General features: G+C 36.8%; 8 protein-coding genes, 1 non-coding gene and 2 pseudogenes across 11 annotated transcripts in view; 6 read left to right on the top strand and 5 right to left on the bottom strand.

Moving 5' to 3' along the window:
- The window catches only part of LOC137708636 (NAC domain-containing protein 54), a 4,368-nt gene extending 3,389 nt beyond the window's left edge, over window positions 1-979 (top strand). The window contains exons 5-6 of the mRNA XM_068447755.1: window positions 1-29; window positions 128-979. The exon at window positions 1-29 is cut by the window's left edge and continues 59 nt beyond it. Coding sequence (XP_068303856.1) covers window positions 1-29; window positions 128-867 — 769 coding nt within the window. The 3' untranslated portion in view covers window positions 868-979. The remainder of the gene's footprint in view (window positions 30-127) is intronic.
- Window positions 980-7,145: 6,166 nt separating this feature from the next.
- On the top strand, window positions 7,146-12,662 carry LOC137708794 (uncharacterized). The gene is made up of 11 exons (XM_068447944.1): window positions 7,146-7,549; window positions 7,961-8,063; window positions 9,395-9,408; window positions 9,529-9,747; window positions 10,370-10,441; window positions 11,082-11,168; window positions 11,356-11,394; window positions 11,578-11,682; window positions 11,778-11,943; window positions 12,175-12,284; window positions 12,370-12,662. The coding sequence occupies exons 1-11, from the start codon at window positions 7,295-7,297 to the stop codon at window positions 12,454-12,456; spliced, it is 1,257 nt and encodes a 418-aa protein (XP_068304045.1). The 5' UTR covers window positions 7,146-7,294; the 3' UTR covers window positions 12,457-12,662.
- A 716-nt stretch (window positions 12,663-13,378) lies between these two features.
- Window positions 13,379-17,215, bottom strand: LOC137708200 (ALA-interacting subunit 5-like). Of its 2 annotated transcripts, XM_068447220.1 has the most exons (8): window positions 16,884-17,214; window positions 16,332-16,390; window positions 16,153-16,227; window positions 15,930-16,046; window positions 15,743-15,813; window positions 14,287-14,584; window positions 13,897-14,186; window positions 13,379-13,660 (listed from the first exon to the last, which is right to left on the bottom strand). In XM_068447220.1, exons 1-8 carry the CDS (start codon window positions 16,948-16,950, stop codon window positions 13,597-13,599), a joined length of 1,041 nt encoding a protein of 346 aa, XP_068303321.1. In that variant the 5' UTR covers window positions 16,951-17,214; the 3' UTR covers window positions 13,379-13,596. The 2 variants fall into 2 exon arrangements, with proteins under 2 accessions (XP_068303321.1, XP_068303322.1); XM_068447221.1 differs by lacking the exons at window positions 16,153-16,227; window positions 16,332-16,390 and having other exon boundaries at window positions 16,884-17,215.
- Window positions 17,216-24,905: 7,690 nt separating this feature from the next.
- Window positions 24,906-29,260, bottom strand: LOC137708409 (sucrose synthase 5-like). Its single transcript, XM_068447478.1, has 15 exons — window positions 29,027-29,260; window positions 28,648-28,802; window positions 28,287-28,479; window positions 28,053-28,171; window positions 27,760-27,976; window positions 27,568-27,663; window positions 27,309-27,482; window positions 27,079-27,195; window positions 26,826-26,992; window positions 26,506-26,730; window positions 25,850-26,416; window positions 25,620-25,758; window positions 25,438-25,520; window positions 25,260-25,289; window positions 24,906-25,168 (listed from the first exon to the last, which is right to left on the bottom strand). The coding sequence occupies exons 1-15, from the start codon at window positions 29,258-29,260 to the stop codon at window positions 25,153-25,155; spliced, it is 2,532 nt and encodes an 843-aa protein (XP_068303579.1). The 3' UTR covers window positions 24,906-25,152.
- Window positions 29,261-31,715: 2,455 nt separating this feature from the next.
- Window positions 31,716-41,263, bottom strand: LOC137707685 (sucrose synthase 7-like; annotated as a pseudogene).
- Window positions 41,264-43,044: 1,781 nt separating this feature from the next.
- LOC137708145 (sucrose synthase 5-like) lies at window positions 43,045-47,417 on the bottom strand. The gene is made up of 15 exons (XM_068447147.1): window positions 47,136-47,417; window positions 46,753-46,907; window positions 46,391-46,583; window positions 46,157-46,275; window positions 45,863-46,079; window positions 45,672-45,767; window positions 45,408-45,581; window positions 45,178-45,294; window positions 44,925-45,091; window positions 44,604-44,828; window positions 43,948-44,514; window positions 43,718-43,856; window positions 43,532-43,614; window positions 43,354-43,383; window positions 43,045-43,260 (listed from the first exon to the last, which is right to left on the bottom strand). Exons 1-15 carry the CDS (start codon window positions 47,367-47,369, stop codon window positions 43,245-43,247), a joined length of 2,532 nt encoding a protein of 843 aa, XP_068303248.1. The 5' UTR covers window positions 47,370-47,417; the 3' UTR covers window positions 43,045-43,244.
- Window positions 47,418-48,630: 1,213 nt separating this feature from the next.
- Window positions 48,631-48,716, top strand: LOC137709605 (small nucleolar RNA Z103; annotated as a pseudogene).
- A 119-nt stretch (window positions 48,717-48,835) lies between these two features.
- On the top strand, window positions 48,836-48,939 carry LOC137709602 (small nucleolar RNA Z103). The gene has a single exon (XR_011064894.1). It is a non-coding gene; the product is annotated as a small nucleolar RNA Z103 (small nucleolar RNA).
- A 1,097-nt stretch (window positions 48,940-50,036) lies between these two features.
- Window positions 50,037-54,687, bottom strand: LOC137707901 (protein SET DOMAIN GROUP 40). 2 transcript variants are annotated; one of them, XM_068446843.1, is made up of 6 exons: window positions 54,490-54,628; window positions 54,242-54,406; window positions 53,987-54,118; window positions 53,751-53,891; window positions 52,345-52,611; window positions 50,037-51,129 (listed from the first exon to the last, which is right to left on the bottom strand). In XM_068446843.1, the coding sequence occupies exons 2-6, from the start codon at window positions 54,320-54,322 to the stop codon at window positions 50,509-50,511; spliced, it is 1,242 nt and encodes a 413-aa protein (XP_068302944.1). In that variant the 5' UTR covers window positions 54,323-54,406; window positions 54,490-54,628; the 3' UTR covers window positions 50,037-50,508. The 2 variants fall into 2 exon arrangements, with proteins under 2 accessions (XP_068302944.1, XP_068302943.1); XM_068446842.1 differs by having other exon boundaries at window positions 50,038-51,129; window positions 54,242-54,392; window positions 54,490-54,687.
- A 2,268-nt stretch (window positions 54,688-56,955) lies between these two features.
- Window positions 56,956-62,136, top strand: LOC137707826 (probable polyamine oxidase 4). The gene is made up of 10 exons (XM_068446749.1): window positions 56,956-57,554; window positions 57,666-57,781; window positions 57,947-58,035; window positions 58,728-58,841; window positions 59,229-59,316; window positions 59,421-59,506; window positions 59,586-59,688; window positions 59,860-59,957; window positions 61,014-61,443; window positions 61,645-62,136. The coding sequence occupies exons 1-10, from the start codon at window positions 57,515-57,517 to the stop codon at window positions 61,960-61,962; spliced, it is 1,482 nt and encodes a 493-aa protein (XP_068302850.1). The 5' UTR covers window positions 56,956-57,514; the 3' UTR covers window positions 61,963-62,136.
- Window positions 62,137-62,723: 587 nt separating this feature from the next.
- Window positions 62,724-65,873, top strand: LOC137707684 (uncharacterized). Its single transcript, XM_068446589.1, has 3 exons — window positions 62,724-62,901; window positions 63,876-64,580; window positions 64,684-65,873. The coding sequence occupies exons 1-3, from the start codon at window positions 62,724-62,726 to the stop codon at window positions 65,871-65,873; spliced, it is 2,073 nt and encodes a 690-aa protein (XP_068302690.1).
- Window positions 65,874-68,131: the final 2,258 nt, after the last annotated feature.

The raw sequence follows: 68,131 nt of genomic DNA, 5'->3' as shown, positions 1-68,131 counted from the left end.
AGAACAAGAGCAACAGTACGAGATTCAAGGTATATGCAAGATTTGTATTTCTTAATTATCTTTCAGGTTTACACTTAGGTTATTGCAATTCTTCTTTATTTTCGGCTAACAAAAGATTCAATTGCAGGAGAAACCGGGCATCATAGTGGCTTAATCAAGGAACTCAATGATAATGAGGCAAATGATGATGATTTCTCACTTAGTTTCATCAATGAAGACCCGAACGAGAACTTCCTCCATGATGGAAACATGGATGATTATTCGCCTTCTCCAAGCTTTGAAGTCATCGAAGAAATTCAAGTTAATCACGGCATGTTTGTTTCAACTCGGCAGGTGGCTGAAACATTCTTTCACCAGTTAATGCCCTCACAAACAGTTAAGGTCCATCTAAACCCAGTTTTCGGCCAGAACTTTTTTGTAGAGAGAGTTGTTGCGCAAAAAAAGTCTGAGGATAGAGGTTCTTTGTTTGAGAGGTCCAAGGAACTTGTGATGGAAAAGTTCGACGGAATTGCCAAATCAACAAGGCCATGGAGGAAAATTGCAAGCACTCTTGTTTGTGCAGTTACACTTATATTGATGCACATGATCTTCTCTCTCGGGCAACATATGGAAGATGAGAAATTGATGGATGCCTTCACCAGAACTACAACTGCAACTAGTGTGGAAGAAAACGGCAATTCTGAAATTAGCAATAAGAAGAAGGGACTTGGATTAATTAAGTGGAGCAACAAAAAAGAAAAGGTTTGCTTGGTTAATATAAGAGGTGGGAATAGTTGTAGTGTGTTTCTGAAGAAGATGGGGATTTTCCTCACAGTTTCTTTGGCTCTAGGTACCATGTGGGCTAACCACAATATAATTTCCCCTTGAACTCAACCATTTTATTTCGGTTCTAACAATAGTTTGTCGGTTTGGGAGAGGGGACAATTCAGCCTAACCCATAGCTATAAGTTCATATATATCTTCACAATTTGTATTGTAAATTGACACAAAATCTGTTGGTATTTTACAGTTTACTAACTCAATACCAAAATATGTGGGTGATAAGTTTACAAACTCTATCACACCTCTTTCACTTTGCACTCTCAAATAAAATTGGACAAAGAAAGAAATAGAGAAAGGAGGGAAGCAACAAGCTTTGGCAAAACACTTGGACTTTGATATATGAAAAAGGTTTACAAACTGTTGGAATAAGAAAGCTTACAAGCTTCTTCACAATTGGAAGTGGGATTCGGATGGGATGATCTACAATGCTTGAGAACTTGGGTATTTATAGCAAACCAAATGATTAAACTAAGATTATTTATTACCACACAAAACACATTAATTGCACCTAATAATTTTTATTCAACCATACCTAACATTGCCTAACTTTCCATGCCTAACTTTGACATTGATTTTCAACAATAGCTAGCAGCAACATCCTGTTTTGATTTGAATTTCCAACACACCTCCTCAAATCAAAACGCCTTCATTCCTAGCATTTCACGCAGTAGCCGGAATGTTTCAATTGGCAATGGCTTTGTGAAGATGTCTGCCACTTGTTCCTTGGTGTGACAGTAGACAAGTTCAATTGTCTTTTGCTTCACATGGTCCCTTAGAAAATGGAACCTGGTATCAATGTGCTTGCTCCTTCCATGTTGAACAGGATTCTTTGCAAGTTTGATTGCAGACACGTTATCTACATGAATCACAATCGATTCCACTTGTGGATGACACACTGACTTCAACAGATTTCTTAACCAAATTGCCTCACACACGGTTGAGGCTACAGCAACATACTCGGCTTCACATGATGACAAAGCAACAATTGATTGCTTCTTTGAAGTCCATGAGAAAGCTGTTGATCCTAGAAAAAACACATAGCCAGTTGTGCTTTTCCTTTCATCTTGGTCACCTCCCCAATCACTATCTGAATAACCAAATAATTTTGCATCTTCACCAAAATTATAAAATAGACCATAGTTTAGAGTACCTCTTATGTACCTCAAAATTCTCTTGGCGGCCAGCCAATGAGACTCCCTTGGTGTTTCCATGTATCGACTCACGAGTCCAACACCATAAACTATATCAGGTCTTGTGATTGTAAGGTACCTTAGGCTTCCAACGAGGCTTTTGTACACTGTTGAGTTTACAAACTCACCCTCTCCTCCTTTGGACAGCTTCAATCCAGTTGCGACTGGGGTATTGACAGTGTTGCACTTGTCCATATTGAACTTCTTCAATATGTCTCTCATGTACCTTTGTTGAGAGATGTAGATACCATCACTTTCTTGCTTCACTTCTATGCCAAGAAAGTATGACATTAATCCATTGTCAGTCATCTCGAATTCACTGAACATGGATTGCTTGAACTCATGGAACATTGCCTCATTGTTTCCTGTAAACAATAAATCATCTACATAGAGACAAATAATTAAGAACTCCCCTTTTTTCACCATTCTTCATGTAAACTGAATGCTCGTATGGACATTTCTGAAATCCATTTTGGTGAAGGTAGTTGTCGATCCTTGAGTTCCAAGCTCGTGGTGCTTGCTTGAGGCCGTACAAAGCCTTCTTCAAACGATACACCTTATCTTCTTCTCCCTGTACTTGGAAGCCTTTCGGTTGTTCCACGTACACTTCTTCCTCAAGTACTCCATTAAGGAAGGCTGACTTGACATCTAGTTGATAAATTTTCCATTTATGATGTGCGGCAAGAGAGATTAGCAATCTTACCGTGTCAAGTCTCGCAACTGGAGCATAGACTTCATCATAGTCCACTCCATACTTCTGTTTGTAGCCCTTTGCTACAAGCCTTGATTTGTATCGATCCACACTCCCATCTGCAGTGCGTTTGATCTTGTAAACCCACTTGACACCAATAGCCTTCTGATTTGGTGGGAGCTTTGTCAGCTCCCAAGTGTCATTCTTCTCGATGGCATGGATCTCTTCTTCCATGGCTTTCTTCCAACAATCTTCTTCCACAGCTTCATTGAATGAGAAAGGCTCGTGGTCTGCATACAAGCAGAAAAAGTTGGTTTCTTCTTCTTCTTCTTGTCCATAAATCTCTGTGAGACTCCTTAACCTCACTGGAGTTGAGGAGCTGCTTTCCTCACTAGATGTAGGACCACTCCTTGCAATTCTGTGCACTGGAGTTGTTGTGATTGTTTGAGCAGGCTGTTGCTCAATCGGTGGTACAACTTCTGGTTCTTCAAAATCAGTGGAGACGATCTTCTCTTTACTGACTTCTTTGTTGTTCCACGTCCATGTCTCTTCCTCACTGAAGATGACATCTCTACTAACCACTAGTTTGCCAGTTAGTGGGTTGTAAAACTTGTATGCCTTGGACTCTTCACTATAGCCCACAAACACACACTTCTCACCTCTATCATCAAGTTTCCTCCTCTTGGCTTCTGGAACTTGAGCATATCCAACACACCCAAAAATTCTTAGGTGTGTAACATTCGGCTTGTATCCACTCCAAGCCTCTTGTGGTGTCATCCTCTTGACACTCTTTGTTGGACATCGATTCAACAAATAAATCGAACAAGCTACAGCTTCTGCCCATAACTCTTTTGGCAAATTCTTCTCCTTAAGCATGGACCTTGTCATGTCAAGGATGGTTCGATTCTTTCTTTCGGCTATCCCATTTTGCTGTGGGGTATAGGCAGCAGTAAGTTGATGCCTAATTCCTTGCTCCTTGCAGTATGCTTGGAAAGCATTGGAGGTGTACTCTCCACCTCTATCTGATCTCACAGCCACAAGTTTGTGGTTACTTTCTGCCTCTGTGAGTGCCTTGAACTCCTTGAAAATTTTTAGGGCAGCTGACTTCTCCTTGAGAAAATAGACCCAAGTCTTTCTACTGAAATCATCAATGAAGGTAATAAAATACCTATTACCTCCATAAGACATGGGATCCAATGGACCACATATATCTGTGTGCACCAACTGCAGTGGTGCCTTTGCTCTCCATGTATCACCAACAGGGAACGATAGTCGTGCTTGCTTGCCAAGCACACAACCTTCACATACTTGGCGTGTGGCTTCAATCTGGGGTAGACCACGAACCATTCCTCCACTTGACAGCAACTTTAGGCCATTGAAATTAAGATGGCCAAATCGAAGATGCCATTTCCATGACTCATCTTCCATTACACCGATGTTGCAGCTTCCAATCTTTGTGTTCAAATTCAACGGAAACATCCGGTTCTTTGACATTCGAACATGTGCAATAAGCTTTCTCCTTGCATTCCTGAGAGTGAGAAGCATGTTCTCCATATGTATAATGTACCCTTTCTGGAGCAGTTGACCAATGCTCAGAATGTTGCTCTTCATACCTGGTATGTAGTAGGTATCGGAGATGTATTCTTCTCTTCCATCCTTCTGGATGATCTTGATCTTCCCTTTGCCTTCAACTGGCAACTTTGAGGAGTCACCAAGACTTACAGATCCATAGGCCCCTTTTTTGAGTTCGGCAAAAAACTCCTTCTTTCCACACATGTGATTGCTTGCACCAGAGTCCAAATACCAAACATCTTGTTGGCTACTGGAATCATGGTGTGCTAGTAAGACTGTAAGTTCTTCATCAGTATTTCCACTTGATTCTGCCATGTTGACATGCTCACCATTTTTATGTGAACATTCATTGGCATAATGTCCATATTGCTTACAGTTGTGACACTGGATATGCGCCTTTCCTCGAGTAGATCTCCACTCCTGAGACTGACCTTGATTTTGTGCATAGCCTCGACCTCTTCCTCGGGCTCGTCCTCGGCTACGGTTGGATGAGCTCCCACGACGTGAGTTCCACTGCCCACGACCTTTATTTGGTTTGTCAATATTCAACTTTGACTCCAAAGCTTGCTCTAGCGTTGTGGGGCTTGCATTCTTCTGAATGCGTTGCTCGTGAACTAGGAGGGATCCTAGTAGCTCTTCTGCGCTCATCACCTCCAAATCCTTGGATTCCTCAATGGCAGTCACCACATGCTCAAACTTAGATGTGAGTGACCGGAGTATCTTCTCCACAACTCGTACTTCATCGAGTCTCTCGCCATTTCTCCTCATCTGATTTACTATCACAATGAGCCTTGAGTGATAGTCGGAGATGCTCTCCCCTTCATTCATGTGAGCAGTTTCAAAATCTGCTCGAAGTGACTGTAACCTCACTTTCTTGACTCGATCTACTCCTTTGTAGATTGTACTGAGTGTATCCCATACTTGCTTGCTCGTTGTTGCTTCTGCAACCTTCTCGAACGTTGAATCTTCCAAACCCTGGTATAGAAGATACAGCGCCTTTTGGTCCTTCTTTCGTAAGTCCTTGAGAGTGTTCCTTTGATCCGCAGTATATACGGCTTCTTGCTCGGCAGTGGGTACAACATACCCACTACTGACAACTTCCCATAGCTCCTGTGATCCAAACAATGCTTTGAATTGGATGCACCATCTTTCATAATTTTCTTTCTTCAATGTGGGAACTTGGAGTTGCACTAAGTTGGACGCCATAACTGCTGCACCTGCCAGAATGGTATTCTGGCTCTGATACCAATTGTTGGTATTTTACAGTTTACTAACTCAATACCAAAATATGTGGGTGATAAGTTTACAAACTCTATCACACCTCTTTCACTTTGCACTCTCAAATAAAATTGGACAAAGAAAGAAATAGAGAAAGGAGGGAAGCAACAAGCTTTGGCAAAACACTTGGACTTTGATATATGAAAAAGGTTTACAAACTGTTGGAATAAGAAAGCTTACAAGCTTCTTCACAATTGGAAGTGGGATTCGGATGGGATGATCTACAATGCTTGAGAACTTGGGTATTTATAGCAAACCAAATGATTAAACTAAGATTATTTATTACCACACAAAACACATTAATTGCACCTAATAATTTTTATTCAACCATACCTAACATTGCCTAACTTTCCATGCCTAACTTTGACATTGATTTTCAACAATAGCTAGCAGCAACATCCTGTTTTGATTTGAATTTCCAACAAAATCAAGTAAGATTTGTTATCCATCTATACTAAGAGAGATTTCCTGGTTTCCATTTACTTTCTTAATCATGCCAGAGGGGAGCATAGTTTCTGACCGTGTAATTAAAATTCATGGTAAATTTTGAATAGTTTGCAGTGCAACTCAACAAAATTCAGTGATAAGCTGAGCCCCCACACAAATTTTACAAATTTCCCTCGACCTCCTAGTCCCTATACTACTTTTTAAAAATTTGTTGAACACTTTAAACGGAAAAAGAAAGGCAGTTCCCATTTGGGGCATTGGGAAACTAAATATATATTTCGTTGGGTTGCTACTTGCTAGAGCACATGAACATTTTCACTATTGGAGATGGTGGAGAGAGTTGTGTAGTACAAATCTTTGCAGAGCACATGACCATGTGGATGAATATGTTGGAAGATAAAAGGAGCATGCAGCAAAAGTGATGAAAAGAAGATGACAAATATACATATGCAACAAAACAAGAAATAATGGTTCACGGGTCACTTACTATATATCCTGTCCTGTCCCTCCCAATTAACAATTGGGGTGCTACACATCCTGCCAACTCACACTCACGTTCTCAATTCAAGATAGTCATTTGAAGCCACCGCCAATCCACTATTTTCATAGTAGGTAATAGGTAGGTCATTGTTCATCCCATGACTTTCCCTCTCATGAATTGTGATGGGAGCATATTCTAAACTAGAAGGATTAATAGAACATGGAAGGGATATGAATCATTCAATTCCAGCTTCCTTTTACTTATATTTATAGTTTGTAGTTTTGTAATATTTTCGTTTTAGTTTTTAGTTTTCATGTTTCAGAGATAGAGAGAAAATATATGAAAATCATCTAAAAATAAGACCATCTCTGTAAATCCTCAAAGAGGCTTGTAATATGCGCTGTCTCTGGAATGGGGTGGCCTCCCCTCCCCTAAACGTTTTACAAAAATGATGGTACGAATGATTTGGGAGAAGAAGAATGAATGAAACAAATTTGTTATTAGTTATCATTTTATATGGTATTTGATACCCATTTCTTGTAACTCCCTCCTATCATCATTCATCCATTATTCTTCGTCCCTCCCATTTTGTCGTATATTTTCTATACTTCTCTAACACCAAAATAAAAAATAAAAACTAATATAATTATGTGGAGTCCACCTACATGAATGGGCACTTCTTGAGAGCAAGTATGTCATGCTCTAAATGACTGCTAATTCACAAGCAACCTATAGAGACTAGCTAGAGAGCTAAGCTAGTTAATTTGAAGAGACGTTTGCTTTGTTGTTTCGTTTGGTGGCCGGCAGATACATATGGCTTCATCTTCTTCTTCTTATAGTTTTAAGAGCAGTTGGGTGCAAAGGTTCGTCCCTTTCTTCGTTGCGGTCTGGCTTTTCTTTAGCTATGATTGCCATGGAATAATTGGAGCAAATGCAGCCACAGCGCCTGTGAAAGTGAATGGCAATATTTCAAAGGTGGTAGACGCAGTTAATTTCCATATATACTATGGACAGACTTTCAAAGTCATCAAGAATTCCATTGACGGCAAGAGCTACCTTCTCATCCAGGTACCTTTTTCTTCTTCATCTAAGCCTCTATACATCCCTACTACTGCACTACAGAGGGCTGCAGGTTAATTTGTCATTCTTCAGAATACATAAGAATATAATTAATTAAATAGTTTTACTTCTTGAAAATCATACTTAGAAACTCCCAAATATATTTTAGCTTCGCTATATTTGCTTAGCAAAAGAACCATGCTTTGCTGCTTAAAGAAGAGCAGCAAGTACTGTTGAAAATCTAATCAGAAATGAACAAGTGTTTAAATAATTGAAATTAGAAACCATGGTTCAACACTGATTCATTTGTGATAAGAGTTTCAGCAGCACTTAGTGCTCTCATATCGTATTTTTCTATAATACAAATACTCGTATAGTTAAGAATCTACTCTAACAATATCCTTAATTTATAAAATGCAGAACAATACAAGGATGGCAGCAAGGACAAAATATTGTACCTCGAGGATCAAATCATTTGTTATCCCATTATCAAATTATTCAATCGATGCCGATTATTTTCCAGGTATTATTGATTGCTACGGACTCCGTATTTTTCCCTATCAAAGCGAAATAATATTGTGTGTACGGGAAAATTTAAAGAAAATTGTGTGTATGGGGACGCCACTTGTACTAAAGCAAGTAAAGGATGATGAAATTACTCCTAAAATTAAACTAGCACCTAACCCTTGTCTGGGTTTTTTTGTTTTTTATTTTTATTTTTTTTGTTTTTTGTTTTTTTTGAAAAACGATATTATCTCTATTAATTAATGAAACCCTCTTTGTCAATCAAAAGAGGGTGAAAAGACAATTTAGTCTTCTGTCACAAAAAAAAAATGATCGGCAATAATGTGATTTCACAGATTTAAATTTTACTGTTTTTTATTGAAACCTCACATACATGTCATGTTAAAATATCTCTAATATTTAAAATAAAAAAAACCAAAAACAAAAACCTTCCACTCCCCCCCCACCCCCCACGTTCTCTCTCCCCCCCCCCCCCTCCCTCTCTTCTTCTCATTTTCTAAAAAAATGTGTTCAAACACATAAAGTGAGTAAGTAAATACTAATCTATATTAAGAAAGTGAGGGAGTGGGATGTGAGTTGAAAATTAACATGAGGAAGAGATATCACCCCGTAAATCATGTTCATGCCCGGTAGAGATGACTCCTTTACCAGGCTAGTGTGTTCTCCACGGTACACGTGATGAACTCACGTAAAACGATACATTGGGCCATACAAAGCCCAAAAGTCGTGAACTAGTTGGATTCAGAAACGAGGTTAGCCATGCTGGATAAGGCAAGAGGGATAGCCATCCCAAATTCCCAATAATCATGGCTCAGACAAAGGCTATGAGCATCGATGTTGTCAAGAGTCGCCCCTAATGGGACTCCTAATTGGTGCACCTCATCACGTCTCTCATGGTCAACAGTTGGCTAAATGGGCGAGATTACGGAGGGTTTGAACCAACTACTTGGGAAGCGTAACTCGTTTCCTAATGAACCATCTTCAAAACTATGTCTACCCCTATATAAAGGCATGACCATTTCCTTGAAACCTATAATATGAGATTCTTTCTTCCTAAAGTCAAGTCTTAACTTAAGCATTGGAGAGCCTTCGGCTCACACCACATCAGTGTGACAACGTTTCATTTGTTTTTTTCTTTTTTGGTTGTAGAGACACCATAGTAGTTATACGTTTGTGTGAAATTTGTTCCCCACGGTACCAATAAACTAGTTTTTCCTACAACTCTACAGGAACCTTTTTCTGTTGCACATTTTTCTATTTTATGATCTTTTGTCCTTAATTCAAGCGAATTTTTAATCCCTTTCTAAACATCTTCTTGTAAAATTGCAGTTTCCTTTTTCGAGGTGAGGATTGCCAGCTCCAATATGGCGTAATTCACATACAATTTCTAAATATCTTGTATCAATTTCATTTTTTGTTCTTTTTGCTTTATTTTCTGTACCAATATTAATTTTGTTATGCAGCTCCTGGGATTACTAGGGAGCTTGAAGGGCATTACATCAAACTCTGTGGCTTCTCAATGTGTTTTGAAATTGTATGAAGCTGGAGAAATTGATTTGATTCCCAATGGTGAGCCAGAACAAGTAGCAAAATTTGCAGCACATTTCATTACCAACATTGACCAACCACAGGCTTGCAATTTTGCCTCTTTTGTTCCTTATGGAGAGGATAACCCTTTGCAGGTTAGCACGTCATGTATGTATGTAACATTACACGTTCAAGTTTTCCTATGATTCATATATGCTATGGTATTACTCTTCATCTTGTTAAATCAGATCCTAATTAAGTACAATTAATTCTCCCACTCGCTCAAATAGAGATGTTAAGAAAAAAACTTGCAAGAATAATAGTTGAAAAAATAGGCATTGTTATTAAGTTATATAGGAAAGGGTGAGATAATAGAAAAGCCAAAAGAAACACTAATGTTAAATAAAGCAAACATTATCAATTTATCATGGTGATTATTTATCTTTTCTCAAGCATATATCATGGAAATTAGTTTGTCCTCAAAATTATATGTAATTTTGTGGTATCATTTAGAGTAATTAAGCGATATTTCATGTGTCCATATGTAATTTTTTTGGTTTTTTTAGAGTAATTAAGCGATATTTCTTTCAATCCAATAAAATTTGTAGCGAATATGAACGAGTGGGCAGGCAGGCCAATAAAACTTCATGCAGGTAAATCCACTTAAGAAAAACTCCAAGGAAGGAAAAAGACGGCGGGCAGGCCAACATACCTAAATCAAGGAAAGAAAAGAAAGCAGCAAAATGCTAATATCTGATTTTTCTGTGTTCTTGATAGAGAGCAGAGTGGATCAAGTTCTTGGGAGTGTTTGCAAACGTTGAGAGCAGAGCAAATCAAGTATATGATGCAGTAAGTATTATAAATACCGTTCTCTTTTACAGTCAATAAGAAACCACTGTATGTAAACTGCAAAAATATTTCATCTCCTTTCAATTTCCTTATGTTTTTCATATTCCTTTTAAAATGATAGGTCGTTAATTTTTTACTTCTAAAAACCAAGATATTTTCTGTAAGCTCTAAACGTGCAGGAAAACCCTAAGAAGTAAAACAATGAACTTTACTAACTATATATAAGCTTAAGATATATTAGGATAAAAAATATATATAAATATTAAAATAGCTACCTTGTTACGACTTCACCCTAGTCAAAGACCCCATCATCGTATGCACCAATAAGACCGCCAAAAGTCTTTGTGGCACTACACAGAAGCCATGGGTGATCATTGGTATGGTGCTTCGGGTGAAACAGATTCCCAAGGTGTGGCGGGTGGTGTGTACAGGGGATACATATCCACCGCAGCGTAACTAGCGTTTTCAACTTCATGTTCCCAAGTTGCAAAGAACAAGCCGAAATAAGGCAACCTATTTCAGGATTCGCCCCGTCTTACAAACTTGCTTCCCATTGTAATTGTCATTATATATTAAAAGTTAATACGATTTTTACTGTTGCACTAACAAATCAAATTTTTTTTTTTTTTTAATTATGCAGGTTACACAGAATTATCAATGCTTGACCAAACTTGCGAAAAACAGGACATCTTTCAAACCAACAGTAGCATGGATGGAGTACGATAATGTTAGTCGCAAGCACACAAAATTTCAGAGAGCAATAATAATCTCTTTTTGTTCTCCAACACTATTGCAAACCTTGGTTGTTTGGGAAGAAAGAATTAAAGTCTTGCATGAGAAGATTGTCAAATTATTAATAGGGAATTTGCATACTTCTACGTATAACATTAATTAATTAGAGTTCATTTATGCAGGATACATGGTCTTTTGCAAAGGAAACATACAAATTGAAGGTCAGTAATTTTCAAATTCTTTAAAATTCAATCTTTTTCAAGGACTAATGTTCAAAAATCTCATTAAAATATAACCTAACGTGAATAAAAACAAAAATCATTCTATTGATCAGAGATGAAAATCTAATTTTCTATTTTAATTATTTTAACTGGTATTCGTGTGTTCAACTTTGGAACACGCAGTATGTGGAAGACGCATTTGGTGAAAATGTGGATGATTCTATCAACAAGAATACCTACAACATCTCTAGTCCTGACGATTTGGATGCACTGCATGCCATCCTATGTGTGAGTTCACAGTGTAAATTTTAATCATGAGCGCTCAAGCCCTAACTAGTTACGCGTGTCACAATATACTTACCTCAGTTTATTTCTTCATGTAGACCGTGGATGTGGTTATTGACGAAACATACACTTGGGATCCAGTTATGTACAATTCATCAACGTTTCTGCAAAACATAAACGTGGAAGATCATTCTTGTTTTGCTTTCCTCTCTAACCAAAGCATTTGGAGATACGATAAAAGAGTTCAGAACTCAACTGCCCTTGGTAAGTGTTTTTATACATATATTGCATTCTTTTTTATATATAACGTCGATTTTTTTTTTTTATGGCAATTAAAATAGGATAACAATTTGGTCTTAAGCAATTGAAATAGTAATTTCACCGTGTGCTTTATATTTTAATGAATTATTATTTTCTATACCATGTTATCGTTGAAATATTATTTTTTATACTTGAAAAATAGTGCATAATTGGTATCTGTATTTACATGTAAAGACTGGTACAATGGAGCAATCTCCCAGCCTCAACTGGTCTTAGCAGATCTCCTTGAAGTACTGTTCCCTACCGGAAATTATACAACAACATACTTCAGGAATATTGCAAAGGTACGTAGATCATCGTCTGATAAAATCGCATAAAATTGATTTTTTTTTTTTTTTAACTCATAGATTTAAGCATCTGAACATTCAGGATGAAGGGGTTGTGAACATAACTTCTGAAATGTGTGACAGAGATATCTCCTCTGCAATGGAGCCTACATTACCAGCTTGTGCATGACTTACCGGTTGCATTTTTCTATTTCAATTAGTGGCCGTTGAATTTTCCTTCTACAAGTTTTTTGACATTCTTCTGCTCTATTGCTTTGGTCAATTACTTTTTTAGAAGTACAAAGGTATAGAAGGGTTAAATTTCTTGAAATATCATTGTTAAATCTGTTATTGTAACATGGCCAAAGGCCCACATAATACTAGTATTAGTTTTTCTGCAAGCACTTCGTATGCGTAAAATGCATTTTTTTTTTTAATCACAGCGTGCTATGAGTAAGTTACAGTTTTTAGTGCATTAATCTTTGCGGTCACTCATATTTGAAAAAAGAATAGAAATTGGTTCTTTATTTTTTTTGCACACCCTCTAAATTCATTTGTTCTACTTACTATTGTAGCAAAACAAAATCTTGTCAATATTATTCTGTCTTGAAACTCAAAAGTTGTCACTTTACTCCCTGCAAAACAATTTTGACAGAATAGACAGAATCTCACAAGTAAAGGAATATGGAGTCTCAATGTGCAAAGTGACGACTTTTGAGTTACAGGAGAAAAGTAAAATCAAAGTCGAGGTTTAATAGGCGTAGCTAAAAATAAACTTTTTAAATATTGGCATGAACTTTTGATCATATTATTACTTTAGTGCAGACGTGGGCATTGTCATATTAGTTACAGCGGATGTACTTCTCACTATGCACTCGAGTTCAAATCTTCCTCATTACAATTTAGATTAGTTCGAGCCTTCCATCACTATGCACTCCTCAATATATGAAGATCCTCGTAGGTTACTGATTCTCATATACTCTACATAATCAACAAGAAATTATTTTGATTTCACCTGCAAGTCTGCAACTCCTGTAAATGTCCAAATAAAAACCTACAAATAGAAACCTCCTAGTAAAACGCAATCCCAAACAACTTCAGTAATTCGTCCAAAACGTAAAATCTATGCAATGTCATTGCTTGAAATTCATATGATACACAACTGCAATACAATATTTACACAAATTGGTCGTTTTAAAGATCTATAAATAGCAAAACAAAGGAAAAGATCCAAGAAAAACATATAGAAATCTCGATCTGGCCAGCCTAATGGCTAAAAAGATTGTCCCAAAAAAGATCAAAGCGGATACTAAGATGCATGGACAGACTTCTAGTATATGTGTCCTCCTGATGCACTCCTGTTCCAAGACAAGTACGATATATCCCCAAGAGGCCTGCACAAAAAGGGCGAAACAATTTGAAGCACATCTCAGTAGTAGCTTGGACATAGATACAACACTGCCGATTGTGTTTGATATATAGGGACAGTAATCCACTAAATATTGGTTTCGTAGAGGAATTGATCCATTTTAGCAAAAAGACCAGTGTAAATTTACCGTAATTGTCTAAAACAGAATCAAGTTCTAGTTGATCTTTGCAGACTGTATGACCTGTGAAATAATTCACGTACCTTGGCTTGATCAGATAGAGAAGTAGGAAGGCTAGAGCCAAGAACAAACACAGCCCACCAACAGTAAGGTATGCCACACCTAGTAGATAATTCTTTCCGCCAATCCAGCTTGCGGTTGAAAGTACCAACTTCTTATTGCCACGGAAGCTGTAAGTGTTATAATTATTCTCTATTGTCACAGTTATTACAGTATCGGCTTCAAGGTCCACTTCTATTCTCCCGTACAGTTTTCTGAAAGTTGGCAATGCTGCAGTTCGCATCCAAACCATAAGATCTTCTTGTTCACTCAGCTGTTGATTGCAGAACAAGAAAAGGATATTAATTTAAAGAAATAAAATAAGAATGGCAAATAAGGGGAACAAAAGACAGAAAGTAGGTGAGGAGATTTACAGGTATGCTAGAATTCAGTTTTGCTCCTCCAATCAAACCCCCGCTCTGAAAATTCTTAGGATAGACGTCTGAGCCAAATTTGTTCTTTTGGTCACTTTTCCATGTGATGTCCTTTTTGCTGACTCCTAGTTGTTTGTTATTCACTGAAAACTTGTATGTGTCGTTAAACAAACTCCATGCAACGAGACCACACGGAACAATTACACCCTTTGCTGTATAGCGTTCAGGAGCACAGTCATCTGTTTTATTTTCATAGGACTTGCTCCGCAATTGTTTGTCGCTTCTACTTTTAACATACCTGGAAACAATAATAAACATACTACATGAGAAACAGAATCATAATATTTCAGAAATTCAGAACAAGGGGGATAAGGGGAGAGGGGGTCGGTGGGGGGTGACGTTTTATAGTGTGGCCTTTTCAAGTTCGTATTAAAGTTTTCTGAAATTCCTGTAATAGAAATGCTACACATAAAATGCTACAGAAATGATGTCCTTGGTAAACTGACAACTTCATTTTTCCATCTAAATAAATTACTAAACAAATGTAGGCATCATCTGATTAGACAGAGTAGCACCTCGAATCAGGTGGCAGGTGAGGGTTTTAACTTGTCGAACATACCCCTCAAGAATAACCTACACTAGACAGAAATGATTTGGTTTCCTTTTAGTTTCAGATAACAATTACAGTTCATCATTCACATTTACGGGTATGTATCCACATGTTGCAGGAAAATTTGACTACCTATGGAAATTGTCTGTAAGGGGACCTTATGTTTATTTTCAGATGTTTGGTGCACAGTACTGGCAAAGAGAAACAGAGGTTTCATGCATTTTCCTACCCTAAATACTTCTAGTCAAAGTCGGGATATTACTTATGCAACTCCAAGAGTGATGTTAATGTACCATAACAGTCCGGCTCTTGTTCTTATCACTTCACATTCACAATAGTATTTTCCAGATGCTCTCACCTTCCACAATCTTTTACCTCCAGGAACCTACCTTACTCTGTAAGACTTATTCAAATAGTGAAACGATTAAAGCACTTAAAGGTTCCACCAAATATTGAAACCATTGAAGCACTTACTTGGAATTTGGATTTTACTAGTTGTTAGAAAGTATTGTTTGCTTTACCCTTAAGCTTTCATTGATGTTTGTTCTCGGAGATAACTTGTCTGTGGAGGAGAATAGCTTTGTGGAAACACTTCGAAATTAATCCGTAGAGAATTAATTTCAACTGCTTATGGGATATCTAGGCACTCAAATTTCTGAAAATAATATAAGTCCAGGGCTTCCCAGCTTGCGCTGAGTATAATTTAAGTTTCTCTATGACCATGTTAGCAAACAGAAACTAGGCCTCTTCCATGAATGTTTTATATCAAACAGCCATGTTCATGTCCATGCCATATATATATTCCATAAGAAAAAAATGATAGTTGACAAGAAAATTATTACATACCGGCGATGATTCTGATAGAAGTGATCAAGCTGGTAGTAAATGTAAACGGGAGATTTCATTTGTTTCGGTATCTGAAAAACCACCAGTAAATTCACATTATCAGAAGTATGTCTTATCAGCCAAGAAAAGCAGATAAAGACTTTGCAAAATTAGCCTAAACATAACACTGGCTGAGGATCGTACTTACAGTGAGTTTCCTAACGCATGTCTTGTTAGTTTTACTACTCTGAATGTATGCAAGCATATTATCTGCATATTTAAGAGGAATGCAATCTTTGTCATAGTGGTGGACGATTTCCACCACCTGCATGTTAAACAAGGCAAAGTTTAGTCTCATGCTCAAGAATAATCAGCCGCCACTGACCAAACTTCACGATAAGCACTACATAAAGAATGTGAAGATATATTACACGCTCTGATGCAAATAAGGAAGCAAGTCCAATTGGTATAAAGACAATGCCGATGGCGACAAATATTAAAATGACCTGAAATCCAAAAAGGAAACACGTTTAGAAACCAAAACACACAAAACTGAAGCAAAACCTACAACTGAAAAGAAAAATTTAACAAAATGCAATGTAACCTATACCGACGCTGGTGTTAAAATTGGTTTGCAAGCTGGAAGCTCTTGCTGTGTGAACTTGGAATCTGTAATGCATCATAGCATGCACCAAGCATATTATTTTCGTTAGAATAACGCTTTAACACTATCCGAAAAGGACTGGATTATGCACAATGAGAATCCAACTGCATCTACTTTTATCTGTTTTTATATATTTTCATGAATATATAGAAAATATGTTGCTGGATTCCTAGAAGAAAAAGTTGTGGTTTCTTCATAAACATAATAAATTACCCTAGTGGATAGAACCCTCCCTTTTAACCCATTGCATCCCATCTTCGTACCCTCCCACTTTCCCCTAGTTTAGATGAATTTAGTGCTAGATTATTCTATCGTTTGTCAAATAATTACCAAATAAAGCACAATGAAGAAATAAAACATCCACATTCAAGCGTCCAAATAAAAGTTAAAACAAGAAAACGATGGGAAAATGAAAAACAAACCAAATTAACATAAACAGAGACATGCATCCATGCTACACAAAGGGAGAGTGAAACAAAAGGGAGTTAGAAAACGAACATTTGGGTTTTCTGGATTTCTTTTTGGTAGAGGAGGTTGGATTTGAGGCTCCATCTTTTGCTTCCATCTCCACGATCCCCTCCCTCTACAATGCCACTATTATTCACACAACAAAATTTGATAAATTAAGGAAAATGGAAACAACCCTTCTGAATTCGACCGAAAAAATAAGAACCCTTTTGGAAATTTGGCAACTTTCTTTGCAAATTTGGAAGCATGGGAGGATCAAAGTTTTTGCTTTTTGTTCGTTAATCTGAAATCCTACTTACCCCTTTTTTTTTTTGTTGTTGATATTTTTGTGCTTTTTTTGGGTTGTTGATTGGTGATTTGGTGTGGAAGGTTGTTAGGAAAGACAATGGAACGAATGATACCGTATGTGTAGCGTGTGCGTTTTGGTTGGTTTTCGTTTGATTTGGCAGGAGCGCAACAACCGGTCTTGTAGCTCCTAAATCTCGACCTAGTCCTCCTACCAGTCGTATGTTTATTCTTAGGCACTCTTCTACCCTTTTTTTATTTAACGACAACGGGCATAGGCCCCAAGAGAAAAGAAGAAGGTTACCTAAGAATATCATGATGTCACAAACTTCAGCTACATCTACAACTAGAAAAGAGTTCGCTAAAAAAAAGGCGAGACCCATAGGATAATACTATCCCATTTACTCACTCTCTTAAGTGACCCAAAAAAATTATGACACGTGCAATATAAAATTTACTCAAGGCCATCATGTTCTTCCATCCAAACATACACTCCTCCCTTTCAACCTATAACCAAACACATTTAGAGATGGGCAAAATACCCACAGCCCACAGGTATGGGTAATTGTTCAATTGTTTAAACAACGGTTATGGGTATAACCGTTTATCTGTGAAATTTAAATGAATTATGGGTATTACCGGCGATTATAAACGGGTACCAGTTTAACCATTTATTGGTTCAAATGAACATTTTACCTTTACCTTCGCTCACTTATATCTCATTCGTTATAATTCTGATTTGCGAACGGTTTTCGCTTATGCGTTGGTGGGATCAAGCTCTATCCAAATATACTTAGTGTGATCCCGAAAGATTACTTGATTTGATAAAACTTAGAGGATCAGGTAGAAAACGAAATCCGATTCATGGATATGCTGCTGAGAGTTGCTTCCAACAGAGTCAAATGAATATGGGCATTATGGGAAATTTGGAAAAATAACCAAAATTTGGATCCCAAATAGAATAATAGCAACTTCTTTAAGTTTATGATAATTATAACCAAAAAGTTGGTGTACAATTACTAATTTACCCTTAATGACTAAAAAAAACTTCCTCTTTTCCTCTTAACCGTGAAAAAACACGTCGGTGACGCCCACCCGCAAGCCTCCATCTACCTAAATCTCGCAGTTCTTTCTCATTGCTACCTCGCCGACGTTAAGCTGGAGACAAACCCCTTTTTTCTTGAATTATTCCCCGCCCAGCTAGAAAATTGGATTAGAATTCCTCACCCAAAATTATAAGTTATTAAAAGATTGAAAATCTTGGAGACCAAAGGAAGAAGATGATGTTGAACAAGCAAGTACAATAGCTATCCAATACTAGAAGTGATAATCAGAGATAAAACCTAGATGGAAAAATTTGAAAAACTTGGAAGAAAACCCAATACAGCTTAACAATCAATGAATTTAGAAAGGGCAGAAAAAGGCAAAAACGCCTGTGTGAAGTAAATGATCACATGCTCATCTTTTCGATCGCAACTTCCCTTCGGAGCTGAATCGGATGGAGATCGAGTACAATGAGTATTCAGGTGGGTTTAGGAAAAAAGAGGAAGTATTTAGTCATCAGGGTATATCAGTAGTTTTATATCAACTTTTGGTTATAATTATTATAAAATTAAAGTTGTGACTATAATTCTATATAGGGTCTAAATTTTGGTTATTTTTCCAAATTTCCCATTAAACATGGTTATTACAATCCAGACAACACGCTAGGCCAATAGCATTCGACTAGAAAGTGTGACCCGCACGTTACTGCGGGAAGTATAACCTGCGTGTTGATGTGGGATTGAAAATTTTATAACGTATTATGATTAAAAGATATAAAAGATAATGCATCCAATGATTGTGGACCTAATAATCATGTAAATGTCATCAAACCAAAGTAAACTTTCATTTAACCAAGTTCTTAGCACTTCAGTTAAATCTCAAGTTTTAAAAAGTAGTTCAATTTGACTAAAATTATACAAAGTAAGGGAAAAAGACAGAACAATCAGTTGCGGAAAGGTGCACATGACACTAATCCTGCAAGTCAAATATGAAAAATGTTAAGAATGTAGAAGTTTAAATTATCCCTAGCATCAGTAGATTAACAATGAAGAAACAAAATTCATATAAGTTTATACTGATTGTTGCTTGACAATTCAGCATGGGAAAAAATGCAAGAAAAAAATATTATTAAATATCATGTGAATAAGTGAATAACAGTGAACATTACATATAGTATAACATGAATATGCATGTGCATAGTAAATACTACGCAAGAATATGCATAGGCAAACAGTAACTATCAATTAACCATTTTAATTAACACTTTAAAAAAGTTGTTTAAGTATAAAAAGATCTAATACAAAGAATAGTACACTGAATATTATTATAAAAAAAATCCATGTATTATACAGACACTATGATTATGAAAATATATATCATTTGACAATACAAAATCAAGCAATGTCTGAAGATGACAAATAGATCCCAAATAGTGTTTTTGACCAAAAAAATAAAGATCCTAGACGGTGTTTATTACAGAAAGCAGAAATGTTAGATCATATGCATTGAAACAATTAACAAATTTTCAATGAGCAATACTAATTATTTATTACTTAAGATCATTAAGTAATGATTGCTCACCTTTTCATCAACCAGTATACAGTGCAGACCTGTATATTTATCAGTTGTCATCAGAACATGCAAACTTTAATTTTTACTACCTTTTAATACCGTTATCAGTTCTGATCCAAGTAAACTAAAAAAACCAATTATAATTAAAGATTTATCAGTTATAGGCTAAATCAAACAATGACTGTATCTCAAGAAGTGAAAGATAATTAGTTGTGCCTAGTTTTATCTCAACACTTCATATTACATCCAATTTAACTATTACAACAATATAGCGACACATTTAACATAAAAATCTGTAAACCATATAACAATCAAGTAATTTGCAAAAATTAGAAATGTATCATAAAAAGTAAATATCTCATCTCATACATGTTAAAATGATTAACAAATTCTTAGTCAATCGTATCTTATTAAGACTCATGGCTGAGAAAATAAGAAGGGAGAAAGAGAGAAATGAAACATTACCATCTAGTCTCTTAACTGTGCAAAACTTAAAATTCACATAGTCAACGGCCATACTTGAAACCAATGAATCAAAAATTAATAAAACTTCATCAGAGTAATAGTTAAAAAATTTGGAAGACCCAAATAAAAATCATTTAGATATAAACAGTATGCAGAAACCGTGAAAAATAAAAATAGAGATGCACTAACACCATAATTCATGACTATCATCCAAAATCTCCAAAGTAAACATACAAAGAAATAGATACATCAATTTAAAAAAAAAATTCTTGCTAACCAAACAGAAAATAAGATGCAGATGAAGCAACACACCTAATACGGCGCGATTGGTTTCTGGACAACAGCCAAAAAAATCCAAAATGCCTTTTTAGACGATGGAATCGAAATTGAAACGGACAGATAGATGATGAGATAGAGAGAGCAAATGAAAAGGAAAAGAGACGGAACAAAATGGAAGTCAGGAGAGAAAAAGGGTGCAAATATCTCAATTTTTAATAATTGTTTTGTCCATGTATCTGTTTTTTTTATAATTTTTTAATGTGTTGTTTGCCACAAACCATTGCAAGGTCGGCATGGAAGACAAAAAAAGAGCAAAACCAAAATATAAAAGGGATAACTTGATATAGATCCAATTTTGTGAGCCATTAGTAGAATTAGTCCACTTCATTGAAATAGGTCCAATAATTAAGATTCCACGTATGCTTATTTGTGGTTTGTACCATATTTACCCCTTAGGCTTACGAATTGTTATAAATACACAAAATTTCTTAATTATGGGATTATTTGTCGTTTAACTAATCCCTTAATTGTAGGATTAGTTATAGCCATATAATCACCTCAACCCCTAGTCCGTTTCATCCCACCTTTTTTCCTTCTTCCAAACAATTCCCTCTATCAATCCTCCTCTTTTTTGTCTCTTCTTTTCATGGGTGATATTTTTGTGTTCTTCTCTCCAAATTCGTTCCTTTAATGAAGGTATATTATATCATATTTATATTTATATGTTCCGCCATGTAGGTTCCTAGCATTTTTCTTCCAATACAATAGGTAGTTTATTTTTGTTTTGCAGGTAGATTATATTTGCTTTGTAGGTATAAAGCATTTTTCTTCCTATACAATAGGTAGGTAGTTACTAGATTATATCGGTTTTGTTTTCTTTATAAATAGTAGGTAGTTACTAGATAATATTTTAGTTTGAGTATTTAAATATTCAAAATTTAAAAACTGAATAAATGATAAAAAAATTAAAGAATTTAAATATTTTTATAGACAAAATTGATATCAAAATATGTAATTGGATAACTGGACTCAGTCCCAAAAACTACCTATGTTGTTGGACCTAGATCCAAAAGCCCCAATATAAAATAACCAAAAGGCAAAGCAATGGGAGATAGGTGGGCTTCTCAAAATTTTTAATAATTATTTTGTGCATGCATCTAATTTATTTATAATTTTTTATTATGTTTTGTGCCACATGGATCGAAGGTGAGATGGCGACAGGTATTGCAGGGAAGCATGCGAGGGGAAGTCAGGAGAGAAAAAGGAAACAAATACCTAATATCAAAAGGACAAAATGGCAAAGCCGAGCAACACGCGGGGAAAAAAAAAAAGATAAAGGAGAGGGGTAAAAACGACATTTCATGTAGCATCTTCAAAATGCCAAAAAAGTGGGCGTTAGATCAGGGGAAAAACCGGAACGACACTGTTAATGAACAGTACCAATCCGTTGAGCTTTAGTGTATACTAGCAATAGTGCCCGCGCGTTGCTGCGGGTCTTAAAACTACTGAATGTAAAAGAAGAAAACAGGCAGTACAAACTTGTAATGGATAGTTTGTAATTAACAGGTTTTTAGTATGTTCATGCTATTTAAACATAGAAAATATAATAAGAAAAAGAAGAAGGGTGTTGACAGAAAGTGATACACTAAAATTTCAACACGGTCGACTATTACAAATATATAAATTAACAAAATGCAAATCAAAACTAACCAATTCAATTAGATAATACTACAGATTTCATAGGTATTTGTTAAGGTGTAAGCTTAAGGCATTAAATTTATGCAAACACGTTAAGTATATGCGTAATCTATCATAAATCAAATGTATACAAAATATGAAAAAATAAATGGGTAAATATGCTTTAAAATCAGCTCACAAAAAAGGGAATTAATACGTCATCATAACTTTTCATACCGCTATTTTATTTCTTAGGGTCTCACCTTCAAGTGTTCTAAAATCGTGGAAGGTGTTGCATATGTCCTTTACTTTGCAAAAATGAAACATGCAAAACAAACAGCCAAATGAAACCTGTAATCATAAATTTTAGAAGCATCAGAACCATAATAACTTGTTGCTTCATACACCTTAATTCCCTTAAGGAAATAAACTTTGAAAGAAATGGAGCAACTCGAAAACAGCAGCTAATATTTTTGGCGAAAAACCTCTTTGCTTACCAGCAAGAAAATATATTAAGGTATACGTTACAACATTTGGTTATCGGCAGTAGAAACACAAAACACTCTTCAGTAAAAAACATATAAACATCTAAAAAAGTCATTCTTATCCATGTAATGTGAGACTTAAACTTTTTAATGCATATTTCCAATATGTATAAATTGTTTTATTTTATATGATCAAATTTTAATCAAATTTAATCAAAAAATTCTAATCTAACTTGATATAATATATATGTCCCCAAGGATTGATCATATTACCAATTATCAAATCACATTCTCTGTTTCTCTCTCTAATATTTTTCTACTCAGTTTCCAACTCATTCTAATTTTTTTTTTCTTAGCCAATTCTTCGAATTGATGTAGCAAGAAAGATGAAACACCGGTTGAAAAAAATAATAATAAAACAAAGATCGATCTCATGCACTTAAAAAACAACAAACAAATATCAAAGCAGCATTAACATAATAATAACGACATATCAGAGGCACCAGCAGAAGTGGCAAATACTAAAAAAACAACAAACAAATAGGAAAAAAAAAAAGAAAAAGAAGTAAGCAGGCAATCTTAATTTCCAAAAAAAATTATAAAAAAATAAATAAATAAAAAGAGAGGAGAGAAGAAAGACAAACATCCACTGTCGGCCTCAGAAGGAGAGGAGACGTTGGAAGCGGCGGGGAGGGAGGCGGCTCTTGTGATGTTCAAAACGACACCAAACGGAGCACTGCTTGTGAAGACCACAACTAACCCAAAACAAAATTATTACAGTTTCATCCAAACTAACAAAATTACAGAATAAAAAATGAAAGACAGTAGTTATGAATCACACCTCAGTTGTATAAAATTTATTTCCCAACGATCTAAAGACAACCGGCGCTTAAACGGAGAAGAAAACAGGAAACAGATCCGGCTAAGATTTGCGAATCCCAGACAAAGACGAACGCAAAAACTGCGAAATATTTACCTCCCGATCGCAACTCTAGAAATAGAGACCAATTTTATGAGGCTGGGCAAAACACCCACAACTCCAGGTTTAAAAAGATGCAAAACCCTAGAGAACAGAAATAAGTTCCCTTAAAACACGAAAAGCAGGAACTTTCCCCCAATATTTTTCGATGCAAAGACCACAATATTTAAGAAGAACAAACAATCACAGAAGAACACAGCTAGAATACTCTCGAACTCGAAGCCGAGATATCAACGATGACGGACGCGTGGAAAGAATGGGGCAAAACTGTCTTTCCACTGTACGAAGCAGGCAACAAAGCGGGAAGCGAGGAGAAACTGAGGGGCAAAAACGTCAGCCCACTGGTCATCCACAGTATCCAACCCCTACGAGTTTTAGTATATATGATATAGAATTTCTTACTTATCCAACAAGCCCACCCCCAAAGTCTCTTCTCAGGGGAATAGCATTTGATTTCCCAAGTATTATCTAGACCCAAATTGCATGACAAATCCAAACAAGCCAAATCATTAGTAATAAAATTGTTTTCACGAAAATATGAAAAATTTTACAAGACCAATTTTGGTGCATAAGGGCACGAAAATTCAGTACTAAACTCCCAAGAGGGTGATTATCCACTTTTGCGTTTAAAATCAATTGTACTGTAAATGCAGAATCCGATTCTACTATAATATTTTTAATTCCATTATTCTATGCAACTTGATAGGGTGAAGTTTGCTTTTCAACCCCCTTTTCATATCAATCCTTGATTTTTTAAATATTTCGATAAAAAAATCGACAATTTCGTAGATATTTTAAACACTGCTTATAAGTGACATTTTTTCTTGACAGAGAACACAATTTTAAACCAACAGGAGATTCTTTCACTGTAAAGATGAGACAGAGAGAGAGACAGTTTCCTTCTTCTCTTGGATAAAAAGAATTAAAGGTGGAAAATAGCTAGTTATGCAAAGTCTCTTCGTCTGGTTGGTTTGTTTATTTAGGGTTGCTGAGGATTTAAAATTGTTAGTTGGTTGAATTGGATTAAATTGTTATGGCAGATGAATTGAACAACTGAAAAAGGTATAATAATTTAGTTAGAAAGTTTAATCACCATGTAATATTATTGAGTAAATTTAGATGTGGGTTACGCTAATTGAGCAGGGCAGTGTCCGTTTTCTCCGTCTCCTTCACTCGAGTTCAAATCCTGCTCCCCTAAACTAAGCTAAATAGAGAATATCGTCTTATCAAAAGAAAATATCACTGATTTCATAATGCATAAAATCACAACGTGTCAATGAACCAACACCGAACGGTTGGATTGAAAAATATGAATTGAAACCCTCGCAAATTGTAAATTTGGTATAATTTTATTACATAAAAACAAACTTTCATGCTTCAATAGTTACCAACAACAATTTTTCTTTGCAAATGAATAATAGGGAATTAATGTTTAAGAAACAGAAATGGCAGTATCGCGGTTGGGTAGCTCAAATGGCAATCCTCAATCAAGCTCTCCTTATTTGACCTTAACTTAGGCTCCAAACAACCTGCAATTATGGAGTGAAGAATTTTTTCAGTTTATGTTGGCCTTAGCGAAAAGATTGAAAACAAGCCGTTTGTGGCGATCTTACTCTCTACCTTTGCAATCGAGACTGTGAGCGCCTTGAGCTGCACATTAATTTTTTGTCGTTAGTTTTGGATGAACAGTACAATGTGATTAGAGAAATAAGAGAGGTCATGTTAACAGATGCATTTTAGAACGATAAGCATGCATTTAAGACGTGTTCATAAAGTTTCGTTGCTCAGGTTCACATGCCTTGATGTGGTCTGTGGTTTGGCAATTGACTTTGGCGCTGCTGGTTGTTCAGGTTCATCACTTGGGACAGGCACATTCTTCACCTGCAACAATGCCGATTAAAATTAGGGAACTCTCGAGCTTAATAGATTGAGAAATAGATATGGGATGCATCCTATGTATAAGCATAATCTGTAACACACCAAGTTCCTATATTGGAGATTAAAGAACATCTGGATGTATCTATGCTTTGCCTGTTTCTGCTCTTTCTTCAACTGCCTCCAGAAAGTATAAGTGCTCCCCATGTTCAACACCTTGTTTGCATATATCTTCCAAGTGTAGCTACAAAGTTTCGATAACTTGTTTTAAATTCCATGGAAAAAGAGGTTGGTTTTTAAGCAAATAAGTATGGACGCAGAGGTTGTGTATTTACCATTCGTATATGCGCTGCAAGCCTGCATTGGAAAATCTGTCCCAATATGCAGCATCAGTCTTGGACTTCTCAAAGAAATCAGCAATTTTGTCGCTTGCTTCATCTCCGTTGTTAGGATCAATATGGAAACCAGAGACCTCATCAACTATGATTTCAGCCGGGCCTCCTTGGTTGGTTGCAAAGGTGGGCAATCCACAGTTCATTGCCTCAATGACAGTCAGACCGAATGCTTCATACAGGGCAGGTTGCACAAAAGCTCCCCTTGTGTCGGCAATGCAACGGTAGAGCTCTCCATTTCGGTTCCTATCAGTCTGTGCTGCTATCCATCTGATCTGACCCCTGAGTTGGTACTTCTCTATCAGTGTATGCATCTTCTTTATTTCAGCGATTTCTTCTCTATCTTTTGATTTCGAAGGGTCAAAGAATCCACCAACTACCACAAGGTTAACCAAATTTCTCAGCCTCTTGTTCTTCCCGTACCACTCAACCAACCCGGTAATGTTTTTAACAATGTCCAGCCTTGCCATTGAGAAGATGATAGGTTTCTTCCGGTCTACTAGAAATCCACTGTTCAAGAGAATGGTTCAGGTTGATGTTAGATTACTTTTGATCAGCATTTGAATTCTAAAAGAACGATTTGCTAGTCCAGGACTTACAGATGTTCACTGTTATCCTCTTTACTAAACAGTAGTTCTTCAATGGCAGGAGAGAATGAAGTGAGCCGTTTCTGCTTCTCTGAGTAGGGGAAATATACAGACTGATCCGCCCCAGGAGCGGCAATGTTGAATTTGGGGTCAAATACATTGATGCCAGAAACAACTCTACAGAGCCCTGGGAGCGTAAATGCAGTATGACTTTCGTATTGTCCTGGTCTGTCTTTGCTGCAAAACAACATCCATGTACATTATGGTGTAAACTGTAATGTAATCATTTGGTAAGGGTGTCGAGTATATGAATGCTGGTTAATTTTGCTAACCTTCCTGCAATTTCCTGGTATGTGCTTGCAATGACAAAATCTGTAGCATTCATTGAGATTGTGTCAGCAAGAAATTGGCATGAGAAGTGATACTTGGGATCTAACTCCTTCCAGTTGATGTCTGAATCTTCGTACTTGGTCTTCTCCAAAGCATGAGCAATAGTTGCCTGGTTTTAACATGCTACGGGTTAGTAAATACAAAGCGGGAGAAAAATGTGTTACGGTTGTATCTATAAGATAAATTAACAGTGACCTGAGTTATCCCAAGTTTATTAGCCATGAGAGACGCCACCAAATTGCCATCTGTGTAGTTTCCAATAATAAAATCCGGCTTTCCTTCCATCAGGTAGAGGATTTTGGCAGTAGCATCCTAGTAGTTTGAAACAAGTGGAACAATTATTTTAGAGCAGAAAGTACATAAGGAACAAAATCAATAATTGAGCACTCTAAAAGTATGAATTTAAATATCGACGGAAAACATGCCTGTGTAAACAACTCAAGATAGGGATAGATGTCAAAACGAGAAACCCAACGGCGCAGGATACCCTTTTCTGTCCTAAATGGCACCCTAAGGATGTTAGAGTACTTGGTGCCATTGATTTGTTCCAACTCTTGGTTGCACTTAGTTCCCCTTGCTTCGGGTATGAGTCTTGTCACCTATTGTAGCCAACAACTGTAGTTAGATAATGGTAAATAAACCGAACTACCTTCCAACTTCAAAGCAAATCGTCCATAGTTGTACCACTAGAATTTGAGGCTTCACAGTAAGTCCTTGTTGCTTAATTCTCAGAGTCAGTTCTTCCTCCATAGCTTTCACTTGATCCAGAATGTAAACCACCTGTTTTGAATAGCAGAGTTCAAAAAATTTCGTCTCAGTAACAAATTCCATTTGCAAGGAGACTTAGCATATCGGATGCAGTATTCAAATTTATACCTGCCCGCCTGTGTCTGGTAAGCCAAGAACATCTGCTTGGCCAAAGTAGCCATGGGGAGAGAATATTACAACATTGAATATTGTGGGAAGCCTACTGAAAAACCTATCCATGTTCAATGGGTCTGGAGCTTGAAGTACTTCTGAAAGTATTTTCATTGTCTCCCTTGTTCTTTCTGCAGTGTCTCCCCACCCCTTCTCAAAGCCCCACTCCTTAAACCTGTAAATGACGCTCGGTTTCAGATTGCAAGTTACATTACATGACACTGGCAGAAGAACCTGAGAGGAAGAGTCACCTTAGTTCAAAATTTTGGAATGGTGTGTCCTTAGGAAGTGTTGAGAGGTACACTTCCGTTACAATCAGAGCCGCCTGAAGCTTCAAAGCCGTGTTGAGGGTCTCATTTAGAATAAGCTGCTGTAAATTCAAAATCACATAAACTATGTTTCAAACCTTATCATTAGAATGAAATTGGAATTTCTTTGCATCCAATTTTATGTTTTGTAGAATTAAATTTCTGTGATTCCCATACTTCTCCTTGATGATTTAGTGAAAGTAAGTAATCCACAAGGGGTTGTGCATTCTCCAGTTTTCCAGCTAGCTTTGAAGTGGTAAACTTGGTAACATAATCGATTCCATTTCCGATCGAGGAGGATAGAGTCAAGTGAGGAGTAGAGAAATCAATTGCTCTAAAATCCACCTCCAATGCATGTTCATCATTTGACCTGCAATGAAAAGCATATGGGGGTTAGGCCGGTTGGTGGTTAGCGAAGCCAGTGTGCTCATCATCATCCCTTGCACCCAAAATCAAATCTCGCTCCTCGTAGATTTGAGTAGTTTAGAATATTGTATTGTATAAAAGAAAAAACTTTAAGAAGGAAAAAAACATGTACCATTTATCATCATATAAAGCTTCTTTGTATTTCAAGAAGTCTCGGACAGTGATAGCCTCGACTGAGAGATCCTCAGAGCTGACCTTAACGAATTCCCAATATCCTGGATTTAGTCTTATTGAAAAGACAACATGTGGAGGAACAACAACAGCTTCCTGTGGATTATATTAAGTAAACATCTCATTAAGTCAAAAGTAAAACCAATAATTTATTGTTTAACGAAAATTCTATGATGCGAGTATCCTATACCCTTAAGTTTTTAACCATTAAATTTTAGTCATTGTATTTTTAAATAACCAACGGTCTAACGGTTAATAATTCTAGTTAGTCCCCCAAAATGAAAGAACATATATATAAAAAGAAGTGTTTAATTAGAAACCTGAGTTGAACACAATATATAGCCAAGAACACCCTCCAAAACTTGGGTCATTTCAGCCTTGTCATCTATGACTGTCTCCATTTCACTCATCAAATGGTGAAGCTTCATGATCCTTCTTCCTTTCTCGATGTACTTTGCAAAGCACCGCTTCATGTGGTACCGGCTCTGTCTCAGGGCGTCCGGCATGGTATCAGCTATGGAATCGGAGCGTTTGACGGCCGCTGCAGAAGCCATTTTTGTGTAAAATATATTTGTTTTTAAAGATGCAAAGGTTTCAAATGCTTAAAAGATGAAGCAGTTTGACGGTTGCTGAGCTTATGTTTCTGCATTTATAGGCGGCTTTCGGAATTCGTTACTTACGACGTATGCGATGCGGCTGGCTTGTTCATTGTTGCAGATTGCTTTTGGTTTCGTCAAGCGCTTTAGAAATCTGAATATTTTTTGCAAAAGAAAAGAATGTGATCTGTGTAAGTGAAGATATTCTTAGACACTCTCTCCCTTTTCTTTTCTTTATTTTGGTTGACAACCGGGCATACGTTTAAAAAATATTAATTATATAAGAATATAATAATACTATGAGACTTTAGCTATATCTGCAACTAGAACGACAAGAAAAAAAAGGAGTTTGCTAAAAAATGACTGAACCCAAACTGCATGACAAACCCAAACGAGCCAAATCATTATCAACAAAATTCTTTTCACGATAAATATGACAAGTTTCATAAGACCAAGTTTGGCACATAGAGGCACGAAAATTCAATACTAAACTTTCAAGATGGTGAATATCCACTTTTGCATTTAAAATCAATTATACTATAAATAGAGAATCTGATTCCACCATAATCTTTTTAATTCCATTCTTCCATGCAAATTACAGCCTAATAATCTGACACATATAGACCTGGTTTGGTACTGAGGTGATTCTGAAAAAAACTGCTATAAAAAAAAGCTGGGAGCTGTTTTTGTGTTTGGTAAACACTCAGATTCAGCTTTTTTTCACAGTTTTGGATGAAAAAAAGCCAAAAACAAGAAGCTGCAAAACCAAGCTTTGAAAAACCGGTTTTTTTTCACATCTGTTTTACATAAAAGTTTACCAAACACTTTAATACTGTTTTTTTTTTTTTCAAAGGCACTTTTACAAAAAAGTTTACCAAACACTCTGCTGCTTTATTTCACAGCTGCTTATTCTCACAGTACAGCAGAAGCAGCTTTTTTTCAAAGCACATTAATACCAAACCAGCCCATAATCTGACCTCGACCAAGATTGGAACAAAAGACAAAAAGCCATGCTGCCGACTAGTTTATGAGGACTGCATTGAGAGGTTGATCACTCTCTTTTTATCCTTTTTTTCCTCTCTTTAACTTATCACTTCTAATTTACTATATATTTATTTTCGGTTGGATTAAACGCCAGAATGATTATCGGATTTGATTTCTGTTATTTTGATTACCAAGTACCAGATGATTCATATGTTTATTTATCATTTGATTTGATCTGTCATTGATATCAAATCAAAGGATGAATGACTAAATACTCCTTAGTCACCTAGTGAACAAAGAAACATTTTTGTTTCGTATTTTCTCTTTATTTCTTTGTACTTGTGTTATAGTTTCTAATCATAAGATTTAATAAATCAACTGCGAACAAATAACAACATATGGGAGGTGGAGGAGAAAAATTAATACAGTGAAAATCATAACCCCTATTCCACTAGTGGGACTGTCGGAGCATGACATGCTTAGCATATGATTTGAACAAGGATTATCTCTCTTCTTTTTTCCTTCTTTTTTCTCCTCTTGGTTGAACGCTCAAGATTTCATCTTTGGAGAAAGAGAAAAAAAAAATACAAATAGAGAGAGAGAAGAAGAAAAAACTGTGAGAGAAAGTGAAGGAGGAGAGGAAAAAGGGGAGGGAGAGAATCCCCGATAGTTATAGAGATTAGGGAGAGAGAGTGCTTAAAAAGAAGAGATTGTTAATTATATGTACTTTTAATATTGAAAATTAAAATTGATCGATGTGAGCGGGACAAATTGGTATTACAATATCTCGTCATTTTTAATACACTGGTTGAATTGAATTAAATTGTTATGGCAGACGAATTGAAGAATTGAAAATGGTATAATAATTTAGTTAGAAAGTTTAATTAATCATCATGTAGTGTCATTGAGTAAATCTTAGATGTTGATTACACTAGTCGAGTAGGGCAGTGTTATTTCCATCCATTTTTTTTTATTTCACCGAGTTCAAATCCTACTCCCTTTAAATTAAACTAAATTAGAAAATATCATCTTGTAAAATAAAAAATATATTACTGAGTTCATCGTGCATAAAATCACAAAGTGTAACTAAACCAACACCGAACCGTTAGGTTGAAAATATGAATTGAAAGCCTCACAAACTGTAAATTTGGTATAATTTTATTACATAAAAACAAACTTTCATGCTCCAATGGTTATGCAACAATAATTCTTCTTTGCAAATGAATAATAGGGAGTTAATGTATAGGAAACAGAAGAGGCGGTATAAGTATTGCAGTTGGGTAGCACAATTGGCAATCCTCGATCAAGCTCCCTTTATTTGACCTTAATTTCCAAACAACCTGAAATTATGCGGAGAAGAATTAATTTTCAGTTTATGCTGGCTTTAGGGAAAAGATTGAAAACAAGCCGTTTGTGGCGATCTTACTCTTTACCTTTGCAATCGAGACTGTGAGCGCCTTGAGCTGCACATCAATCATTTGTTGTTAGTTTTGGATGAACAGTACAATGGGATTAGAGAAATAAGAGAGGTCATGTTAACAGATGCATTTTAGAACGATAAGCATGCATTTAAGACGTGTTCATAAAGTTTCGTTGCTCAGGTTCACATGCCTTAATGTGGTCTGTGGTTTGGCAGTTGGCTTTGGTTGCTCAGGTTCATCACTTGGGACAGGCACATTCTTCACCTGCAACAATGCCGATGAAAATTAGGGTCGAAGTCTCGAGCCTAATAGAATGAGAAATAGATATGGGATGCATCCTATGTATAAGCATAATCTGTAACATACCCAGTTCCTATATTGGAGATTAAAGAACATCTGGATGTATCTTTGCTTTGCCTGTTTCTGCTCTTTGTTCAACTGCCTCCAGAAAGTATAAGTGCTCCCCATGTTCAACACCTTGTTTGCATATATCTTCCAAGTGTAGCTACAAAGTTTCGATAACTTGTTTTAAATTCCATGGAAAAAGATGTTGGTTTTTAACCAAATAAGTATGGATGCAGAGGTTGTGTATTTACCATTCGTATATGCGCTGCAAGCCTGCTTTGGAAAATCTGTCCCAATACGCAGCATCAGTCTTGGACTTCTCAAAGAAATCAGCGATTTTGTTGCTTGCTTCATCTCCGTTGTTAGGATCAATATGGAAACCAGAGACCTCATCAACGATGATTTCAGCCGGGCCGCCTTGGTTGGTTGCAAAGGTGGGCAATCCACAGTTCATTGCCTCAATGACAGTCAGACCAAATGCTTCATACAGGGCAGGTTGCACAAAAGCTCCCCTTGTGTCAGCAATGCAACGGTAGAGCTCTCCATTTCGGTTCCTATCAGCCTGTGCTGCTATCCATCTGATCTGACCCCTGAGTTGGTACTTCTCTATCAGTGTATGCATCTTCTTTATTTCAGCGATTTCTTCTCTATCTTTTGATTTCGAAGGGTCAAAGAATCCACCAACTACCACAAGGTTAACCAAATTTCTCAGCCTCTTGTTCTTCCCGTACCACTCAACCAACCCGGTAATGTTTTTAACAATATCCAGCCTTGCCATTGAGAAGATGATAGGTTTCTTCCGTTCTACTAGAAATCCACTGTTCAAGAAAATGGTTCAGGTTGACGTTAGATTACTTTTGATCAGCATTTGAATTCTTAAAGAATGATTTGCTAGTCCAGGACTTACAGATGTTCACTGTTATCCTCTTTACTAAACAGTAGTTCTTCAATGGCAGGATAGAATGAAGTGAGCCGTTTCTGCTTCTCTGAGTAGGGGAAATATACAGACTGATCCGCCCCAGGAGCAGCGATGTTGAATTTGGGGTCAAATACATTGATGCCAGAAACAACTCTACAGAGCCCCGGGAGCGTAAATGCAGTATGACTTTCGTATTGTCCTGGTCTGTCTTTGCTGCAAAACAACATCCAAGTACATTATGGTGTAAACTGTAATGTAATCATTTAGTAAGGGTGTCCGAACATATGAATGCTGGTTAATTTTGTTAACCTTCCTGCAATTTCCTGGTATTCATTGAGATTGTGTCAGCAAGAAATTGGCATGAGAAGTGATACTTGGGATCTAACTCCTTCCAGTTGATGTCTGAATCTTCGTACTTGGTCTTCTCCAAAGCATGAGCAATAGTTGCCTGGTTTTAACGCGCTACGGGTTAGTAAATACAAAGTGGGAGAAAAATGTGTTACGGTTGTATCTATAAGATAAATTAACAGTGACCTGAGTTATCCCAAGTTTATTAGCCATGAGAGACGCCACCAAATTGCCATCTGTGTAGTTTCCAATAATAAGATCCGGCTTTCCTTCCATCAGGTAGAGGATTTTGGCAGTCGCATCCTAGTAGTTTGAAACAAGTGGAACAATTATTTTAAAGCAGAAAGTACATAAGGAACAAAATCAATAATTGAGCACTCTAAAAGTATGAATTTAAATATCGACGGAAAACATGCCTGTGTAAACAACTCAAGATAGGGATAGATGTCAAAACGAGAAACCCAACGGCGCAGGATACCCTTTTCTGTCCTAAATGGCACCCTAAGGATGTTAGAGTACTTGGTGCCATTGATTTGTTCCAACTCTTGGTTGCACTTAGTTCCCCTTGCTTCGGGTATGAGTCTTGTCACCTATTGTAGCCAACAACTGTAGTTAGATAATGGTAAATAAACCGAACTACCTTCCAACTTCAAAGCAAATCGTCCATAGTTGTATGTGAAACACACCACTAGAATTTGAGGCTTCACAGTAAGTCCTTGTTGCTTAATTCTCAGAGTCAGTTCTTCCTCCATAGCTTTCACTTGATCCAGAATGTAAACCACCTGTTTTGAATAGCAGAGTTCAAAAAATTTCGTCTCAGTAACAAATTCCATTTGCAAGGAGACTTAGCATATTGGATGCAGTATTCAAATTTATACCTGCCCGCCTGTGTCTGGTAAGCCAAGAACATCTGCTTGGCCAAAGTAGCCATGGGGAGAGAATATTACAACATTGAATATTGTGGGAAGCCTACTGAAAAACCTATCCATGTTCAACGGGTCTGGAGCTTGAAGTACTTCTGAAAGTATTTTCATTGTCTCCCTTGTTCTTTCTGCAGTGTCTCCCCACCCCTTCTCAAAGCCCCACTCCTTAAACCTGTAAATGACGCTCGGTTTCAGATTGCAAGTTACATTACATGACACCGGCAGAAGAACCTGAGAGGAAGAGTCACCTTAGTTCAAAATTTTGGAATGGTGTGTCCTTAGGAAGTGTTGAGAGGTACACTTCTGTTACAATCAGAGCTGCCTGAAGCTTCAAAGCCGTGTTGAGGGTCTCATTTAGAATAAGCTGCTGTAAATTCAAAATCACATAAACTATGTTTCAAACCTTATCATTAGAATGAAATTGGAATTTCTCTGCATCCAATTTTATGTTTTGTAGAATTAAATTTCTGTGATTCCCATACTTCTCCTTGATGATTTAGTGAAAGTAAGTAATCCACGAGGGGTTGTGCATTCTCCAGTTTTCCAGCTAGCTTTGAAGTGGTAAACCTGGTAACATAATCGATTCCATTTCCGATGAGGAGGATAGAGTCAAGTGAGGAGTAGAGAAATCAATTGCTCTAAAATCCACCTCCAATGCATGTTCATCATTTGACCTGCAATGAAAAGCATATGGGGGTTAGGCCGGTTGGTGGTTAGCGAAGCCAGTGTGCTCATCATCATCCCTTGCACCCAAAATGAAATCTCGCTCCTCGTAGATTTGAGTAGTTTGGAATATTGTATTGTATAAAAGAAAAAACTTTAAGAAGGAAAAAAACATGTACCATTTATCATCATATAAAGCTGTTGGATTATGTGGCCAAGTGGCCATATCTTTATAATAAACAAACCAAAAAGAGGGAAATATCTCTCCTTGTTTTGGGGAGGAAAAGAGGGAAAAGAAAATGTTTTGGTTCCCTTCACCACCCGTGAGCTTTGGTTTTGGCATAAAAAACTAGAGAAAAGAAAGAGTTCTTTTCTTTGTAGAGAAAAAAGGGAGTGAGAGCTTATAGTTCGGCAGAGAAGAAAATAGCTCTTTTTGCAGAGAGCTAAGGAGAGTTGCAGAGAGCTAAAGGAGCTGCAAAGAGAGAAGAGAAGCTGCTGCTTCAATTGGTTAGTAATCATCCATCAAAGTAGTTGTTGTTGTAATAGCTTTGAGCTATATGTATAGAGAAGAAATTATTCTTTATATTTCTTCCTCTATTTGTTTCTTTGGTGTGAGAGAGCTATTGGGTGTATTGGGTTATTTGGGTTGTGAGATTGCCAACACTTTGTAAACTCCCATTTGGTTGATAGTGGATTATTGGGTGAGCTCCTACTGCTCCGAGGACGTACTCCAGTTACACTGACTGTTGAGGAACCTCGTTAAAATCTTGGTGTCTTTTATATTTTGTTCTTGCATTTTATTTGATAAATTTCCTGTGGGTTAGCTTCAGTTGGTTCCGCGTGGTTTGGTGCTATCCTAGCACAACAATTGGTATCAGAGCACTGGTTGCTCTTGGGTACTGTCTAGTTGCCAAAGATGTCAGACGGGCAAGATGAGAATCCTTTTGGAAGCAGCTCCGGGTTTGCAAGAACTACGGTGCAAAATGCAAAGTTCGAAGTGGAAAAGTTTGATGGCACAAACAACTTCGGGATGTGGCAATGTGAGGTTAAAGATGTGTTGGCTCAACAAGATCTTCTTGCCGCCTTGGGAGAGAAGCCTGAAGCTATGTCGAAACTGGAATGGGAGAAATTAAATTTGTGGGCTTGCTCTTCAATTCGGTTGTGCCTTGCAAAAACTCAGAAGTATTTTGTGATGCGGGAGACTTTGGCAAGTGTGTTGTGGCAAAAATTGGAAGACAAGTATATGACGAAGAGTGCAGAGAACCGGCTACACTTGAAGAAAAAGCTCTACCGCTTCCAATACAAAGAAGGTACAAAAATGATTAGACACCTTGATGCTTTTAATAAGTTGATTGCCGACTTGTTAAATTTAGATGAGGATATTAAGGATGAAGATAAGGCCTTAATATTGTTGAATTCCTTGCCGAACTCTTATGAGCATTTTGTTACCACTATTATGCATGGTAAAGAAACTGTGAAATTTGAAGATGTGTCAAATGCCTTGATGAATTATGAAATGAGGCATAGAGATAAAAATCATGATAGTACCTCTGAAGCTTTATTTGTTAGAGGTAGATCATCGGAGAGGAGATCCTCTTCTAGCAGGAAAAAATCACAGTCTCGACCTAGAGGAAACTCTAAAGGTAGAAAACCTTTGGAAAGGGATGAATGTGCCTTTTGTCGTAATAAGGGCCATTGGAAGAAAGATTGTCCTAGATTGAAGACCAAAGGCAAAGAAAGTTCTGAAGCTAATGTTGCTGAGGTTGAAACAGATTTTTCTGATTTTGCTTTAACCACTTCCTCATCATTTGATTGTGCTACTAAGTGGGTGTTGGATACGGGTTGTACTCATCATATGACTCCTCACAAGGATTGGTTTTCAAGCTTGAAAGAGTTTGATGGCGGTGTTGTGTTCATGGGAGATGACAATCCTTGCACAACAAAAGGGATTGGTACAGTTCGTTTGAAGTTGCATGATGGCATGGTTAAAGAGTTGACAGGTGTTCGGTATGTACCGAATTTGAAGAAAAATCTTATTTCTTTGGGAACTTTGGAAGCCAAGGGCTTCAGGTTTCATTCAGATGGGCAGACATTGAAGGTGACTTATGGTGCACTTGTTGTGATGAAAGCTCCTCGATGTGGCCATTTGTATTTATTGCAAGGAAGCACTGTGACAGGTGAAGCATCTGTAGTCTCAGAAAATATGGGCACATCCGATTCTGATACTACTAGATTGTGGCATATGAGATTAGGCCATGCCGGTGAGAAAGCTCTACAAGGGCTTGTGAAACAAGGTCTTCTAAAAGGTGCCACGACTTGTAAGCTTGACTTCTGTGAGCATTGTGTCTTGGGGAAGCAAACTAGAGTGAAGTTTGGTACTGCTCTACATCAGACGAAGGGCATTCTTGATTATGTGCATTCGGATGTTTGGGGTCCTACAAAGACTCCCTCTTTGAGTGGTAGACATTGGTTCGTGACCTTTGTTGATGATTATTCAAGAAGGTCTTGGGTCTACACTATGAAGCACAAGAGTGAGGTGTTGAGCATTTTCTTGGGTTGGAAGAAAATGGTTGAGAACCAGACTGGGAGAAAGATTAAGATTTTGAGATCGGATAATGGTGGTGAATACACATCCGACCCTTTCTTTAAAGTTTGCAAAGAAGAAGGGATTGTAAGACATTTTAGTGTCCGGGGAACTCCACAACAAAATGGAGTTGCAGAAAGATTGAATCGAACCTTGCTTGAGAAGGTTAGATGCATGTTGTCTCAGTCGGGTTTGAGCAAGTCATTTTGGGCAGAGGCAGTTACTTATGCATGTCACATCATCAACCGATTACCCTCAGCTGCTATTCAGGGTAAGACACCAATAGAGGTATGGATTGGAAAACCTTCTACTGATTATGATTATATTCGTATTTTTGGTTCACCTGCTTATTTTCATGTAACTGAAAATAAACTTGATCCTAGAGCCAAAAAGGCTATCTTTCTTGGTTTTAGTAGTGGTGTCAAAGGTTACAGGTTATGGTGCCCGGAGATGAAGAAACTTGTAATCAGCAGAGATGTGACATTTGATGAAGAAAATATGTTCAGAGACTCTGAAAAGAATATGAAAGATGTCCAACAGGTGGAGCTTGAGAAAGTTGCATCTAGTACTTCAAATCCTATTTCCGCTGATGTCGAAGCCACTACAAGTGAAGAAGTGGGAGACCATGAGGATGTTGAAGAAGTTGAACTTGAAGATTCTATTCAAGTTGAAGAGCAAGTTTCACCTCAAGAGTCTATTGCCAAGAACAGAGGAAAAAGACAAATTACCAAGCCAGCTCGGTATAGTGATTATGTTGCTTTTGCTCTTCCTATTATCACTGATGAGATTCCATCCAATTTTGAGGAAGCCATTGAGAGTGAGGAAAAGGAGAAGTGGTGCAATGCCATGGGCGACGAGATGAATTCTCTCATGAAAAATAAGACTTGGGAGTTAGCTAAATTGCCTAAGGGTAAGAAAGCTATTGGTTGCAAATGGGTGTATGCCAAGAAGGAAGATACTGATGAGAAACGCAATGTCAGATTCAAAGCAAGATTAGTTGCTAAAGGGTATGCACAAAAGGAGGGCATTGACTACAATGAAATCTTTTCTCCAGTTGTGAAGCACTCCTCAATTCGCATTATGTTAGCTCTTGTTGCACAATATGATCTTGAGCTTGTGCAACTTGATGTGAAGACGGCTTTCCTACATGGTGATTTGAATGAAGAAATTTATATGTGTCAACCGGATGGGTATAAAGTGAAAGGGAAAGAAAATTTGTTTTGCAAGTTGAAGAAATCACTTTATGGCTTGAAGCAATCTCCAAGGCAATGGTATTTGAGGTTTGATAAATTTATGAGAGGCCAAAATTATTCTAGAAGTCAATATGATCATTGTGTGTACTTCAAGAAGTTGCAAGATGAGTCTTTCATTTATTTGTTGATATATGTTGATGATATGTTGATTGCCTCAAAGAATGTTGAAGAGATTGAGAAATTGAAGAAGCAAATGAAGAATGAGTTCGAGATGAAGGATCTTGGTGAAGCAAAGAAGATCCTTGGCATGGAGATCACTAGAGACAGAGAGAAAGGTTTGGTATGCTTGAATCAAAGACAATACCTTGAGAAGTTGATTCGGAAGTTTGGAGTTCATGATTCAACTAAACCGGTTAGTACCCCTTTGGCTCCTCATTTTAAATTGAGTTCTCTACAATGTCCTAAAACTGATCAAGAGAAGCTACAAATGAAAAATATACCATATGCAAATTTGGTTGGTAGTTTGATGTATGCAATGGTATGCTCTAGACCGGATATTGCTCATGCAATTGGCATGGTGAGTCGATATATGCATAATCCAGGTAAAGAGCATTGGCAAGCAGCTAAGTGGATATTGAGATATCTCCATAGTACTCGAGACGTTGGTTTATGCTTTGAGAGAGATGACTCTGGTATTGGTCATTTTGCAGTTGGTTATGTTGATTCAGATTATGCAGGTGATCTGGATGGAAGGAAGTCTACTACAGGCTATGTGTTTACTATGGCTAAAGGGCCAGTTTGTTGGAGGTCCATTTTGCAGTCGTCTGTTGCTTTGTCTACTACAGAGGCTGAATATATGGCAGTTGCTGAAGCTATAAAGGAGGCCATTTGGATACATGGGCTGATTAGAGATTTGGGGGTTGATCAGAAGCAGGTGGAGGTGCATTGTGATAGTCAGAGTGCCATTTATTTGGCTAAGTATCAGGTTCATCATGCGAGGACCAAGCACATAGATGTGCGTTATCACTTTGTTCGTGAAGTTGTTGGTGAAGGAGAAATCATTCTCCAGAAGATTCCAACTAAAGACAACCCCGCTGATATGTTGACTAAGGTTGTTGGTGTAGCCAAGTTTGTTCATTGCTTGAACTTGGCTCACATTTTGCCTATATAAAGAAGGCGTTGAGCAGTAGGAGTTTTGGAGAATTGGCTCTGCATGAGTTGTTCTCTTGCTAGTGTTTGGGAGTGTTTTTTTGTGTCAATTGTGTTGGTTGGTTTATCATGGTGTTTTCGGAACTTGGCCAAGGTGGAGATTGTTGGATTATGTGGCCAAGTGGCCATATCTTTATAATAAACAAACCAAAAAGAGGGAAATATCTCTCCTTGTTTTGGGGAGGAAAAGAGGGAAAAGAAAATGTTTTGGTTCCCTTCACCACCCGTGAGCTTTGGTTTTGGCATAAAAAACTAGAGAAAAGAAAGAGTTCTTTTCTTTGTAGAGAAAAAAGGGAGTGAGAGCTTATAGTTCGGCAGAGAAGAAAATAGCTCTTTTTGCAGAGAGCTAAGGAGAGTTGCAGAGAGCTAAAGGAGCTGCAAAGAGAGAAGAGAAGCTGCTGCTTCAATTGGTTAGTAATCATCCATCAAAGTAGTTGTTGTTGTAATAGCTTTGAGCTATATGTATAGAGAAGAAATTATTCTTTATATTTCTTCCTCTATTTGTTTCTTTGGTGTGAGAGAGCTATTGGGTGTATTGGGTTATTTGGGTTGTGAGATTGCCAACACTTTGTAAACTCCCATTTGGTTGATAGTGGATTATTGGGTGAGCTCCTACTGCTCCGAGGACGTACTCCAGTTACACTGACTGTTGAGGAACCTCGTTAAAATCTTGGTGTCTTTTATATTTTGTTCTTGCATTTTATTTGATAAATTTCCTGTGGGTTAGCTTCAGTTGGTTCCGCGTGGTTTGGTGCTATCCTAGCACAACAAAAGCTTCTTTGTATTTCATGAAGTCTCGGACAGTGATAGCCTCGACTGAGAGATCCTCAGAGCTGACCTTAACGAATTCCCAATATCCTGGATTTAGTCTTATTGAAAAGACAACATGTGGAGGAACAACAACAGCTTCCTGTGGATGATATTAAGTAAACATCTCATTAAGTCAAAAGTAAAACCAATAATTTATTGTTTAACGAAAATTCTATGATGCTCTGGAGTATCCTATACCCTTGAGTTTTTAACCATTAAATTTTAGTCATTGTATTTTTAAATAACTAACGGTCTAACGGTTAATAATTCTAGTTAGTCCCCCAAATTGAAAGAACATATATATAAAAAGAAGTGTTTAATTAGAAACCTGAGTTGAACACAATATATAGCCAAGAACACCCTCCAAAACTTGGGTCATTTCAGCCTTGTCATCTATGACTGTCTCCATTTCACTCATCAAATGGTGAAGCTTCATGATCCTTCTTCCTTTCTCGATGTACTTTGCAAAGCACCGCTTCATGTGGTACCGGCTCTGCCTCAGGGCGTCCGGCATGGTATCAGCTATGGAATCGGAGCGTTTGACGGCTGCTGCAGAAGCCATTTTTGTGTAAAATATATTTGTTTTTAAAGATGCAAAGGTTTCAAATGCTTAAAAGATGAAGCAGTTTGAGGGTTGCTGAGCTTATGTTTCTGCATTTATAGGCGGCTTTCGGAATTCGTTACGTACGATGTATGCGATGCGGCTGGCTTGTTCATTGTTGCAGATTGCTTTTGGTTTCGTCAAGCGCTTTAGAAATCTGAATATTTTTTGCAAAAGAAAAGAATGTGATCTGTGTAAGTGAAGATATTCTTTGACACTCTCTCCCTTTTCTTTTCTTTATTTTGGTTGACAACTGGGCATACGTTTAAAAAATATTAATTATATAAGAATATAATAATACTATGAGACTTTAGCTATATCTGCAACTAGGACGACAAGAAAAAGAAGTTTGCTAAAAAAAGACAATCCAAACTGCATGACAAACCCAAACGAGTCAAATCATTATCAACAAAATTCTTTTCAAAATAAATATGACAAGTTTCATAAGACCAAGTTTGGCGCATAAAGGCACAAAAATTCAATACAAAACTTTCAAGATGGTGATTATCCACTTTTGCATTTAAAATCAATTATACTATAAATGGAGAATCTGATTCCACCATAATCTTTTTAATTCCATTCTTCCATGCAAATTGCAGCCTAATCATCTGACACATATAATCTGACCTCAACCAAGATTAGAACAAAAGACAAAAACCCATGCTGCCGACTAGTTTATGAGGACTGCATTGAGAGGTTGATCACTCTTTTTTTATCCTTTTTTTTCCTCTCTTTAACTTATCGCTTTTAATTTACTTTATATTTATTTTCGGTTGGATTAAACGCTAGAATGATTATCGGATTTGATTTCTGTTATTTTGATTACCAAGTACCAGATGATTCATATGTTGATTTATCATTTGATTTGATCCGTCATTGATATCAAATCAAAGGGTGAGTGACCGTATACTCCTTAGCCACCTAGTGAACAAAAAAACATTTTTGTTTCGTATTTTCTCTTTATTTCTTTGTACTTTTGTTATAGTTTCTAATTATAAGATTTAATAAATCAACTGCGAATAAATAAGAACATATGGGAGGTGGAGGAGAAAAATTAATACAGTGAAAATCATAACCCCTATTCCACCAGTGGTATTGTCGGAGCATGACATGCTTAGCACAAGGATTATCTCTCTTCTTTTTTCCTTCTCTTTTCTCCTCTTGTTTGAACGCTCAAGATTTCATCTTTGGAGAAAGAGAAAAAAGATACAAAGAGAGAGAGAGAAGAAGAAGAAGAAAAAACTGTGAGAGGAAGTGAGGGAGGAGAGGAAGAAAGGGAGGGAGAGAATCCCCGATAGTTATAGAGATTAGGGGGAGAGAGTGCTTAAAACAAAGAGATTGTTAATTATACGTACTTTTAATATTTAAAATTAAAATTGATCGATGTGAGCAGGACAAATTGGTATTACAATATCTCGATATTTTTAATACACCGGTTGAATTGAATTAAATTGTTATGGCAAACGAATTGAAGAACTGAAAATGGTATAATAATTTAGTTAGAAAGGTTAATTAATCACCATGTAGTGTCATTGAGTAAATCTTAGATGTGGATTACACTAGTTGAGTAGGGCAGTGTTATTTCCCTCCGTTTTTTTTTATTTCACCGAGTTCAAATCCTACTCCCTTTAAATTAAATTAGAAAATATCGTCTAGTAAAATAATAAAAAATAATACTGAGTTCATCGTGCATAAAATCACAAAGTGTAAATAAACCAACACCAAACCGTTAGGTTGAAAATATGAATTGAAAGCCTCACAAACTGTAAATTTGGTATAATTTTATTACATAAAAACAAACTTTCATGCTCCAATGGTTATGCAACAATAATTCTTCTTTGCAAATGAATAATAGGGAGTTAATGTATAGGAAACAGAAGAGGCAGTATTGCAGTTGGGTAGCTCAAATGGCAATCCTAGATCAAGCTCCCTTTATTTGACCTTAATTTCCAAACAACCTGAAATTATGCGGACAAGAATTAATTTTCAGTTTATGCTGGCTTTAGGGAAAAGATTGAAAACAAGCCGTTTGTGGCGATCTTACTCTTTACCTTTGCAATCGAGACTGTGAGCGCCTTGAGCTGCACATCAATCATTTGTTGTTAGTTTTGGATGAACAGTACAATGTGATTAGAGAAATAAGAGAGGTCATGTTAACAGATGCATTTTAGAACGATAAGCATGCATTTAAGGCGTGTTAATAAAGTTTCGTTGCTCAGGTTAACATGCCTTAATGTGGTCTGTGGTTTGGCAGTTGGCTTTGGCGCAGCTGGTTGCTCAGGTTCATCACTTGGGACAGGCACATTCTTCACCTGCAACAATGCCGATGAAAATTAGGGTCGAAGTCTCGAGCTTAATAGAATGAGAAATAGATATGGGATGCATCCATTTGTATAAGCATAATCTGTAACATACCAAGTTCCTATATTGGAGATTAAAGAACATCTGGATGTATCTTTGCTTTGCCTGTTTCTGCTCTTTGTTCAACTGCCTCCAGAAAGTATAAGTGCTCCCCATGTTCAACACCTTGTTTGCATATATCTTCCAAGTGTAGCTACAAAGTTTCGATAACTTGTTTTAAATTCCATGGAAAAAGATGTTGGTTTTTAACCAAATAAGTATGGATGCAGAGGTTGTGTATTTACCATTCGTATATGCGCTGCAAGCCTGCTTTGGAAAATCTGTCCCAATATGCAGCATCAGTCTTGGACTTCTCAAAGAAATCAGCGATTTTGTTGCTTGCTTCATCTCCGTTGTTAGGATCAATATGGAAACCAGAGACCTCATCAACGATGATTTCAGCCGGGCCTCCTTGGTTGGTTGCAAAGGTGGGCAATCCACAGTTCATTGCCTCAATGACAGTCAGACCAAATGCTTCATACAGGGCAGGTTGCACAAAAGCTCCCCTTGTGTCAGCAATGCAACGGTAGAGCTCTCCATTTCGGTTCCTATCAGCCTGTGCTGCTATCCATCTGATCTGACCCCTGAGTTGGTACTTCTCTATCAGTGTATGCATCTTCTTTATTTCAGCGATTTCTTCTCTATCTTTTGATTTCGAAGGGTCAAAGAATCCACCAACTACCACAAGGTTAACCAAATTTCTAAGCCTCTTGTTCTTCCCGTACCACTCAACCAACCCGGTAATGTTTTTAACAATATCCAGCCTTGCCATTGAGAAGATGATAGGTTTCTTCCGGTCTACTAGAAATCCACTGTTCAAGAAAATGGTTCAGGTTGACGTTAGATTACTTTTGATCAGCATTTGAATTCTTAAAGAATGATTTGCTAGTCCAGGACTTACAGATGTTCACTGTTATCCTCTTTACTAAACAGTAGTTCTTCAATGGCAGGATAGAATGAAGTGAGCCGTTTCTGCTTCTCTGAGTAGGGGAAATATACAGACTGATCCGCCCCAGGAGCAGCGATGTTGAATTTGGGGTCAAATACATTGATGCCAGAAACAACTCTACAGAGCCCCGGGAGCGTAAATGCAGTATGACTTTCGTATTGTCCTGGTCTGTCTTTGCTGCAAAACAACATCCAAGTACATTATGGTGTAAACTGTAATGTAATCATTTAGTAAGGGTGTCCGAACATATGAATGCTGGTTAATTTTGCTAACCTTCCTGCAATTTCCTGGTATGTGCTTGCAATGACAAAATCTGTAGCATTCATTGAGATTGTGTCAGCAAGAAATTGGCATGAGAAGTGATACTTGGGATCTAACTCCTTCCAGTTGATGTCTGAATTTTCGTACTTGGTCTTCTCCAAAGCATGAGCAATAGTTGCCTGGTTTTAACGCGCTACGGGTTAGTAAATACAAAGTGGGAGAAAAATGTGTTACGGTTGTATCTATAAGATAAATTAACAGTGACCTGAGTTATCCCAAGTTTATTAGCCATGAGAGACGCCACCAAATTGCCATCTGTGTAGTTTCCAATAATAAGATCCGGCTTTCCTTCCATCAGGTAGAGGATTTTGGCAGTCGCATCCTAGTAGTTTGAAACAAATGGAACAATTATTTTAGAGCAGAAAGTGCATAAGGAACAAAATAAATAATTGAGCACTCTAAAAGTATGAACTTAAATATCGATGGAAAACATGCCTGTGTAAACAACTCAAGATAGGGATAGATGTCAAAACGAGAAACCCAACGGCGTAGGATCCCCTTCTCTGTCCTAAATGGCACCCTAAGGATGTTAGAGTACTTGGTGCCATTGATTGGTTCCAACTCCTGGTTGCACTTAGTTCCCCTAGCTTCTGGTATGAGTCTTGTCACCTATTGTAGCCAGTGGTTAGATAATGTTAAATAAACCGAACTACCTTCCAACTTCCAAGCAAATCGGCCATAGTTGTATATGAAACATACCACAAGAATTTGAGGCTTCACAGTAAGTCCTTGTTGCTTAATTCTCAGGGTCAATTCTTCCTCCATAGCTTTCACTTGATCCAGAATGTAAACTACCTGTTTTCGATAGCAGATTCAAAAAAAATTGTCTCAGTAACGAATTCCATTTGCAAGGAGACTTAGCATATCGGATAAAGTATTCAAATTAATACCTGCCCGCCCGTGTCTGGTAAGCCAAGAACATCCGCTTGGCCAAAGTAGCCATGGGGAGAGAATATTACTACATTGAATATTGTGGGAAGCCTACTGAGAAACCTATCCATGTTCAATGGGTCTGGAGCTTGAAGTACTTCTGAAAGTATTTTCATTGTCTCCTTTGTTCTTTCTGCAGTGTCTCCCCACCCCTTCTCAAAGCCCCACTCTTTAAACCTGTACATGATGCTCGGTTTCAGATTGCAAGTTACATTACATGACACCGGCAGATAGAACATGAGAGGAAGAGTCACCTTAGTTCAAAAGTTTGGAATGGTGTGTCCTTAGGAAGTGCTGAGAGGTACACTTCTGTTACAATCAGAGCCGCCTGAAGCTTCGAAGCCGTGTTGAGGGTCTCATTTAGAATAAGTTGCTGTAAATTCAAAATCACATAAACTATGTTTCAAACCTTATCATTAGAATGAAATTTGAATTTCTCTGCATCAAATTTTATTTTTTGTCAAATTAAATTGCTGTGATTCCCATACTTCTCCATGATGGTGTAGTGAAACTAAGTAATCCACAAGGGGTTGTGCATTATCCAGTTTTCCAGCTAGCTTTGAAGTGGTGAACTTGGTAACATAATCGATTCCATTTCCGATTGAGGAAGATAGAGTCAAGTGAGGAGTAGAGAAATCAATTGCTCTAAAATCCACCTCCAATACATGTTCATCATTTGACCTGCAATGAAAAGCATATGGGGGTTAGGCTGGTTGGTGATTAGCGAAGGTAGTGTGCTCATCCTCATCCCTTGCACCCAAAATCAAATCTCGCTCCTCGTAGATTTGAGTAATTTAGAATATCGTGTTGTAAAAATGAAAAAAACTTTAAGAAGGAAAAAAACATGTACCATTTCTCATCATATAAAGCTTCTTTGTATATCAAGAAGTCTCGGACAGTGATAGCCTCAACTGAGAGATCCTCAGAGCTGACCTTAACAAATTCCCAATATCCTGGATTTAGTCTTATTGAAAAGACAACATGTGGAGGAACAACAACAGCTTCCTGTGGATTATATTAAGTAGACATCTCATTAAGTCAAAAGTAAAACCAATAATTATTTGTTTAACGAAAATTCTATGATGCTCTGGAATATCCTATACCCTTGAGTTTTTAACCATTAAAATTTAGTCATTGTATTTTTAATTAACTAACGGTCTAACAGTTAAAAATTCTAGTTAGTCCCCCAAAATGAAAGAACATATATATATAAAGAAGTGTTTAATTAGAAACCTGAGTTGAACACAATATATAGCCAAGAACACCCCCCAAAACTTGGGTCCTTTCATCCTTGTCATCTATGACTGTCTCCATTTCACTCATCAGATGGTGAAGCTTCATGATCCTTCTTCCTTGCTCGATGTACTTTGCAAAGCACCGCTTCATGTGGTACCGGCTCTGCCTCAGGGCGTCCGGCATGGTATCAGCTATGGAATCGGAGCGTTTGACGGCTGCTGCAGAAGCCATTTTTGTGTAAAATATTTTTCTTTTTAAAGAGGCAAAGGTTTCAAATGCTTAAAAGAAGAAGCAGTTTGAGGGTTGCTGAGCTTATGTTTCTGCATTTATAGGCGGCTTTCGGAATTCATTACGTACGATGTATGCGATGCGGCTGGCTTGTTCATTGTTGCAGATTGCTTTTGGTTTCGTCAAGCGCTTTAGAAATCTGAACATTTTTTGCAAAAGAAAAGAATGTGATCTCTGTAAGTGAAGATATTCTGGTTTTGAAAAGTAGGTGTTTATTCTCTCCCACGTAACTTACTGGTATCATTCTTTCCTTCTTTGTTTCTTCTTGTATTGGTTGGCACAAGAAAGAATCTCGAACGATGGTGTCTCCACGATACATAAGTAACAAAATTCGTTTGTTTCTGTGTAGTATTTGTAAAAGGGGCAATACTTGGCTATTGCGGGCGAGTGCATTTTTGCTCACCACCCTCAAATCATGATAATGCTCATCGTTCTATTTATAAATGTTAAATAAGTTTGAATTTTGAGATTTGCGCTCATCTACTATACGAATTTTGAAATTCAAACTCATCTAACAGTTATAAATATGGTGGTGAGCATACACCATAATTTATGATGATGAGCAATAATACTCCCATTGCGGTAAAACGCTATCTATCCTATTGCGTTTCGCCCCTGCAGTGAAACGCCGTTTGCAATCAAAATAATTGGGTATTACAAACGAGCCCATATGCTCAAACCTAAAACTCAATTTATTTTTTGGGCTTTTATTTTCAAAGCCCACAGCCCGATGAAAAGGAGGAGAAAAAGGGACGCAAGATCGAATAGGTCGACACCGACCGCTGATGGAAAGACACAAAAGATCAGCCGTACACCTGGCATTCGCGGCTACAAGATAAAAGAAATTAGGGTTTCGAAGCAGTTCGCGAGGGCCTATAAATTCCAGTCCTTCCAACAACATACTCATCTCTCTCCGCCTTCCAGCTGCGTTGTTATTGTGAGTATGTAGGATTAATTATACATTAGGGTTAGGGTTTGTAAAAATGGGCGTCGAATAAACTGATTACCATCGCCGTCATAACATTGGGCGCTGAGTATGAGCCGACGCCATAGTCATACGGGTTCTGTGAATAGTTGAGGGCCTTCTTGTTGTTTGTTCTCTCGCAGATTCGGACAAAGTTTTCGTCTTTCTCTTTGTTTAATTTGCGTGCTTTTCCTAATTTTGTGTTGAAATTAGGGTTTTTGATATGGGGGTGGATTTGGGATTGAAGTGATGCTACTTTCCCCATATGATCGAAGCTGATTCAAACCTGCGCTATTTTTAATTTCCAAGCCAGAACTCTGATCTTTCCCAAATCTCCAAAATCCACCATCTTTATTTATTTATTTATTTTCTTCTAAATTTCTTCTGTGTTTTTGAATTTAGTGTATGTTTTATGATATTGTTGTTGAAAAAAGAAAAAGAAAAGATGGAAGTGATGATTATTTCCCCAAATGATCGAAGCTGAAATAACTGAGCGAATTACATCTCTGTATTGCACAGAGACCACCAAGCCAGGTGTATCTGATCCATCTTCTTTATTTTTTCTTAAGATTTTGCTCAGTTTTTTGTCCAAAACTCGACTGGTATCAGTTTTGTTTTCTGAGTTTGGTTATGTTTTCTCAATTTTCCTTGGGACCTTTTTGATGGGTTTGATTTGGTTGCAATCATGGAGACTGCAATTTGTCAATCATTTCGAAAATAGTGTGTAAAATTTTAGTCTGTCAATTCGTTGAAAGCTAGTCATTTGTGATTTGCCGAGACATATTGCGCAGCTATCGACAGCTGATTACAGCAGCACACGCAAAATGCAATGCTGAGTGCCTTGCAAGTTTTTCGACCGCCATGGGATCACTTCAATCATGTTGAGGTCCGTGGTTAATCTATCGTCTAATCTAACAAAACAAAATTTATTCTAGTACAAAAACACCATCTTCCAACCAAGACACCAACAGGATCCTCTTTGGATCCTTTTGGTGAGGATGATGCAACAGGATCCTCTTTGGATTCTTTTGGTGAGGATGATGGTAATTTATAAATCGTGTTCGTTGATCGGACATCGTGCTATCAGTTTTTGTCAAGTACTGTTTATATTTAGTTTTAAATAAAAATATTTAAAATGATTTCTAAATGCATAATTTACGATAAACAAACATGATTCATGAATTTCTAGATCCTCGCAAACAGAATCGGCAAGGATCCGAACTCAACAAGACAGAACTGAAACAGTTTCGAGACCTTAATAATTACCTTACAAGTTACTACTGCTGTCTTTCATGTTGACTCTTTCTTCTGAACAAGCCAAGCATTTCCATGTTGTTACCAAAACTCGAAATGGAAATGTCTCCGGTCCTCTTTATCACTAAAATCACAAGAACAACCCAAAGCTCCACGATGAATCCGAATGTCATACTTATGTACAAACCCATCTTTCCATTGCCTTCGCCGACTTCTTCAACTTTTCGGTCCTTACTATTGGATCCCGATAAACATTGGGTTGCCAATGGAAGACCGCAAAGTCCCGGATTTCCTTCGTATATGGTAAGATCATTAACTCATTCAGCTTGTACAACACTTACAAAGCCAAAGCAGCTTGGACACATGCCTATTTTACATGATCAAGCATGTACATTTCATTGATCAAGCAAAGCTCTACAGTATGCCCCATGACCATGACACGGTTTAGCTCCGTAATACGAAAATGATGTTTGAATCAAGGACATAATATTGAGCAAAAACGAAATTAACGATACAAGAAGCAAAGATGGAAGTGATGGTTATTAGTAAAGATGCACAATTTTGTAGGAAGAGAAACCGAAAACCAGAGCCTTCCTATATCACAGTACTACTTATTTGACATCAGATTAGGATAGTTTATTTTGATGTGTTGTGCAAATACAGTACTAGCTTTCTATGTGACTAATTGTTTGAATTTGATCAACCGCTGCCTAAGGTTCTCGCCTCAAGCGTCTACCCCTTGACTCGATATTTAGTTATTTACAAGCAAACTATTACCCATTATTTCACCAGAATTCCCCAATCTGAATGTATTCTCTTAATCACATCAAAACAAATAAATGAAATAAAGAAAGCAGAAGATTTTCATTTTTGGACCGAGTTGTTTTCATGAAATAGATAACTTACAGTTCCATCACAATAAGAAATGCAATCAACCAGGATCTTCTTATAACTGAGCCTCCACTCCACAGCTAATCTCCACCTCTCCCTTGACTGCATACTACTTCTTTCTCCCTTCTGCACAACATTAGATTTGAAAGCACAAATCTCGTCTCTACAAGTGGATGACAACTGATTGAGCTCCAATGGGGACTCAAGATTTTGGATTTTGTCAATGGCACTTGATAACAAACGATCTTCTTCAAAAGATGTCGGCAGACTCTTCAAAATAGTGTTGCACTTCTTCGATATCCATCTCATGACATACATCTCATTTTGAATTGAGAGTTGGAGTCCTGAATAAACAAGGTGTCCAACAGACCTTCGCTGTTTCTGTGGGGTTGCCCATAATCGCAAAGCCGACAGTAGAGCAAAAGATGGTTTCCCGCTCTGATGTATATACAATGACTCTTTAGGCCAGGAACAGGACGAATATATTTCAGGTTCCAAAGGAATAAAAACTTTGTCATTTGGGTTTCCATTTAAGAGAAAGCCATAGTGCTCAAGAAGTTCCAGATTCGTGTAGATTCCGTAGCTTAAAAGGGCCTGCATACAATAAAGAAGTATCGGTTAAAAAAATCCAATTCAAGACCTAAAAAAAACCTAATGAAACCAAATGGATCCCAGTAATCCTATCCAAGGAAGTGATAACAAAGTTGAAGTAATATGCACTCATAAAGTTATAAAACAAACACTGGAATTGGATACAGCTATAAATATTTTTATCTTTTTTCACAACAGCACTACATAGAATCAGAAAGACAGCCTAGTTAACTAGCTAATGCAGAACAGCACTACTATCCCAAACCATATCCTGGATATTCCAAAGCACCTGCAGCCAGACTACTACTGTAACGTATAATTGGAAATTAAAAATCTCATCAAAACCAAAGCATCCACACTAGATTCTCTATTCAACCATGAACAAAAGCACGACTGCATCTTCCAAGCTTTTCTTCTTTTTACGATTTCCATTTTCACCTTTTCTAACCATTAAACTCTGGTTTTCCATGCTAACTCCAGACCACTAGCAAACTCTGAATTTTATTTTACTTCCTTTCTCTGTGTTTGGGTGAGGGATTTCCAAACTCCAAAGGGATTGAGGCCAAGTTAGTAAGGAATGGACCACAAAATGTGTAGAGTGGAGTTAGAAATGCATTTCATGAGCATTGCCAAGGCATGTATGAGGGATTTGTAAACTAGTCCTTCCAAGTCGTCATTTACAGATTCCTCTCATATACCTTTACTGCTCATGTGGTGCATTTCTAATCCCTCCTATTAACATTTTGTGATCCGTTCCTTGCTTGGCCTCGACACCTTGGAACTTCAAAGTCCCATACCCAAACATAGCCTACAGGTTGTCTGATTGCTAAATATTTAGTTATCTTCTACGCCATAACCAATGGCAACACCCACCTTATGGTCTACATCAAATCAATCATAAACTATTTACCAAGGTGGTTCACCATCTACCACAAATACTGTAAAAGTAAATATCAAGGTTTAGCAGATATCTTGAAGAAACAAAGATAGGTTAACCTAATAAATAACCTTAAATTTGCCACTCAAAGTCAAACTATGTCAGAAATGTAAAAATGTAAAGCACTTTAGGATTCACAGATTATTTGAAACTGGAAGAGAGATGTAAATATTTCAATGTAGTAAGACATAGCCCACAAAACTAGAAGACAATGAGTACCTGGAAGCTATCATGCAGCAATAAATGATATCTTTAACAGGAGACAAAAAAGAACATATTACCTGCTCCCCTTTTTTGTAGCTTTTCTTAGCATAGAAGCAATAGGCATCCATACCCTTCTCAAACCCTCCATCAGTTAATCTTCGTGAATCAGAAGCGTCCACGTCCAGCGTACCAGAACTATCATCGTTCACCAAGTCATGCGTTGCATGCTCCATACTTTCACAACCAGAAGGCTCTTCTCCAGGTGCAGAATAATTAAATAAGTCTCCAACAGGACATAAGCACCCAGCTGCATCCCATGGTATATGCAACGTCCTTGAGGATATCTTTAAATAAGATAACAATTTAACAATTTGAAACATTGGAATATTAATTAAAAAACCAGAAGGTCCAACCATTACATGACAGTACTACTAAACGGTTCATTAAACCAACAAAACTGTACACCGTGAAACATGTGATTTAATAATGTGGATAATTCAATCAGTGATATATAAGTGAAACTGATTGATCTGACAAGTAAGATGTCACATTGAATATTGTAAATGACGTGAAACATACAGATTTCTTGTTGTGAACTGAGAGAACAGAGAAAATAAAATGAAAGAGAGGCTGAAGAAAACAAAGAAACAAAACTAGAACAGAGAGATACACAGTTTGCATTACATTTTGGATACACTAATGTCCGTGTTCTCATTGTAGAAAACTCTGAATTCCTAATACAGTTGCTCCTTTGTGCACAAATCAATTTATTATGATATGGACAATATGCCAAGAATGTTAAATGAATTCTGAAACTAGCGACTTAGACAATGGAAATTCATATGTATAATGTACATATATATATTTAATATATGCAAACCCTTACATCAGCCGTGGATATTTTGAATAAGCTAGACTTCCATTTAGCAGACAGTTAGCTACATGAGTTTACTTCCAGAGTATAGAATTCACATCGAGAAATCTAAGCCGAGCATCATAAGGTATAAGATCCTTGGTCAATTACTTTGTGGTTGGATGCGAAAGAAGTAGCCATACAGTCCTGTTCAATGCTTCTTAGTTTAATGCACCATTAAATTGGGAAACATACGATTTCCTGTTGTTCTTGTTTTGGGTTTAAAAAAAGCCAAAACTCATCGGGGAATCTGTGATTTATCAATGTGAAAGGTTCCCAAATCATATACAATAATCCAAAATGTAATCTTTGAAACCCTATTAACGTATTTCATCTTTCATTAAAAGAAAAAGGTGGGCAACTTTATGTCTGTGTACTCATTTTTAGAAAACTCTGAAACCCAAGTATAGTTGCTCCTTTGTACACAGGCAATTCCGAAACTATAAGATACCTAAAACAAACTTACTGATATAACAGAATGGTTAAACGGAAAATTAATTCATTCAAACAATTATCTCAAACCCTAAGCACCATGATCATTCTCAAACCCGGGAAAGAGTGTATACTCACAGTTGCAGAAGCCCAAAGCCATGCCCGAATTGTCCGAAGTTGAGGCTTGAGCTTAAGTTGTTCCATGAGCGCATTAGCTTCTTTCCAATCATCCTCAGCCTTCAATGTGGCCTTTTCAGCAGCCCATTTAGCATCATCCACCTATAAATATTGCAAAAGAAAAATGTCTTAGCTCCTAAATCCCAACAACAAAAGGAAAACACACAGAAAAGTAAGTAAGCAGAATGCAACTGAACTTGCAGAGCTTGCTTCTCAAATTCACCAAAAGTTGCTAGAATGTCGTAGCTGCGCGGCAAACTCATCAGGTAAGGGTGCCACCATGAACTCTTCCCTTTCCCCATTTCATACAGTAAACAAACAGCCAATATCTGCATAGTATGAAAACGATAAAGGAATTTAATTTCACCAAAAACAAACAATTGGGTTTTTCAATTCAGCAAAAACAAACAATTGGGTTATCAAAATTCAAAAAAATGAGTTACAAAAAAAACCTGGGTAGGGGAGAGAGAGTGATGAGCATTGAGAGCAAGAGAGAGTTTGTCATCCTTCAGTGAAAGACTTGTGCTTGTCATCAAAGCGGACTTTGGAACTTTGAGAATTAACTCTCCTTCTGTAAGATCACGAGCAGCACCCAGACCTCTCCTGCAACATTTTTTCTGTGAGTTGTTGTGAGAGCAGAAAGTTGGTGAATTAAAAGAGAGGAGAGGAGAGCGTGGATGTTAGTGCAGAAATTGCATACCCGCCGGAATCAGGAAAGAAGGAGACGGCGAGAGAGTGGCCCAAACACGAAGCTTGGCAACTGGTTGAGTCTGATATTCCAATTTCTGATGCCCATTTCAAAACCCGTTGGAGATTTCCTTCTCCTTGCTCCATCTCCCACCAGCAGTGAACTTTTGGCAAACCTCAACGCTTGCTGCAATGGATCGGAATGCGGCTGTTAAGGACATGGGCTTTTGGAAAATAAATGGAAAGAAACAATACTGATTTTTTTTTTTTCAAAATTAAAATTAATAGCTTTTTTTTTATTATTTATTTTAGAAAACTAATGAAAATGATTTGAAAACTTTAGTTTTTAATCAAAATGATAAAATAAATGTGTAAGTGAATATTACGAAGAGTGACTTTTTAGGCTAAAAATATCATAAACAGTATCAAGAGTGTTTCATTAAAACTCTCTTTTTTTTTCACTCAAATTTTTTTCTTCTACCATGTAAATCTCATGATCTAGTGAAATTAAGATTTAAAAATTAATCTTAAGAAGAGAGTGTTTTTTCCTTCCAATCAAGGTTTAGTCTGGTGGTCTTGGGTGATTTCACAATTAATGACATCAAGCGAGTTCTGTTATTTTTAGTTGAGTGATTTCCAAGTTATAAAAAGGGCTCCATTTGAATTTTATAAAAAGCAGTCAAATAGTGAACTTAAAAAATAATTAATCTTAAGAAGAGAGTGTTTTCTCCTTCCAATTAATTGGCTTGGTTGTGTCGGATGATCCCACAATTAACGTCATCGAGCGAGCTTCGTTGCTTTTAGTTGAGTGATTCTCAAGTCCTAATATTGATGTTAATAATCTAGAAAATGTAAGGTAATTTCCTTATATAAGGGGCTCCTTTTGAATATATTTTTTTTAAAAGCAGTCAAATAGTGAATTAAAAAAAAAAAATCTTAAGAAGAGAGCGTTTTCTCCTTATAATAATTAGCTTGGTCGTGTCAGGTGATTTCACAATTAACAACGTTGAGCGAACTTCGTTCTTCTTAGTTGATTGATTCCTATATTATCTATCTTTTGTTTCTTTGAGACTCTTGTTCGGCATCATATTGGTTGGCAGGGAGAATTCTCTTAATATATAACAGCATAGATTATTATTCTTATTAATTATTGTTGTTGTTGCTGTGTTGATGTAAGGTGTTCATGCAACCACATATACAATAGCCCAATATAGACTTAGCAGGCCTAGAAATTTAATTAAACAAACCACCATTAATCAGAAAAAAAGAAAAAAAAAAAAAAAAAAACTACAAATTCTCACAAAGAGAGGATACCAACAGCTTATAAAGAAAAAAGAAGACTCTCACAACGACCCTAGGGGGATGTTGCTTCTTGTCCCGACTTTGATGTAGCAGACCTAAATTGTTTACATTTACAAGCCTATTTGTCACCTTCACTATTAATGTCACAATTGCTGCCGCTATCGTTAAGCTGATCTACCTAGCATAGCTATCATGTATGTAAATTCAATACATTCGTAGTTCACTAAATCTAAAAACGGATTCAAATAAAAAATGCGTCGATATAACAAGATAGTTTGGATTCAAAACAATGAGTAACATGAGCAAAATATGGTTGGAACTTGAAACAAATGAGTAAGGACTACTAAGAGAGAAGCACATTGTTCATTAACCCAACAATCCAAATTCTCAGACCTGCACTAAGATGTATAAATATAATTATTGTTTGCTCCGTAATAAAATGACATATGCTATCAAGATTAATATCGTAATCAAACAAACCCTAATATTTATTTGCCTACTTTTACTCTCGCCTCCCTCCTTTTTGGCTTTTTCTCTTCCAACTTGTACTACAATTTTGGATTTTATATATCTCCACATGCATCAATCATGCAAATTAGAGGCGGCCTTGGCCAATATGTATCTCCAAAGAGTAGTCAAAATAACTTTGATTTCCTAGCACTTTCATACTTCGACGTTGATTTTTCTTTTCAGTTTTACACCTAAATTTTGACTTTTATAACACTTTAATATTTCTGTTAAACTTTTCATCAGGTTCTCTGTTAAGCGATGGCGTGATATAACTTTGATTCACTAAATCTAAGTCATTGTGTCTAGCTAATTCTAAACAAATACGATAGACTAAAGTTAGGTTATGTTATCACTTAGTGCAGAACTTACAAAAAGCCCAATAGAGATATATTAAAGTGTCAAAAAATCAAAGCTTAAGTATGAAACTAAGACGAATTTTTTTAAAAAGTAACAAAGTATTGAAGACCACGTTACTCAAAGGTAATAAAGTAAGAATTACATGAAAAAATAAAAATGTGATCGATGAATAAATCTGACACGTGCGGATAGAGAGTCGGCCGTTACTTATAATTTAAAAAGAAAATCGGACAAAAATATCTGTGAATAATTTAATTAAAAAAAATCAATTAATAACAAACTTTACAATCCTTTAGGCTTATAAACATTGAACAGTTTGCGTCCAAATTGGACGCTGCTGGATCCGAGCTTGAAGATTCATAAAATATTCGCCCAATTGGCCATTGGCCATCGCAATTGGCGATTTTGGTTGTCTTCTTTCGTCGCCTTCATCCCCCCTTGACCGAAAAGGGAATTCAGAATTCATGCCATATTAACATCTGGTTGAAAGTTTTAACTTGCCATTGTTGCAGAGAAGTGAGAGAGACGATTCTTCTTCTTCTTCTTCTTCTTTCCGTTTCGAATTGTGATATAGAGAGAGGAGAGAGAGAGAGAGCGAGAGAGAGAGAGAGCATATGTGACATGATAAATGACATGAGCTGGTTTGAGAAGCTGCGTTGCAGTTGTTCTTCTTCCAATCTCAGCCGCATAATTGCAGGCCTTCTAATATTCATTCTTTGTCATTCTTTCCAATTAGTCTCCAAGATTCCTATACACCCTGAAAATTGAAACCCACAATTCCAAATTCCAAATTTTGTTCGAATTAATCATTCAATTAAAAAATTCAATTCTTTTCGTTTCCCAATTTTCTTTTCAATTCCAAATTTCCAATGGACCCGAAGGATCCATTCTCTGCTGTATTATTTGATGGTATGATTTCTGTCTTTGTATAATTTGAATTTGCATTTGAAAATTTGGGTTGTTATTTTTGAAAAAGTTTGTTGCTTTTGGTCTGAAAATTGTGATATTTGTGTTGAGTAGGCTCTGTTTCGTCTCACATTGGGAGGCAACAGAATGCATGCCCTTCTGTTATTGTTATTGGTGGTGGGATATCAGGGATTGCTGCTGCACGTATTCTCCATGATGCATCTTTTAAGGTCAGTGATCTGCAACTATTAGTGTTCTCTCTCTCTCTCTCTCTCTCTCTCTCTCTCTCTCTCTCTGTATATGTGAATATGTTTAGCCCCTCAGGAATGATTGAAAAATTGTTGTATCTTGCTTGATTTCAGCAATGTCTTAACTTTATGTCATCATTTTCTCAGGTGATTTTGCTCGAATCACGGGACAGACTTGGTGGCCGGATTCATACGGACTACTCATTTGGTTGTCCAGTCGATATGGGAGCATCATGGTAACTTCATTGCTTTTAGTTCTGAGTATTTGAGGACTTCCCTTTTTTTGGTTGTTTTTTTTATAGTTTTACATCCTTGTTACCAAATTGGTTGGTTAATATAGTTGTACATGTTAATGAACAAATTTCCTGCTGTTTGATTAGTTTAATTTGGTTCCCGTGGCATTAGTTTATGTTTCATTGTTTAATTTGTATGCTTTATGCTGTATTTGAATCCTTTCTGCTGTTTGATTGAGATTAACTCCTGTTACTTTGCATAGAATCCTATGAACATGAAAAGGGTTAGAAATAAACAATTTACACTTAATGTGGCTTTTCCTAGGTTATGAGCATTACTCTCGGAAATTAGTTCTACTTATTCTTTAAGCATAGAAGCTCGTTATTGGTGGTGGGCTGGGGCTTAGCGGCTAGGTGGGTGCCTAGGCGGACTAGAGCGGATTTAAGTAAATCTATTATATTTTTCCCTCGTCCATTGTATTCATCAGCATGAACTCTGCTTCTTTTATTATAAATTGGGTCTTGGAGTATGTATGCTTCTCTCAGTGTTGAAAGGAATCCTTTTTACTAAAAGTTATAATTAGAGGTTTTAAAAAGCTGCTGTCGCTTCCGGTTGTGCATTGCATTTGAAGAACTGAAGAAGATTAACTTAGGTTGAAACTAATAGTATAATACTGTCTTCAATTTTATTTCAGGCTACATGGTGTTTGCAACGAGAATCCTTTGGCTCCACTGATACGCCGCTTAGGACTTACTCTATACCGTACGAGTGGTGATGACTCTGTGTTGTATGATCACGATTTGGAAAGGTAATCATATCATTGATTAAGTTACTATTTTTCTGACTGGACTTTGGATTTATGCTCGTAAATGTGTTGCACACAAGTTTTAAGAGGTAGAAGTGTCTTCCTTTTATCTACTTGATATAGATTTATTTAATCATAGGATGTGTAAACCATTGGGAAAGTTCCATTTGATGTCATTAGAACTGATATTAGTACTTTCAATGTTTCACATAACTCTGTCAAATTCCTATTTTGTTTTTTGCAATTTTCATCTTTGAAGCAGCGGAAAAAATTGAATTCAGGCCTTATCTTTTGCATTCTTTAAAATTTTATCTTCCACAGAATCATGCCATGACATTTTCCTTTGTAATAATTTTAATATTGAGTCTGAACTATTGTTTTACCTTCCAGCTTTGCACTTTTTGATACGGATGGCTGCCAAGTGCCTCAAAAGATAGTCGTTGAAGTTGGTGATACTTTCACGAAAATTCTCAAAGAGGTAGAATCTTTAAACTGCAATCCGGGTGCTTTGATTTTCTGGTTAATTATGAATCTAGCTCTGATGCAATCTGCAAACAAACTTTTATCGGTTTATTTCTCTAGACTGAGAAAGTAAGGAATGAGCATACCGATGACATGTCCGTTTCTCAAGCAATTTCTGTTGTGATGGATAGGCATCCTGAATTAAGGTATTAGGACACATTTTATTGTATTATGCTTCATTGTTTGATCTGTTGGTCTTACTGATTTAACTCCCACCATATGTAGACAAAACGGACTTGCTCACGAAGTGTTACAATGGTACATATGTCGAATGGAAGCGTGGTTTGCTGCAGATGCGGATGTAATATCACTAAAAAACTGGGATCAGGTTAGTTCAATATCTCCTTACAAGTGATGCCTCTTTGGTAATTACGTTGGGAGAGATCTCTTTAATGGGGAATGAATTGTTTCGGCCGGGTAATCATGATGCATTTAAGTCTAGGTACCTTTGAGTTATCTATTCATGAAGGCTTACAAGTTGAGGGTACTTGTTATACAGGAGCATGTTCTATCCGGTGGTCATGGACTTATGGTGCAAGGGTATGACCCAATAATAAAGGCTCTTGCAAAAGATATTGATGTACGCTTGAATCACAGGTATGTGTGCATGTAGCATAATTGACAAATGCGTTTACTTGAGTTGGCATGGGTGTATTGTGAGTCTGCAAACAAAAAAATTGGCATAATTCCCTTGTGGTAGCAATATATATACATTTTGTTGAGGTCAAAGACATTAAATCGGATTCTGAACTTTCTTCTTTGCTGTGATGTTCTTAGTTATGTTTTTCTTAACGCCCCTCCTTCCTAGACCTTTCTGCCACCATTGGTTCTCAAATTATAAATATAGCTTGTTCATTCCTTGACAAGCTTTGTTACTTGGATTAGCTTTATCATTTTGTGTGTATAGCTGATTAGCTTCCAAGGTTTACATTAGATTTTGAATATATATAGTTTTGTTAGGGCCTACAATTCCAAAGACTCAGGCTTCTTTGATTTTGGGTTGTACTTCAACTTTGCTCGAATTTACTGGGTGATGACTAGAATATGGTGGCTGGTTCGCTGGTTTTGCCTAATTCCACTCCATCTTCAGTCCTAACAGATACAGATAGGATATAATTTTGAAATATGCAATCTATATTATTACAGTATTGGCTCTCCAAAGAGATATTTGACACTAGAGTCTTCTATGCAAGGCAATTTCTTCGATTTTTTTTATTCTACCAAATACACCTTAAGATAAATACAACTCTTATCTCTAAGAAGAGAGCTGGTAAAACAGTCGAAACAGAAGCCTATGGCATATCAGTATGACTGCCCCAGCCTCAAAGCTCAGATGGTGTCGTACGTTGGTTATGATAGTTTTTTAAGTCTGGATGGATGAATAATACGAAAGTTTGTATTTTCTTCTCTCTTCACTTCAAGAGAATACGTTGATAGTTTGATTATTGCAATGGTTTATTTAACGACAAATTTAGGTTTCTTCTACTCAGTATTACCAATCCTTTTGTGAACGTATCCTTTTTGAGTTTAGGGTGCAACTTCTTATAATAACTTATGCTTTTTGAGTTCTCAAATGTAAGATAAGTAAATTAAGAAGTGCACACATTCTTAGGGAAGACTATGTTTTTAATTTTTGCGATTCTTGATAATCAGGGTGATAAAGATACTAAATGGGTCTAACAAGGTGATGGTCACAATTGAGGACGGAAGAAACTTCATTGCAGATGCTGCTATAATAACAGTACCCCATGGGATTCTTAAAGCCAAGTTGATTGAGTTTGTACCCCAGTTGCCTGAGTGGAAGGTTGCTGCAATTTCTGATCTCGGTGTGGGCAATGAAAACAAAGTTGCCTTACGGTTTGAGAAAGTTTTCTGGCCAAATGTAGAGCTCTTGGGCATTGTTGCACCAAATTCTTTTGCGTGTGGTTATTTTCTCAATCTTCACAAGGCCACAGGCCATCCGGTCCTCGTTTACATGGCTGCTGGAAGGTTTGCATATGACCTTGAAAAACTAACAAACGATGCTGCTGTTAATTTTGTGATGTTGCAGCTTAAGAAGATGTTGCCTGATGCCACTGAACCAGTAAGTTCTTCGTTTCCAGATATTTCTCAGTTTTTGGTCAATCTTTTTATTTTCTCAAATTTGTACCATAGGTAACTGAAAAAAAGCGACAGTCCCTAAGTAGTCAGCCAGCGGGATAAAATTTCTCCTCAATGCCGGTGCTCAGGAGTCTAATCATATGAAAATTTGTGGACTTACCTTATACTGGTCTCTATTTAACAGGTTCAATATCTGGTATCACGATGGGGAACGGACCTGAATTCTCTTGGATGTTACTCGTTGGATTTGGTTGGAAAGCCAGGAGATATATATGAGAGGCTTCGGGCACCTTTGGGTAATCTCTTTTTCGGTGGGGAAGCTGTTAGCATGGACCACCAAGGATCTGTACACGGAGCTTACTCCGCAGGAGTTATGGCTGCTGAGAACTGTCAGCAGCATCTGTTGCAGAAACTCGGAAATTTGGAGACCCTTCAGCATGCTTACCTTATGGAAGAAGTGCTTGAAGCAGCAACAGTTCCCCTCCAAATCTCAAGGATGTGAACCATTTTCTGATACTTCAGACATGAAAGATGGGATTTACAATTTCAAAGTTGTTGATCTAATTTAATCTTTTGGATTTATCAAGGAACCCTCATTAACTTGCAATGTTTTGAGATGTTTTAGTAAAATTACAACCGGGTCAAGGAAAACCCGAAGACCCGAGCTCTGCCTCTACCTTTTCTCCTCTCTCTTTAACTTTTGTTTCATCACCTCACTCCTCAGTGCTGCTTCCCTCTTGACAAATGCATGCATGTCGAGTTCGACCTCCCATGGAAGTGCGAGAATGAATGGTACATTAGTATAAAGTCATAAACGAATGGTACATTAGTATAAAGTTGTTGATATAACGTGAACGATACAGTTGTTGATATGACGTCAATATTCGATATCAATATCGTTATTTACATCATTCGCATTACTGTGGGTACTCTAGTTGGGCGTTGTGACCGTTTGTAATATAAAACCAACTTTAACCTCTTTTTTTTTTTTTAACAAGCGATATAGACTCCAAATTCTTTGGTAGCAAACATAGAGAGAAAAAGATGACACTAGTTTGAAGCCCTGGTTTACTGCTGTTGAGCGATTAGCGTACCAAATTCTTTGGTAGGCCTATATATCGTAGTTTTTGCAGTGGAACTATGTATAAAGAAAGAAGTAGATTAAATTTAAAGGGGCTTGGAGATTTTACCCTATGAACCAAAGGGAGGCGCAATGACGTTGTTTAAAAGCTGCAGAGGCTTCTTTCTGTGTAAGCTACAACAATGACTACAATTTTATGTTACATGCAGGGACGGATCTACAGAGGGTCCTGGGAGGTCCCAGGACCCCTCGGCCATCCTAAAATGTTGCTAGAAATTTTCCGCAGGACCCCTCGTACTCGAACACGAGACCTGTGCAGGCTGTCTGTGTTGCTGCAGCAGCAGGTTGCAACTGTTGCAGGTTGCAACTGTTGCAGGTTGCAACGCAGAAGAAGAAAACAGGGGAGAAGAAGAAAACAGGGGAGAAGAAAGAAAACAGGACATTAAAAAAATTAGTCCAAAACGCAGTGTTTTGGCCTTTTTTTTTTTTTTTTTTTTTTTTGTTAAACCAATGAAATCAACGTTTGAAATTGGTCCACCAAGGCACCAATTACATATTCTTTTTGAAGGGCCATCTTTCCTGTTGTCCCTTTCACTTCCCTTTCCCCGTTCCTTCCACTGCTTTTCCCCCAAATCCCCCCATCTTTCTTATATTCACCCAAAACCCTAAATTTCTAATCCCACCCAATCCAATATTATAATTACATTACTCCAATATTATACCTCCACTTGTTTCAATTCTCCAAGCCACCACTATTTGGTTCCAAATTCAAGTAAGTTTTTTGGTATTTTAATCTAATCTCAATTAAATTATATTAGATATTGGTGGAGATTTTTAGTCTATTATTGATATGATTGTTGATGTGTTTTATGTTTGTATACTCATTTTATAATTGAAATTTAGATGGAATTTTTGTTTATTGGTTGATTGGTATATGTTTTGTGTTTTTGGTTAAATGTGTAGTTTAGAAATAAGAAATATGGAAAGATTTTTCAAGCCAAAGCCAATAGCACCATCTACTTGTTCGGGTAGTTCGAGCTCAAGACAAAATGAGTGTGACATTGATTTTAATAATCTTGAGAGAGACCCGGGAAAAAGAATTCGAATGAATGACTATCCTTCTAATATTCAAGATGAGGTCCGCAGAGCATATTTGCAAATGGGACCTTGTAGGCCTATAAAGTATGAGTTCCCATACACTTTGCATGCAAAGAAAAAACGACGATTTGTTGTTTCGTGGTTTGAAGAATATGATTGGTTGGAGTATAGTATATCTAAAGATGCGGCATTTTGTCTTCATTGCTATCTCTTTAAAATCAACTTTTCACAATTAGGAAGCGATGCCTTCACTGGGGTAGGCTTTAAGAAATGGAAGAATGCAAGAGAATGTTTTGACAAACATGTTGGTCCTATTGGTAGTTTCCACAATAAAGCTAGAGAAGCGGCTAGTTATCTAATGAACCAAAAGACACATATTGAAGCAGTTGTGATCAAACAATCAGAAGAAGAGTGTATGAAATATCGTCTTTGCTTGAATGCATCAATAGATTGCACTAAGTTCTTGTTGCGACAAGGCCTTCCTTTTCGTGGCCGTGATGAAAGTGTCACTTCGAATAATAGGGGGAATTATTTAGAGCTCTTGCAATTCCTTGCAAATCATGATGAGAAAATAAAGGAAGTTGTGTTGGAAAATGCTCCGGGAAATCTCAAGCTAATAGCTCCTTCAATTCAAAAAGATATTGTCAATTCATGTGCCTTCGAAACTATTAAGGCTATTATGAAAGAAGTGAAAGAGAGTAAATTCTTTTCTATAATGGTAGATGAATCACGTGATATTTCAACAAAGGAGCAAATGGCGGTGATTTTGCGTTATGTGGACAACAAAGGTCAAGTAATTGAAAGGTTCGTGGGAGTCCAACATGTTACCGAAACAACTTCAAGTAAACTAAAGGAGTCCATTGATGAGTTCTTGAAACTACATGACTTGAGCTACTCCAACCTACGAGGTCAAGGTTATGATGGTGCGAGTAATATGAGAGGTGAGTTCAATGGCCTTAAAAAAAAAAATTTTGGATGAAGAAAGTTGTGCATTTTATGTTCATTGTTTTGCTCATCAACTACAATTAGCTCTTGTTGCCGTAGCAAAGAAAAACTCTGATGTTGCCGCTTTTTTCACATTGACTAATAGTTTGGTAAATGTTGTTGGATGCTCATGTAAGCGTCGTGATGCACTTAGAGAGAAACAACAAGAAAATCTCTTGAAAGCTATTGAAAATGATTGTCTTGAAACGGGGCAAGGGTTAAATCAAGAAACTAGTCTCAAACGTGCTGGGGATACACGGTGGAACTCACATTATGGTGCTTTGATTAGTTTGATTACAATGTTCTCATCTGTGGTGGATGTGCTTGACATGATTGTTGAAGATTGCTACAATGATAGTGTTGGTGAAGCAAAAAGGTTATTAAAAGATTTACAATCTTTTGAGTTTGTGTTCCTCCTCTTTTTGATGAAATCCATATTAGGAGTTACAAACGATTTGTCACAAGCATTGCAAAAAAAAGATCAAGAGATTGTGAATGCAATGGCTTTAGTCAAGACATGTAAAGAACAACTACGTTGCATGAGGAATGATGAAAATTTTGATCTTTTGGTTGATAAAGTATCATCTTTTTGTGTTGAACATGAAATTGAGGTGCCTAATATGGATGATTTATATGTCATTCAAGGGAAGTCATTGCGTAAGGCTCCAAGAAAGACCAATCATCATCATTACAAAGTGGAGCTCTTTTTCGAGGTCATTGATTTCCAACTTACAGAATTAGATGATCGCTTCGCTGAAGGTAATACCGAATTGCTTATTTGCTTGGCATGCTTGAGTCCGAATGATTCATTTGTAGCTTTTGATAAAGAGAAGCTTGTTCGCCTTGCTCATATGTATCCTAAAGATTTCACGGATCGAGATAGATCGGCACTTCAAGATCAACTTGATATTTACATTCATTTTGTGCGTTCTGATAATGATTTTTCTCAATTGCGGGGAATTAATGAGCTTGCTAAGAAAATGGTGGAGAAAGGGTTGCATCGAACATTTGCATATGTATATTTGCTTGTTCAGTTGGCTTTGGTTTTACCGGTTGCAACTGCTTCAGTGGAGAGGGCATTTTCCGCTATGAATATCATTAAGGGTCCACTTCGCAACAAAATGGGAGATCAATGGTTGAGTGACAGCTTAGTTGTTTACATTGAGAAAGATGTTTTTTCATGTATTGGTAATGAAGCTATCATGGAACATTTTCAGACCATGAAACCTCGTCGTGGACGCTTGAATTAGGATTTTATAGCTTGTAATATTGTTATGCAAATGATTTTTGAATAAAATGTATTATATTTAACTTTTCAATGTTATTTTTGTCTATAAATTTTTTAACCTTTACTATTGGGACCCCCCGAGTTTAAAATCCTGGATCCGCCACTGGTTACATGTCAAAGTCTCACGAGATCTCTGATCCGTTATGCAGGTTAACTACTAATAACATAAAGTCTTTCATTGATTTCTAACTTCTCACTAGTTTGATGGATGCTTTTGCTAATTTTGGTGTGATGAATAGTAATTTTACGTGGTGGGATTAATTATTAAAAAACTGTACAAAAATAATTAATTATTAAAAAATACTGTTTATACGACCAAAATACCCCTGCATTATTTTTGGTTATTTTTGACTTTTTTTGTTTGGGGAGCATTTTTGTCCAAAATTTTTTGGTGAAACCGTGACCCCAAAGGGAACCTGCTGGCTTTATATATACAGATACGTGTCATCCAATACTAATAATACGTGTGCGTAAAATCCACATTAAAAATTAAATGTGCCTAGTTCTTCAAAGTTCAAAGGAATTTCAAGGGTTTTTGGTAAGGTCAATGTTTGCTCACTCTATTTGATTAATTTGCATATGGATATCATGCATGTCGACAAGATATTGTTCTTAATCCGATTCTAATTTTTCAAATGGAGCAGATGCCAAACGTGAAGTGGTTAATTTAAGCGTATATTAATCGATCAGTCAAGGGATGATTATGAGCAGACAAAACCTTGTCGTGAAAACAAATAAATAAAATAACAACTACAATCAAGTCATTTCGTTTATGATTCATATCATAGGGATTTGACGAAGAACAAAATGTCAATTGCCGACTACATGATCCACTCCCCCTCTTCCTTTATCCATGCTTAAATCTGAGAGCACGTAAGATAAATTTACACATGCAGAGTTAAATAGATAATAAAAAAGAGGAAAATAAAAAAAATATGATCCCTAGTCAAGTGCGGAAGTCATATCAATAACTCATTCATTCTCTTTAGGCTATCTGTGATCTAATAGTTAAAAACTAAAAGTTATAAAGTTAAATTTACTCAAAGTAAAATTTAACTTCAAATGTTATATCATCCTCGATGCACAACAAATAAGAATCAAATATAATGTTTGAAGTTAAATACATAATCATATACGACTAAATGCCCAATAACAAAATAAGGAATTATTTGATAGGTGGGCTAAATTAAAATAATTAAAATTTCAAGTATGAACTCTTAAAATCCAAACAATAAACAAATAAACTCGCAGCTATTTCAAGAAAGAGACATCAACAAACTTTCAGACTAAGAGTCAAAGAATAAATATCTATGTCTGGGTGCCTCTTTGTCTTTGGCAAGAAGTGTAGGCTATTGTTTTTTACACTGCAAAATGTCGAGTCAGGTTTGTAACTATGTATTGAATTAACAAACATCCTTCATAATTTATGAGTAAGTGTATTGAGTGGTGAAATGTTACAATCTATAGAGAGCCATGTATTGCAGTAATGACAATGAAGTTTTTAACTTAATACCATAAATTTTTATTGTTGGTTAAAGTGGTTAGTTTTTTAGCATTTAAAACACTTTTATTGTTTTATATTCTCTAAAAGAAAACTAATTAGGATTCAGATTTTTCATTAGTTGGGTAGGTTAGAATCATAAAAAAATCATATAATAGCGGAACTAATTAGTATTTTTAATATTAAAAACCTCAAACCTTCGCTATGCTAGAACCCACCCTAACCATGTACATGGCTCCGCCAGTGTAAATGCAGAATTAAATATTACTTCGCACTTAACTCTAAGTTCATAAATGAATCCAATTGTTTAAACGCGTTGGAGAAAAATTGATCTCTAGACCATTTAATTTGAGATACATGACATTAATATTGATAATAACTCCTTCACCATCAAATTTGAAATAAAAATTTATACCTTTCAAATTTTCATGTGTATTGGAGATAGCCTTAATTCGCAATACTCGTTTTATTTGTCTCTATAGTCTCTATCAATGTGCACTAAACTCCGCATGCTCTCATATTTATTTGTTTTTTTAATGTAATGTGACCAAAATATTTATTAGTTTAGTGTACATGTTATTTGCACCCTAATGCAAATAATATAAGTATTTGAATAACTGAATTCAACTTGTATCTCATCACCAAAAGCACGAGTATGTACCAGTAGTTTTTAATTGGAAGGACCAGGGAAAAAAGGATTATTTTCAATTTACTATTTA

The sequence above is a fragment of the Pyrus communis genome, chromosome 11, assembly GCF_963583255.1.
Source record: "Pyrus communis chromosome 11, drPyrComm1.1, whole genome shotgun sequence".
Taxonomy (NCBI): domain Eukaryota; kingdom Viridiplantae; phylum Streptophyta; class Magnoliopsida; order Rosales; family Rosaceae; genus Pyrus; species Pyrus communis.
Note: the sequence above shows the minus strand (reverse complement) of the source record. Positions and strands in the feature narration are given on the sequence as shown.

What these genes read in the sequence shown, in the direction of transcription:
- LOC137708794 (XM_068447944.1), top strand. Translation starts at nt 7,295, where the DNA reads ATGGCTTCATCTTCTTCTTCTTATAGTTTTAAGAGCAGTTGGGTGCAA. An exon ending in CAAATCAAGTATATGATGCA is followed by an intron (nt 10,442 to 11,081) that starts GTAAGTATTATA and finishes TTAATTATGCAG; the next exon opens with GTTACACAGAATTATCAATG. An exon ending in ACTTCAGGAATATTGCAAAG is followed by an intron (nt 12,285 to 12,369) that starts GTACGTAGATCA and finishes CTGAACATTCAG; the next exon opens with GATGAAGGGGTTGTGAACAT.
- LOC137708200 (XM_068447220.1), bottom strand. Translation starts at nt 16,950, where the DNA reads ATGGAAGCAAAAGATGGAGCCTCAAATCCAACCTCCTCTACCAAAAAG. An exon ending in TTCTATCAGAATCATCGCCG is followed by an intron (nt 14,585 to 15,742) that starts GTATGTAATAAT and finishes TATTGTTTCCAG; the next exon opens with GTATGTTAAAAGTAGAAGCG. An exon ending in CTCTATCTGATCAAGCCAAG is followed by an intron (nt 13,661 to 13,896) that starts GTACGTGAATTA and finishes CTTTTTGTGCAG; the next exon opens with GCCTCTTGGGGATATATCGT.
- LOC137708409 (XM_068447478.1), bottom strand. Translation starts at nt 29,260, where the DNA reads ATGGCTTCTGCAGCGGCCGTCAAACGCTCCGATTCCATAGCTGATACC. An exon ending in ATATATTGTGTTCAACTCAG is followed by an intron (nt 28,803 to 29,026) that starts GTTTCTAATTAA and finishes TATAATCCACAG; the next exon opens with GAAGCTGTTGTTGTTCCTCC. An exon ending in TTCCAAAATTTTGAACTAAG is followed by an intron (nt 27,977 to 28,052) that starts GTGACTCTTCCT and finishes CGTCATTTACAG; the next exon opens with GTTTAAGGAGTGGGGCTTTG.
- LOC137708145 (XM_068447147.1), bottom strand. Translation starts at nt 47,369, where the DNA reads ATGGCTTCTGCAGCAGCCGTCAAACGCTCCGATTCCATAGCTGATACC. An exon ending in GAGGATAACAGTGAACATCT is followed by an intron (nt 44,515 to 44,603) that starts GTAAGTCCTGGA and finishes TTTCTTGAACAG; the next exon opens with TGGATTTCTAGTAGACCGGA. An exon ending in TTGCAGCGCATATACGAATG is followed by an intron (nt 43,857 to 43,947) that starts GTAAATACACAA and finishes GAAACTTTGTAG; the next exon opens with CTACACTTGGAAGATATATG.
- LOC137707901 (XM_068446842.1), bottom strand. Translation starts at nt 54,623, where the DNA reads ATGGAGCAAGGAGAAGGAAATCTCCAACGGGTTTTGAAATGGGCATCA. An exon ending in TTCTTTCCTGATTCCGGCGG is followed by an intron (nt 54,393 to 54,489) that starts GTATGCAATTTC and finishes AAAATGTTGCAG; the next exon opens with GAGAGGTCTGGGTGCTGCTC. An exon ending in GCTACAAAAAAGGGGAGCAG is followed by an intron (nt 51,130 to 52,344) that starts GTAATATGTTCT and finishes TATTGTATGCAG; the next exon opens with GCCCTTTTAAGCTACGGAAT.
- LOC137707826 (XM_068446749.1), top strand. Translation starts at nt 57,515, where the DNA reads ATGGACCCGAAGGATCCATTCTCTGCTGTATTATTTGATG. An exon ending in TCCATGATGCATCTTTTAAG is followed by an intron (nt 57,782 to 57,946) that starts GTCAGTGATCTG and finishes TCATTTTCTCAG; the next exon opens with GTGATTTTGCTCGAATCACG. An exon ending in CACTAAAAAACTGGGATCAG is followed by an intron (nt 59,689 to 59,859) that starts GTTAGTTCAATA and finishes CTTGTTATACAG; the next exon opens with GAGCATGTTCTATCCGGTGG.
- LOC137707684 (XM_068446589.1), top strand. Translation starts at nt 62,724, where the DNA reads ATGACTACAATTTTATGTTACATGCAGGGACGGATCTACAGAGGGTCC. An exon ending in GCAGGTTGCAACTGTTGCAG is followed by an intron (nt 62,902 to 63,875) that starts GTTGCAACTGTT and finishes TTTCACAATTAG; the next exon opens with GAAGCGATGCCTTCACTGGG. An exon ending in TGGTGCGAGTAATATGAGAG is followed by an intron (nt 64,581 to 64,683) that starts GTGAGTTCAATG and finishes TTGTTGCCGTAG; the next exon opens with CAAAGAAAAACTCTGATGTT.